Here is a 72,089-nt window from a genome sequence, read left to right as displayed (position 1 = left end):
TATAGCGAAATATAAAATGTTTAACTATTCTGAAGTTAGAATAGTATAGAAATTGAAAGAATGTAGTTCAGAGTCAATATTAATTGATTGATAAATGAAGATATAAAATTTGCATAATATGATTCAAAATAAACGTCACTTGAAAAATAAGTGAAGTTAGGGGTACTTGCCTGGTATGCTCGATAAACTCTTAATATAACTCTGCTTATAGCTGCTGGCTACTATCTCCGTCTAACACTTAACCGCACTCCTTGCTACTCGATTCTATAAATAAAAGGACTATCTTAATTGGCAGAACCAAACTCAATCGACGTAACTATACGTCTTGACATCTACCCGATCGTTTATAACTAAGCATGGCATTTTAAACTGTAAACAGATAGCATGCATATCACGTAACAAGTAATCATGGCATTCGTATAACACGAAATCACATATTTCATGTAACATATAGATCAGATCATTAAAAGACAGGTCTCAGTGCGTTCAGAATGAAAATCGAGTCACTATTAGCATTTATCGGTCAATTATTGACTCACACTAATACACAAATCAAATGACATTGCAATACAAAAGAATTTAGGACTCAAAAGTATTTTTATTGGAAACACAATATTTTCGTATTAAACGGACGAACGGTTTAAGTATTATGAATAAAATAAGAAATAAATGGAAATAAATCAATTAATAATAATATTAATTACTTTTTTTTAAATACCAAAATATAATTTTTAAAACCTTAAATTAATTTTTAGAAATTATTTGAATTAATTATAAATAATTTACATTTATTTAACTATTTATACATAAAATTAAATGATTAATTGATTTTTAATCAATTAATTAAATTCATAAATAATTAACTAAAATGAATTATAAATAATTAAATCAAATTGTATTTTTTTGAAAATAATTAAAGAAAATAATTTTAGGAATTTAAAATAATTAAGAAAATAATTTTTAGAATTAAAAATAATAAGTAAATGATTTTTGAAAATAAAGTAAATAATTTTTGAAAATTAGAAAAATGAATTTTGAAATAAAAGAAAAAGGAAATTAGTGAAAACAGGTTTTACAAACAGGGGTGGGGGTCTGGTGGATCGAAGGTGACCAGTTTCTCGCCGTTTTCTGGAATTTCCAGATTCCGGTCGGGATTCCGGCCGACCTCCCTGGGTTCTGGCGATCCAAAACGGGACTAAACCCTTCGATTTTTCAGTGCTTTCGATTCAAATTCGCTTCTGGAACTCGTACAAATCACTAGCATTCGTAGTCAACTTCGGAAACCAAGAATCCGATCAATTCCAGTCAAGAACACGGTGATATCGCCGGGAAACGTAAATCGATCAATTCCAAACCAAATTTAACGTTCTTTATATAAAAATGAAGCTCAGAAGGAATACAATCTATTTATATGATCCTTATTAACCACAACAATCCGTATAACTCAAGAAATCGAAAGTAAGAATTCAAAAATCTAAGAACTCGGTTCATCAATCTTGGACTAAAACAATTCAACCAAGTACATAAATCGACTCTAAAGATCATCCTAAATCTATTTGTAACAACAAAATCAATCAACAATCATTATATTTCAAAAACGAATTCATGGGCAAGAACACTAAAATCGATTTTGTAAAATACCTAACCTCGATTTGTGAAATTCGTACCAATAGAATGGGCTTGAAACAAGGATCAAATTGATATGCAGAGCGTTTGATTTGGTTTCCCAGTTAGCTCAAAATCATCAATTCTTTGTGATGAACAAAATCATACCCCCAAAAATGTTCTTGGTTTTTATGCATTTTCTGATTTTTAATAGAATAAAAATAAATAAATAAAACCAGTTCAGCTATTTATATTTTCACAAAAATTATACCCCAAAATAAATTAATGGTATTTTTATCCCCTAATTATAATAATTATGGCCCCAAAATAATAATTACGGGTAATAATTTTAAAAACGATAAAATACAAAATTAATGTCAAAATTCCCAAAAAATTGCGAATAATCCAAAAATACAAAGATATTGGGTATTTAAGATACACATAATTTTATAAAAATACAAATACGAATTTTATGGACTTTAACGTCCCGGTGGGGTCCCGGTCCGTTGATTCTTGGAAAACAGGAACGATCCCTAAATTACTAGAAAAACTCGAAAATACCTAAAATACATTCAAACGCGCATAAATTGAAATAAAACAAGTATCTTAATAAAGACGCTAATAAATACGCGTCCCGGTTGCAGATAAATTTATATAATTGCAATTTAAACATATATTAATCAATCGAATAATTTTCTGGTCCGCACGGAAACATACATAACAACTACAATATCTAATATCATGGCAATACTTACTTTAAATTTATAAGACACATAATATTTATTTATTTAACACATAATATTCACATAATTTTCGCGGATAGTACATAACCTTCTAGCTAAAGTTAGGTAAATTTGCATGCAAGGATAAAGTGGTAAATCGGCTAGTAGAATGAGAGTGAGTGAGGTTAAAATTGTCTTTTTAGCCCTTTAGTTGAATGGGAAGGTATTTGCATGCAAGGATATTCATGTAATTTGCTAATTACTTACCAACTAATTTTCAAAGATCTATTTTTATAAAATAAAATAAAAGTTCAAAAATTATAAAATTTATACCATAAAATAACTTGGATTTTTAGAAATTTTATGAGATCACTATTGAAATTTGTGAATGAAATAATTTTTAAAAGATAATTTTCCATGGTAAAGAATATTCTTTATAAATAAAAAATAGGAGCAATTAATAAAACTATTGCTCTGAAATTTTTTTATACTGAGTAAAGCAATTTATAATGCAGCAACTCCATTCACACAAGTGTATAATCAAATAGGTATATTTATAATCGATTCAAATATTATACAAAGTTCGCAAATAATATTACACAAAATGTCGGTCGTAACATCCTCTCCCTCTTAAAGGATTCTGTCCTCAGAATCTAAGAGAACAGATGAGGATACCCGGAACGCATATCAGACTCTAACTCCCAGGTTGACTCTTCGACCTTGGGGTTCCTCCAAAGTACTTTTACTAACTTCACCGACTTATTTCTAAGACTCTTTGCTTGCCAGTCGAGTATTTTGACAGGTTGCTCTATAAATGACATGTCTGCCTGAATTTCTATAGGTTCAAATTCTATCACATGGTTGACATCAGGATTGTATTTCTTAAGCAATGACACATGGAACAGATTATGCATATGCTGATACTTAGGCGGTAAGGATAACTCATAAGCCACCTTCCCCACTTGACTCAAAATATCAAAAGGACCAATATATCTAGGTGTTAACTTCCCTTTCTTGCCAAATCTAGACAATCCCTTCTTCGGTGATACTTTCAGCAAAACGGCTTCACCCACTTGGAATCTGACATCCTTGTGCACTGGATCTGTATACTTTCTTTGCCTATCTTGAGCAGCAAATAACCTCTTCGGAATTAATTTGACTGTCTCATGTAATTGTTATACCAATTCTAGGCCTAGAATCTTTCCTTCTCCCACTTCATCCCAACTAGTTGATGATCTGTATTTCCGCCCATATAAAGCTTCGTATGGTGGCATGCCAATACTGGAGTGATAACTGTTGTTATAGGAGAATTCTACCAATGGCAGGTGGTCGTCTCAACTTCCTGCAAAGTCAATTGCACAACTACACAACACACTACAAGAAAAAGGTTAATAAACATCATATCTTAGACATCGGTCGAATGTGCCACCGATGTCTAAACTGTTATAGACATCATCCCGCAAAAATGCGATGTCTATGTTGTGAATAGACATCGCTTTATTTAGAACCGATGTCTATATTTTGAAAAAAAAATGAACGCGGCAAACTTTCCCCCCTAGCCAATTTCCCCCTTAACGAATTCACTCTCCCTCTCTTCAGACAAATTAATTAAAAAAATCTAAACTAAAAACTAAAAACGCCCTCTCTTTCACAAACTCTCTCTCCCTCGTTAATCTCTCTCAAACTCTCTCTCCCTCTCCCGTCACCGGTTCTCTCCCACCCAAACTCTCTCTCCCTCTCTCACTCACCATCTCTCTCACCATCTCTCTCTCTCGTCCGTCTCAAACTCTCTCTAAAACACACAAACTGTCTCTCTCTTTCTCTCTCGCTCTCAAACTCTCACCGGAGTCTCGCCGTTGTTTTTCCGTGGTCTCGGTCATACTCTCTCCGACCTCTCGCCGCTGCTGCAATCTACTCAACCAAAGCAACTGCGCTCACTCTTTGCACTCTCTCATTTGCACTCAAATTAGGTTTATTTCTCCTCCTTTTTCATTTTATAAACTTGAATTACCCTGCATGTTAACCATTAATTTAGAAATTTGAAAACCCTAGATTTGAAAATTGTGTGTTTTTTAAATTGAAACCCTAGATTTGAAAATTGGGGGTTTTTAAAATTGAAACCCAAATTTATACTAGGTGGATGTTGCTCTATAATTATCTTGTTGCTTGTAAATTTTGGTTTTGATTTTACATTTGTTTAATTTTAATTGTGCTTAATTGTATCTCTCTATTTTTGACATCTGTAATTACTTATAGGATAATTGTATTTTAATTGTATCTCTCTGTTTTTCAGTGTTGTTCTGTTAGCAATGAATTAGGATAGTGGTATAAAAAAATTGATTACAATTTTTTCAATTGTTATCCTAATTTATGTTTGATATTTATATTTTACTTGTTTTATTTTAAAATTAGATAGTGGTACAAAAAAATAGTAGGAATATAATAAATAATATAAATCATATGAGTTATAAGACTGAACTTTTAGTGATATACCAGGTGGTTTTATATGGACAAGTCTTGGGTAAAAGCCGAGAGGGATTCTTTGCAATATGAGTTTGGTGTCGAAAATTTCTTGATATTTGCCGAGGAAAATGTTAAAAACCCACAAAAAATACCGTACCCTTGTGCACGCTGCGTTAACTTCAAAAAATTTACTGTCAAGATAAACATGGGTCATCTTTATGAATCTGGTTTTAGTTTAGGATATTTGGATTGGATTTGGCATGGAGAAGGGGTTGCTAGTAGTACTAAGTCATCAGTTGGTAGTACTTGTCCTACTAAAAAGCCCACACCCCCTTCAAAAACATATAATGTATGTCAAGCAACATATAATGATGATGAAGATTGGGATAATGAATCTGATGACTTTAAGAGGTATGTTGCTGATGCGGAACAGCCTCTTTTTGAGGGAAGCGAGTGCACTAAACTAGAGTCAGTCCTCAAATTACATAATTGGAAGGCTAGGTTTGGAGTTAGTGATAAAGCCTTTATCGATCTTCTTGAATTCGTTGGCTCTTTTCTTCCTAAAGACCATGTGCTTCCGAGTAGTATGTATGAAGCTAAGAAAACCTTAACTGATTTAGGACTTGAGTATGTCAAAATCCACGCTTGTCCAAATGACTGCGTGTTATACAAGGGACCAGATGCCGAGTCTTTATCTGAGTGTCCCAAATGCCATCTTTCTCGCTGGAAAATTGGGAAAGATGGTAAAGTTAGGGTTAATGTTTCAGCAAAAGTGATGTGATATTTTCTGATAATCCCTAGATTTAAACGACTGTTTAAATATGCTGCTACTGCTAAATTAATGAGTTGGCATACGGAGAATCGATCTAAAGATAGAAAGATGTGTCATCCATCTGATTCTCCTGTTTGGCGAAATGAGGATTGTAGGTGGCCCGAGTTCGGTAGCGAGGCTAGAAATATACGCTTAGGATTAGCGGCCGATGGTATAAATCCACAGAATAATAGATTAAACAATCGGTATAGTTGTTGGTCGGTCATGTTAGTAATATATAATCTTCCTCCATGGTTATGCATGAAGAGGAAGTTTATGATGTTATCAATATTGATTTCTGGCCCGTATGAGCCTGGAAATAACATTGACATATATCTACAAAAAATGATCGATGATTTAAAAAAATTATGGGAGGAAGGGGAACCAAATGTGTATGATGCACATAGCAAATCTTTCTTCACTTTAAAGGCATTTTTGATGTGGACAGTAAACGACTTCCCGGGATACGGAAATCTGTCAGGCTGCATAAATAAGGGGTATAAGGCTTGTCCAGTATGTGGTGATAACACTGTCGCTAGATATTTAAGTCATAGTAGGAAAATGTGTTATCTAGGCCATCGTCGGTATTTAGATGAGCATCATCCTTATAGGAGGCAGTGGATAGAATTTGATGGACAACAACAACTTGGTTACGCACCTGAGCCACTTAGCAGAGAAAAAGTGTTAATGCAACAGCAACAACTTGAATTTAGTTTTGGGAAGGGGGGAAGGCGAAAAAGGTAGAGTATGCATGGAAAAAGAAATCAATTTTCTTTGAATTGGAATATTGGAAATTTCACCACGTGCGTCATTGTTTAGATGTTATGCACATCGAGAAGAATGTGTGCGATAATATAATTGGGACACTACTTAATATGAAATACAAGACTAGGGACAGTGTTGCCTCTCATCTTGATATGATTGATATGGGTGTAAGGACTGATTTAGCTCCTGAAATAGGTGAAAAGAGGACATACTTACCTCCTTCCCCTTTTACTTTGTCTAAAAAAGAAAAAAAACTATGTTGACATCATTGTCCAATATGAAACTTCCATATGGACATGCATCAAATATCAGAAACTGTATCACTGATTGATATGAAGTTGTATGGGCTGAAGTCGCACGACTGCCATATCCTACTCCAGCAGTTACTACTGGTTTGTATTCATTCCGTGCTTCCAAAAAAGGTTAGGGTAAGTATAATAAGATTGTGCTTTTTTTTCAACTCCTTGTGCAACAAAGTCATAGATGTGTCAAAATTGAGTAAACTCCAAGCAGATTTGATTTTGACCTTATGTGAGTTGGAAAAAATATTCCCTCCATCCTGTTTCGATGTTATGGTACATCTCACAGTCCATTTAGTAAGGGAATTGCGGTTATGCGGACCAGTTTTTTATAGATGGATGTTTCCATTTAAAAGATTTAATAAAATATTAAAGAGCTATGTTCGAAACCGATTTTATCCAGAAGGTTGTATAGCTGAAGGCTATCTGAAGGAAGAATCAGCCGAGTTTTGCACGGGGTTCTTTAGCGAGAGTAGTAGAATTGCAGGTCCTCAGAAGGATGATGACAAGTTTTCCGGTCCAGTAGGTCGTGTAACAATGAAGTCTGTTACCGAAAAAGAATGGGATGAGGCACATCTCGCGGTCCTTCTTAATAATCCTGAAGTGGAACTATATGTTCGATAAGTAAAATATTTATAAGTATATTTATAAGTGTATTAGTTTTTTTTAGTAGGTGGCTCATTCTATGTACTTGCAATATTTTCAGATTTCATAAGGAACACTTGGAAAGAATTTACCAAGGAAAAAAGAAGAGTGTACAGTGGCTTTTGGGAGAGCACAATCGATAATTTCCCGATTGGTTTCAATAAAAAGTTAGTTTATATTCTTTTTTTATTTTATTAAAAATTTATGCAAGTCGTGCATTTAATTGGAAATAACTTTTATGCATCCTTACTTTACTTGTAGGTAAGTATAGAAATGAGGGAAAATTCTGAAGCCGTGTCTGAAACAATTAGATTGTTGGTTGGAAAGCCTTCATTTTCAGTACTGATGTACGAAGGCTATATTGTTGACGGGGTCCGTTACCATACGAAGGAGCGAGATAATGCTAGGATAGTTCAAAATAATGGTATTTCATTAGTTGCTAGGACAGTCCAAGTGTCTAGTGCTAAGGATGTAAATCCCGTGGAGTGTGAGTTAACATTCTATGGGATTGTACAATAAATCTGGGAGTTAGATTACCACGCATTCAAGGCCCCTTTATTTTTTTGTACATGGGCAGCCACTAATAGAGGAGTCAAGTCTGATGATCTTGGTTTTACGCTCATGAACTTCAATCGACCAGGCCACAAACAGGACAAATTTGCCTCAGTTGACCAAGTCAGCCAAGTCTTTTATGTCGAGGATCCATGTGATGCGAATTGGTCAGTTGTGTTATCGTAAACAACTCGAGATTATCATGACGTGTATAATGAAGATGTGGAAAAAGAGACCTCCTGGAATCCTCCTCATTCTGTTATGATATCCCTATATGTGATCCTGCTACTTGTGATGATGATGCAAGTGTTAGCAATAAAAGATAAAATGTAGAGGGTATTTGGGTGAAAAAGTCATAGAATTATAATTATTATGACTTGTACTTGTTTAATTAGTTGTATTAAAATAAAATTTCAACGAACTCTCTTTTTTGGCTCCCTGATTACACATTGTAGTTATAATTATTGTATTATGTGATAGAATTACGTGTATTTGCACCTTTTTGGCTCCCTGATTATAATGACTTGTACTTGCACTTTATTTCATTATAATGTTTTGATTTTGCTTTAAGTTTAATGTTATAATTATTTTGCTTTTTCATAATAATTAGCCTTAAATTTTAGGTATTTTTCATAATAATTAGCCTTGAAGTTATGTTAGAATTCCTGGTATTTTTCATAATAATTAGCCTTAAATTTTGCATAATATTGTGGAATTATAGCATAACTGTGTACTTGTTTTAATTTTGATAGCTTGTCCAGATTGAAGGAAGACGAGATAAATGGCACCGAAAAAGCAAAATAAATCAGCAAAGGCAGGCTCAGAAAATAAAACAGAAAATGCATCAGATTCCGAGGATAGAGCATCAGGTACTTGTGATAATCCGAGGCATCAGAACCTCAACTAGGGGAGTCCGAGCAACCCGCAGTTACCTCAACTGGTGCAGTGACAAGAAGTTCTGGAGGTACTCGATGGGTATGCGCAATGCACAAAGTAATTGTGAAGAAAGCACGTGGGAAAAAATTTAAAGTCATATGTGATCACTGGGGAATTCCTAACGGGGAAACCAGGGCCCGACTGCAGTCTTATATCGGTATGTTAGCCAGGACTACAATTCCAATTGATATTGCTAATTGGACAAGTGCAAATCCTGAATTAAAATCGAAGATTTGGATAGATATTCAGGTACTCCACAACCCCTTCAATTTTTTGCACTTGTTCTGTTAATTTCTTAATTTAAAATTGTTACTAGTCCTTGTGTTTTTTTCCAGTCAACATTCAAAGTTGGTCCACATTGTGATGACATTATCCTAAAGTCTGCGGGCTCTAAATGACGACAATTTAAACTGATTTGACGAGGAAGTTTGTGCTTCCGTTTGTTGGAGACAAGAAGAAACTGAATAAGCCACCAAAGATATGCTTTTGTCAGTAAGTCAATATGGAAGAATTTTGTGAAGCAAAGGACTGATCCTAGTTGGACGGTATATTTTATTTTATTGGACTTTTGTAATTCTCCAATTATTTTTCCCTTTCCTGTTAATTTTGCACATCAGTTTATGTAATTCTATAAATTTGTTTGTAGGGAATTCATGAAGCGCATAGTGAAAGGGTTTCGCAGAGAAAGTATCACCATCACTTGTCTAGAAAGGGCTATATTGGTCTAAAGGAAGACGAAGTAAGAACAAAGTCATTACTGTCTTATTAAAAAATTGCATTTTTAATATTTTGCTGAACATTTTGAACAGATCAAAAAAGGAAAGTTGTAGCCAGAAGAAGAACCCGATAGAGCAATTTTTTGGCAAAAAGCTCGGAAGCGGAAAAATGGCGATGCAGTGATAATGATGACGACGTTGATGAATGTGTTCCAACACCTGCACCTCCTGGAGTTTTGGTAATTTATCAATAACTTAGTATTTTTTTAATTATTATTATGCAATAATGATTTCTTTTCAACTTGGTACTTTATATTTCGTATTTATGTTTGGTTTTTTTTGTATGTATTAGGGGCGTAGATCGTGTGAGCTATCCATCAACACGATAGACAACAAGGTTGCTTTTGGTATGGTGTACCCTGGAAAGGATAAAGAAAAAGTGCATGGAATCGATATACCAGTTGGACATAAGTGTGTATCTATTGATGGGCTACTCAAACCAGATGCGTTGCTTCCGGTGCCGGTACGTGGCGAAATGGTGACAGTCTGTGATGCACTTGGATCCTTTTTAGCATGGCCTGAAGGACTAATCAGCTACACAACTCCAGCGGTATGAGGATATTTAAATTGTTGTCTGGATTTTAAAATTAAAAAATGCTTTTGTCTGGATTTCAAATTTTGGTAGTTTAATTGCCTACAGATTAAGAAAAAAGAACGGAAGCGGCCGGGTACAAAGCCAGGTCTAGATTTGAATAATTTGAAGTCGGTTTTTTGGAAGCAAAGCCAAGTGCAAAAGTGCCAAAAGGCTTTAACTTACTCTATAAGCATGTTGTTACATGGATGAAGACTACTGGAGTTTCGATACAAATTAAATGCGAAAAAGAAGTGTTTGGACATGAGAAAGTAATTTACTTGTTACATGAGAATGTTCAGGCGGTGTTGGAGTTTGAAATGCTAGGGCAAGCTATACTTGCATCTTACATGACGTAAGTTTCTTTTTTTTTCTTTTTTTTTCTTTTTTTAATTTCAGTAATTTTTCGGTTCAGGTTTGTTTAATTATGTCTTTTGGTAGGTACTTGCATTCTGAGATGAGTGAACGACCAGAATTGGCGGAGACGTTTGCTTTCATTGATCCAGGATCCACTTATTACTTGAATGCAGAATTTGAAACTTACATCGTGAACCGGTTAAAAGAGGGTAACCCGGATCGACTATTCTTCTTGCCGCACAATCAGAAGTAAGTTCTTACTTTATGATATTAAAAAGCTGAATAGTACGTAAACTAGTATATAATGTGTGAAATTTGTCCTTGACATGTTTTTTAATAAAAACAGTATGCATTGGATTTTGTCCATTATTTGGGAAGGTGAAATATATTTTCTTAATCCTCTCCCACACCAAGTACAGTTTCGAGATCTAGAAAAGGCATTATCGAGGTAATTTTGTTTTTCCTGCAATATTTGATTAGAACTTTTGATAATCTGTGGTCTGATATCAGTTTATTTAAATGATGTAGGGCATTGAAAAGTTTTAATTCTGAAACTGGTAGGGGAAATCACAAGCCATCCAAAGCAAAATTTCTAAGTGTAAGCGCTTTTTTGTGCTTTCATAATTATGGTTAATAAGTAGTTTAGTTCAGTTGTAATTTTTTGCTTTGGAACAGGGGTCTCCCAAGCAACCTGGTGGCACGGAATGCGCTTATGTAGTCATACGCTACATGAAAGAAATCATCAACGACACTAGATTGACTTTTACTACAAAGGTGTGCATCCTTAGTTTTGGCATTGGGATTATATAAAGGTCCACTTTTTATTTTATAAAAATAAAGTTTGTTTGAATTTTGCAGTGGCTACAGAAGACTCGCATGTGTTACACCGAGGAGCAACTTGATGAAGTACGTGTTGAAGCTCTCGGATATATCCAAGAGCACATCTGAACAGTTTCCAGTGCTACTTTGGTTTTGGACAGGTTATGTAGATCTGAACATTTGATATTATGGTTGTGGACTAGCTAGTGCATGTAGTTATTTAGGAGTTGGTTTTGCGGATTGGTAGATGTTTATTTTGCGGATTGGTAGATGTTGGTTATCCGGATTGATGATGTCGATTTTGTGGATTGATATTTGTTGGATGTATGTTGTGAATGGTATTTATGGCCGGATTGCAGATATTGCAAATGGGCGTGCAATTTTAAAATTTTGTGTTTGCGTATATAGACATTAGTTCTATTTATGATGCCTTGAAAAGTAATGTCTATTGGTAACATCCACATCATATTTTTTGTAAAACTAATGTCTAAAACTTTTATTAACATCAATTTTTTCATTGCAAAAGCGATGTCTACAAATATAATATACATCACTTCTATAAATAAAAAAATGATGTTGAAAACAGGTATAGACATCAGACAAACACGATATCTAAACAATACATATAAATCAATTTTAAAATAACAAAATCGATGTCTTCATACTACATAGGCATCGTCCAAAACCGATGTATAACATCTTAATCAATATCAGTTTTTTATAAACAAAACTGATGTCTATATAGAAAAAGACATCGCCTAAAAGTGATGTCTAAGATGCAATAACACATCGGTTTTGTTTTAAAAAAATGATATCTTTAAGTCCATAGACATCACCCAAAACCGATGTCTAATATATCTTTGGACATCAGTTTTTCTTTTAAAAACCGATGTCTAACAGCTTAAAGACATCGTTTTTAGGCGATGTTTAAGGTATTCTTAGACATCAAAACTGATATAAAAACTGATGTCTAAACCTTTTTTTGTTGTGTTATCAATTATTCAATGGCTTATACTTGATGTAATTATCATATAAAAATAATATAATTTAACACATTTTGTAAAAAATGGGATCTCAGACATCAGAAAATTGCTAAAAACTGATGTTTATGTTAAGTACAGACATCGGTTTTTGACCGATGTCTAGAATAGACATCGGCGACTAAGACATCGGTTAAAAAACACAAAGACATCGGCCAAAAACCGATGTCTATTAGCTTTTTTCTTGTAGTGACATGTCTTCGATTGTTTGAATTGTCCTTTCGCTTTGACCGTCAGTCTGCGGATGATACGCCGTACTCATGTTTAACTTCGTGCCAAGACTTTCTTAAAATTGCTTCTAAAATCTCGAGTTAAATCAGGGATCTTTGTCTGAAACTATCGATACGGGCACGCTGTGTCTTAATACGATTTCACGCACATACAGATGGACCAATCTGTCCAAAGAAGACCTCTCGTTGATTGGAAGAAAATGCGCCGACTTCGTAAGGCGATCAACTATAACCCATATAGCGTCATGTCCGGATTTCGTTCGGGGTATTCCCACTATAAAGTCCATTGTAATGTTTTCCCATTTCCATTCTGGAATCTTTAGGGGCTGAATTAATCTGCTTGGTCTTTGATGTTCTACCTTCACTTTCTGATAAGTATAACACTTCGCAACCCATTCTGCCACTTCTCGCTTCATGTTTGGCCACCAAAAGTTCTACTTTAAGTCTTGGTACATTTTGGTGCTTCCTGGATGGATTGAAAATCTTGAATTGTGGGCTTCTTGCAATATCTCATTCTTCAATTCAGTCACATGAGGAATCCAAATTCTTGAGGAAAACCTTAGTATACCTTGCTCATCTCTTTGAGTCCCAATCTCTTCCCCGGTTAGCTGATTTCTTTTCTGCTGCATAACTTTTTCCTGACATTTCTTTATCTTTTCCAATAATGTTGGCTGAAAAGTCATAGTACAAAAAACCTCTTCAACTATTCCACAATCATAAAGTTCTAATTCAAATCTCTTAATCTCTTCAGATAATTCTTTTGGTATTGCTATCATATTCAATCTTTCTTTCCTACTCAAAGCATCGGCTACCACGTTCGCCTTTCCAAGGATGATAATTTATCGAATAATCATAGTCCTTAATTAGTTCCAACCATCTCCTTTGCCTCATATTGAGCTTCTTCTGAGTGAAAATATACTTTAAACTCTTGTGATCCGTGTAGATCTCACACTTTTATCCGTAAAGATAATGTCTCCAAATCTTAAGTACAAATACTATGGTTGCTAGTTCCATGTCATGCGTAGGGTACTTTAATTCATGTGGTTTTAACTGTCTTGACGCATACGCAATCACCTTGTTGTGTTGCATTAGCACGCAACCCAGACCCTCATGTGAAGCATCACTAAAAATCACAAAGTTTCCTTGATCGTCTGGTAGTACCAACACCGGAGCTGTAACCAACTTCTGCTTCAACTCTTGAAAGTTATCCTCATATTCTGCATTCCATTCGAACTTTTGATTCTTCCTAGTTAACTTAGTCAATGGCGTGGAGATTTTCGAGAAATCTTTGACAAATCTTCTATAATATCCCGCCAATCCTAGAAAACTTCGCACTTCCGTAGGTGTCTTTGGCCTTTCCCAACTCATAATTGCCTCAATCTTTGTCGGATCTACTTTAACTCTTTCACTCCAATAACATGACCCAAAAATTGAACCTCCTTTAACCAAAACTCACACTTAGAAAACTTGGCATACAACTTCTCTTGTCGGAGTATATCCGATGCTATCCACAGATGCTGCCTATATTCTTCTTCCGACTTTAAATAGATAAGAATGTCATCAATAAATACCACTACAAAATTGTCCAAATACTTCTTAAATACCCGGTTCATCAGATCCATAAATGTTGTCGGAGCATTAGTCAACCCAAAAGGCATTCCTAAGGATTCATAATGTTCGTATCTTGTCCTGAATGTTGTCTTTGGATGTCTTCTTCTTTGATCTTTAATTGATGGTATCCTGATCTTAAGTCAATCTTGGAAAAGAACTTTGCTCCTTTTAGCTGATCAAATAGGTCATCTATTCTTGGTAGCGGGTATCGGTTCTTAATCGTCACCTTATTCAACTCCCGATAATCTATACATAGCCTCATGCTTCCATCTTTCTTCTTTACGAACAGAACAGGTGCTCCCCTTGGCGACATACTTGGCCTTATCACTCCTTTGTCCAACAATTCTTGTAGCTGGCTTGCCAACTCTTTCATTTTTGCTGGTGCCATCCTATATGGGGCCTTCGAAACTGGTTCCGTACCTGGAGCTAAGTTGATCTCAAACTCAATTTGTCGATCTGGCAGGTAAACCTGGTAGTTCGTCTGGAAACACATCTGGAAATTTGTTGACTACGGGAATATCTTCTATGCTGAGGCTGTCTCCTTCTAAATCTACTACATAAGCTAGGAATGACTCACAACCTTTCATAAGCAACTTATTAGCCTGAACGATTGTAAGAAACATTTGCTCTTGCCTATGTCCCTTAAATACTACTTTCTCACCACTCTCCGTCTTTAAGTACACCTTCTTAGACTTATAATTTATTTGAGCGTTGTTCTTCCCTAACCAATCCATGCCTAAGATTATATCGAACTCCCCTAACTTGAAAAGTATCAAGTCGGCTGAAAATTTATATCCCGAGATATCAATCTCACACTTAGGACAGAGTAAACTCACCGGAATCTTCTCTTGATTCGCAATTACCACATCTACTACCTCGTTCATGGTCATTTTATCACATTGAAGTTTATCAAAAAAAGTTTTTGATATAAAAGATCTTGTTGCTCCAGAATTAATCAATACTTTAGCTTCGACATTATTTAATAAAAGAGTACCTGCTATCACCTCAGAATTCTGAACAACGTCCTTCAATTTCAAATCGAATGTCCTTGATATTGCTTGCGGAGTTATTGTAGGTGGTGGAGGTAATGCCAATACCTCAGCTGGTATGCTTGCACTGGTGCTTTCCACGTTCATCAGAGCTTTGACTGGTCCGGTTGACTTGCACTCCCTAGCTATGTGTCCAGTCTTTCCACACTTGTAGCATGTGACTCCCGGCTTCGGAATCTTACACTCGTTAGCCAAATGTCCCTTCTGGTTGCATCTATAGCATGTCATGTTCAGCTTATTACACACTCTTGGGTGTCTTTTTCCACAATGCTTGCACTCTGGCCTCTGAAATCTATTTTCTCCAACTTGCCTTTGGCTTGCCTGGTTGTTCCCTTTTGATTCTTGTCTTTTATTCAAATTTCCCTTCTTCTGAAAATTCCCGCCTTTGTGGAATCCAATCATTTTCATACTCATGTCTTGTGAGTTCCAGCTTCAGACTTCTCTCCGTAAAATGGAGCCTTCCTCTTCTTGTTATCTCTTTCCTTCTTTGACTGCATCCCATTACCATCAATCAGAGCAGCTTTCTGTACTACTCCTGCATAAGTATCAAGCTCAAACATAGCCATTTTATCTCTGATCCAAGACTCTAATCCTTGTTGGAATCTCTTTACTTTTTCCTCCTCACGGTTGGTATACTTTGTCACAAACCTTGACAGCTCTGTAAACTTCTTCTCATACTCCAATACAGTCATACTCCCTTGCTTTAGTTCAAGAAATTTAAGCTCCATCTGATTTTGCATGTACTTAGAGTAATACTTGTCCAAAAATAGATTCTTAACCTTTCCCAAGAAACTTGCTGATTTGCCTCCATAGCTCTCATTGAATCCCACCAATAAATGACTTCGCCCTTCAGGAAGTAAGTAGCATAGGGTGTCTTCTGGTCTTCCCCAAACTGTACCAATTCAAAAGCTCTTTCTATTTCCTTAATCCATATGTTAGCTATTACTGGGTCAGTGGTATCATGAAATGCAGGTGGATTCACATTCTAAAAAGCTTTGAAAGTGACAACTTGTTGAGGTGGTACTGGTGGATCAGGTGGTTGGTGTGGTTCACGGTTATCTTGGTTTTCAAATTATTGTTGAAGAGTTCTTTGTTGTTCAGCTATATCATTTGTTTGATGTTGTAAGGTTTCCAGTAATCGAAGAATATTAGGATCTGTGGTAGATGTGGTTGTTGGGTTCTTCTTTTTGGGTGGCATGATCCTGAAATAAAAGTTTTATCAAAATAGGTATGAATAATAAGATAATTCGAGGATAGGGTGTCACATGACATTCTGTTCACATATGAGGTCGGGTTTTTAAATTAAACAATAAGGGTGATGCATATAAAGGCGTAAAAACAATTGAAAGCAAATAGATCGATAGTGCATAATAATTGAAATTTTAAGGTCAAGGTACATCAAGATTAGAATAAAGTCTGAATCTAGGAATAACATGCTTATTCAAAGGAAACAACAGGGAATTCTACAAAGTCCGATAATACAACAATATGAAAGGTAGATAATGGAAAGAACTAAGGCTCCACTCCATCAAAATGGGGTTTGGTAGTCTTCTCCTCTCAAAGCATCTTCACAATACTCTGGAGCTCGTCCGCAATCATCTGGAGGGTATACTGGCCGGTACGGTCTCGGTGCGATGGCATCTCCTCAAGCTTAGTGTTGACGTAATGAACCAAAGTCTCAAGTCTCGCAGTCATCTGCTCCTTAGGATTCCCTTCATAGGTTTGGCTATCCAGATACACGTTCTTCAATCGGTCTAACAGTCGGTTGTACTTGCCCTGAAGCATGTCGAACTCGCGCCTCAACTCAGCATACACAGAAAAAGCAATAGTGTCAGCCGACCTAGAGGATGACGAGGAATGCGCCCTTTGCTGACAAACAATATATAGATATATATATATAAGAGGAGTATTAATGATAGATTCGCTTAACCTACTCTCTCGCATAATATCTTATAACTTATACATATATCCTATAACCTATATGGGCTGTCCAGGGACTCTAAACCGTAGCTCTGATACCAAAACCTGTCACGCCCCGACTTAACAATATATTATACAATGTATTACAATAGATAACAAAAGAAAGTAACTATAACTGAATCCAAGATCTTACAGTTTAGGGTTTGGAACAGCCCAACACTATTAACTATTTCAACCTGATTTCTAATATCGAGTCCTCACACAAAACGATCACTAATCTACCTGAGCTCGAATATATGCATCGGCATCATAAGTCTTACGCGTTGTCTGCTTGAATCTAACCATATCTGCTAGCTAAAATATCAGGGTGAAAGCAAGTAGTGAGCCAAATGCTCAACAAGTGCTATACAATACAATACAAAACATAAATCGAGATATAAGAATAACAATGTGAAGGTAGAGCTAATAATAGCAAGAGATAAACTTTTGAGTGATGGCATCATTTATTTGTAACAAAACCATTCAAACCATTTCTTTATCAAAAACCATTTTATGACGCTACGAATTACAGCCGGTGATCATCCGCGAAGTAATCCCGAACCTCGCTGGGTTCTAGAACATTAATGGGATCCCTAGGCAACTTTTAAGCCTACAAATTAAGAGCAGAAAGGACTTGCGTCTCAGTCCAGATCCACTATTTAAAGAAAATATTTGTCCCCTTTTGGGATGGGAAATCCAAATTTTAACTTTTTATTTTATTAAAAACTGATGCAAGGTGACAGGTTAATTTCTTAAACAGTGAGCATCTTTATCAAGGGTTCTAGATCAACTTTGAAACACAGGGAAAAGGTCCACTAAATTTCAAGGCCATGATCAACTAGACTATCCTTCATCAAGGGAATTGCAAGGTTTCTATATACAAGGATTTTTACAGTGAGATTTAGCAAGGTTATCGGATAGTATGAAGGAACAAGGTCAAACGAGGTTCTAGGTAATGTTTCCATGTAAGACATAGGTATTTAAAAATATAGAGAAAGTAAGCATTAATGGTTCCAAATGAGGTATAGGTATTAAAATATAGAGAAGGTGAGCATTAACTCAAGGTATAACAGAGTGTCATGCTTTAGGGTAAAGATAGGGTTATCAAACAATCATGGATAATCGTTAAGGAATGACTGACTTTTAGTTTTTAAGATAAGGTTACTGAGTATAACTTGCACATGGTTCAACATCACAAGTTATTGGGTATACTAGCATGATAGGACTTTTGATTTACTTGCATAACAATCTTCAAGTAGAGTTAAACTACTTGAAATAAATACTTGAGGGTTAATGTCATTTTTATATACTACGGATATTGATTCGAAACCACTTGGTTCATGTATATCAAAGTGAATTAAAATACTCGCATCATATATATAAACTAGTTATCACACACTTGCAGTGTAAACTGAAAAAAGGCAGGTTGAATCACTTGCCTTGAGAAAGGCTGGACTTGACTGGCAGGTAGGAGCAACTGGAAGCTTTACTCGACCTTAATGGCAAGTTTACCCTTGTCTCGAGATCCTACACAAATAATAATAACCTCGTTATAATATATTCTTACCAACTCAACCTATTTGTAAACCAAAATTTAAACACAATGGCACTTAGGCCTATATACACACAATTTACAATCACCTGATAATCATAATAGTACACATAGCCACATATGCTCATATACCATATTTAAGTACCAAATAATATCACACACGTCATATTGCGACACTAGGCTTGAATGATCTCGCTCCACTTACTCAAGTCACTTGGTCGCTAAACTAGACAAAATCTCCAAATTTTGGCCTCCTAACTCGATGTGCCTTTACTAAACCATCCAATTTCTTTTGACCCTAACTTGGGCCTTTCACTCTACTGACTTTATGCTATCTTGTAACTATGGTGGTCAACCAAAAATTCACTCCTAAGTGCTCTAAATCTATGTGGTAAGTGAATGTGCTCATTATGGTAAATTTCAGAATGACATCTAAGGTTTCATGGGTGCATTTGACACTCTTAAACTTCAAATTTACCTCTAAAACTTTTACACTAGACTCTCCTGATCATAAGCCAACACCCAAACCTGATGTGGCTCAAGGGCCTAGTTTGGGCCTCCCTAGGCCTAAGCTTAAAGTCTACGCTTCCCCTGTTTTTCTGGGCAGAAAAGAGTCCTGATTTGAACCAACCTATGACACATGATTCTAACTTAAATCCTATGAACTATGGCTGGAAAACTCCCCTGACACTCCCTATAACTAAGGCCCAACAGGGCCTAATGAGGGCCTACCTATGACATGGTCAAAACTTCCCATTTCTAAGTTGCAACAAAACTGTCCCCTGCTGGACATATTTGTTGTTTCCACTCGTGCACCTAACCAAACATCTTACAAACCTCCAACAAATACCTAAAACCTATTTTATACTCCTAGTGCTAGTTTCTGGTGACTTGGGCCTCAAAGTGCACAATAATAACAAGGTCAAATCTCACTCTAAACCTTATGGTACCAAACTGATTTTCTGCAGAAACTAATACTCTTCTTTCACCAAGATTCTTACTTGACAAACCCAACCAACAACAACCAAAAACCCATACCAAACCTCAACCAAGGTGATTTACTGAACTAACTCTCCTACACTCAATATTGACTTGGTGGAGAACATCTTTACCTAAAGTGCAACATAGCAAAACAAAAGTTAACATACTACACTAATTACAAGTCATCAAGTTTTTGAAAATAACAAGTTATATCTTCTTTATAAATGTATACGGATTAACATCACATATCAGGGATCACAAATCAAGATCATTATCCTATCCCAACTAAAATTAAAGCCTACTAACAATTATCAATCCAAATGATCAAAAACTTCTGAAAATCATGAGTTGTTTACATGCATGCATGCCTTCGAATCTTACAAGTCAAAACCATATGATTTCCACAATAATTTTATCATAAAATCAACATGCAAGCCTAGCATAATCTATAACTAAATGATCACTTAGCATGTAAAGGGTTTTATCTAGTTTTCACTACAAAATCCATGCCATTATCACAAAAACATATAAGAATTGAACAAGGCAACAAGATATCACTAAGAACCATTCATACGGCTCCCTTATGGTTATGGCCGAATGAAATGGAAGGGAAATAACCATCATAAATAAGAGATTCACTCTCATGGCTTGGCATTTCACCATTCCTTATAGTTTTCTCAATAATACAACCTTAAATCCATGAGAATCAAGATTGTACTTTGAGTTCCAACTAAAACTATGACATGCAAGATCAAAACATAAACTTCTCACTCTAAACTTTTTGAAATATATAAGAACAACATGTAGGGAGTAAGATTACTTGAATATAAGATGAATGTTTGAGTGAAATAATGAAGAAAAGATAGGGATGGGGGGCCTCGGCTATGGGATGTGTAGCGACTCGTATACTTTTATATTTAATTAAAGAGTAATTATGGAAATATTAAATGAATAATATATGTGTATAGCTTTTGTCAGCTATGTGTTATTTTACTTTTATCTATGTGAGTGAATTATGGTGTCCAGGGTGGTTCGTGTAATTAATTATGGACTTGTATTGAATTGTTTCACTTTTAAAAGTGGATTAAATACAAGTTTATTAGTGTGAATATGTGGATTTCCTCTAAAATTATTTTTATGACTTTATAATCTCAATATTTATTTTTGGGATTTTATAAAATTCAGAAATCAATATTTCATTAATTATTTAGCCCTGAATTATTTTCTGATTGTGTTTATTCGTAAAATCTGTATTTAATTCCAAAATTCTTTAAAAATTTTGAAACTCATATTTATTTAAAGTTTGGAATATTTCGAGAAATTTAAAATTATTTTGAAAATTTTTGGGATTTATTTCACCCGTGCGTTGATTTGTTTAATTGCTAAAAACGGGTATAAATTGCGTTTCCGAAATTATTTTAAAATTATAAAAATTACGTTTTTATTTACTTCGGGATATTTATAATATTTTAAGATTATGTTGATAATTTTCGAGTTTAATTTACCCGCGAGTTGTATCGTTAAAAAGATAAAAATGGGGCGGAACCGAGCTGTGCAGGGGGTACATGTCAATTATGTTGACACGTGTCATTTTTCTGCACACTAACAGCTACGTGGCAAGCTGTGATTTTTTATAAAAAAAATAAATAAATAATATTAATAAAAATAAAGAGGAAGCCCCTATACACCCCCCCCCCGTCTCTCCGCTCTTTCGCGTGTAAATCTCTCGGCTCTCGGTCTCTATCGATCGTAATCTCTCTCGCTACTTCGTCTCCTCCCCTGTACTACTCTTCCCCGCTTCTTCTCCTCCCTTTCCCTTGGTCGCAGCCCTACCGCCGTGTTCTCGGTAAGCCGCCGTCGCCGGAATTCCGGCTGGTGGCTGGTTCCGTGTTGGCCTCTGTTTCTGCTTGAAATCATGTACATATATACGTGTATGTATGTATTATTTCATGTTTGTCTGATTTCTGTTGTGTTCTGTGCAGTTAATTGTAATCCCATGTGCCGCCTGAGTTTCTTCGATTCTGTTATGTTGTCCGGCTCTCGGTTCATTTTTGGTTGTTGGCGCGTGTGTTTTGACATAAGTTCTGTTAATTATTTTACTTAACTAATTTGTCTTGCAGGAATTATTTTAGTAGCTTTTATGAAATAAAAATAATTTCCGTGTGGGAAATTAATGAATAATCGGTGAAATTCGTGATTAGAAACCCGATTCGGGTACCTCCGAATTTTACCGTTGTCGGCGATGAGCCTCGGCGAGCCGACGGTGGACTGTGATGATTTATTCCGAGTCCTAATATTTTAAAATAAAAAAATAAAATATGAATTAAAAATATAAAATACGTATAATGATAAGAATTAGTTGGGTTAAAGCGGTGATTGGGAAATCGTGAAATTTGGATTGTGTGATTTGTTAGATTGTTGGATTATGATTGTTGTTGGTTTGATGTCGTTGTGTTTCGACGGGTAATTCGATAAACAGAGGATATGCTTTCCAATTTTTGAGTATTATATTTCAAAAATCGCGGGAACGTGTCCTGTGTATTATCGGGAATACTAATCGAACGCATAACTACCTAATTATAAATATTGTATGAATCATAATTACGTGTTGTGATGAAATATTTTGCAAAATATTCGATGACCCTGATTTACTAAAACGACGCTTATTGGTATTTTACAAAAGTAAATGCCAAACCACGTTTTGGGTATGTGGACCCTAGCTGTTTCATGTACTATAAGGCTATGTATATTATGAGTCGGGAATTGATATGGAATGGGTAGATGTGTTATTGAGGATATGTCAAGCATAACTAGACGTCTAACGTAGGGTATTTCGGCTCTGTAGGTTCTAGTCGAAGAACTCAAGAATTGATACCGAACTAAGATAATCTAGTGATCAGTCGACAAGTGCCTCGAGGTTTCCAAGCGAAGAACCCTGAGAGTATTGGATACTATCTTGAGATAGATTGCTGCGAAGCAGCGATGTCTTCTAGTAAGATAGTCATTTTTCCCTGAGAGCCCGAACGTTCAAGTCTATCAAAATCAGTCGGTGATAGTTGTAAAGTTGTGCAAGGCAAGTACCCCTGAACTAATCTTTTACAGTTCAGTATATATGAATATTAGTTGATTTAAATTACGTACTAGAATAGAATGTTTTAAGTTACGTATTCCCCATATTTAAATATGTTTTATTAACTAATGTTTCGGGGAAAAAGTAACTTCTGAAAATACCTATCTCTAGATTGTGATAAAAATTAAAAAGGTATTTTAAGAATGTGTGTTGTAATTGTTTTAAAAAGAGATACGTGACAGTGATTTTGGAAACTGGATAAAAATGAATCAGATATTAGATGGTCAGTGGCGTAAGAGGCCCGTTATTAGGTAACGGCCCAACAAGTGGTTGCGTAAGAGGCTAAGTCGGATGCGCGCACTGGTAGGCCGCTTAGTCCAGCATGACAGAGACCTAGCTAGTCTCTGAGTTCCGGAACAAAAATTGTGGTGGGATAGACTGATCAGTTGTCCCTAGAATTCATCCACTTTTATATCTGATTTTGGTTTAATGGTTCCCATAACGGAATGAATAGTTTTGTGGTCCCTGTAACGGGACAGATGACTTTGTGGTTCTAGTAATGGAACAAGTAATTGAGGTTCCAGTAACGGAACAAATGGTTTTGGGTCCCCGTAACGGGATAAATGGTTTTATGGTTCCTGTAATGGAACAGAAGGTTTGAAAATGAAAATAGCATGCTAAAATTGAACTCTGGTATTTATGGACAGCACACGACAGTTGATTTTGTTTTATAGAGGATGCTAGTTTTGATATCCAGTTTATACCTGCTTTACATGTTTCTAACCAGTTCTGAATTCTGTTCCTATAACTACTTTACTTTAAACTGTTTTACTTGTTATTCATATAGTGGTGCTGCTGAGCAAGCAATTGCTCACCCTTGCAGAATATTTTATATATATTGCAGATGCCTAGAAGATTCTTGTGCGGTAGTTAGGGCAGAGTTCCAGCTCCTTTCGTGTCAGGTTCCTCTGAGGTAGTTGTGTTCAGACTAGATGAGGTATGTTGAGTTGCTGCATTAAATTAGTGGTCAGGATTGTGTAAGGTAATTTGGGTTGTGTTAGTTGAGTAAGCTAAGTCATACTTAAACCTGGAAAAGGTCTTGGTAAAGGGGTCGTAGTTATGTATTATTAATGAGCTGGACTGAATTATGATTGTTAGTATTGTTGTTGGTGATGTCAACTCCTGACCCCAGGGTTGAGGCCATCACAGTTGGTATTAGAGCTACAGGATTGAGTCCCTGATTTAGGTTAAGAGTAGAGTCAAAAGAGTACAGGAAGGTTTACATATAGATGTGAGTCAGAAACTCAATCAGAGGAGCAAGTCTATGAGTTTAGTCAAGGGTTTCGGAAGCGTAACCCTGACGTTTATCAAGGATTGACTGGAACTGTCCTAACCTAGGGTATGTTTCCTTCGCATAGGTGTTATTAGTAATGTTCAATAGAGATTTCTAAGTTTTTCCTCGAGAAAACGAGTCTGATTGCGAGGATTCAGCATTGAGCGGGCTCTTGATGTGTCAGCTAAAGAGACGCCCACGTTATTTCCAAATACCATATTTTCTATGATGGGGAATGTTATTATACTGATAGTGTGACCTTGGTGAGTTCGGATAGCTTGGTAATAGCCAGGGACTGCTATGACGACCAAGTTTTATAGTGAATGTAGATCAGAACGGGAGGTGATATCTTTGAACCCTTATACTCCTTTCTTGAAAAGTATTTTGTTTCCAGAATAATTGTTTCGTATCCTATAAGTTGCTTATTTTTCCTGTAAGAAAGTTGATAACTCGAAGTAAGCAACTTAGGGTTCTGTTGATCTCATTACAAATCAGATTCTTTCTTTCCTATTTGTGAATTTTCTTTTTAATATTGTTTTTTTTCTCGGAAATTCTATCGGTTGATTGGGGCAAACAATGCATATGAGTGGACCATTTGTCTGTGTGGTAAAAGGGTCTGGTGGGACACCACCGAAGTATGTGTTGTGAGCTATGCGGTAATAAGATAGGCCATCTTATGTACTTGTATGGTTGCTCTCAGTCATACCTATGTCTTCTTCACAATTTCTTCTTATTTGATTCCCTTGAGTTGAAATTTCCTTTAATATTCTATGATAATGAATTTATGCGATTGGAGGGTCCTCGTTATTGAAAGCAAGTCAAAGTAACTGTCAGGAAAAGGAAAGCTTTATATCAGTATGTTAATTAAGAGTAATGGTAACCGTGAGATTTCATGGTCTAAGGATGGAGTTATAGCCTTGAGAAAGGTAACTCAGTGATGGTTGAATCACTTGAGGGTGATAAGAAATCATTCTTAGAGGAATGGTTGGTTGAAATGTGGACTATGGTGTCTGGAGGAGTCTAGCATCCCTTAAGCATGACTTGAATTACTAGTGGGTTTTGTGTAATTGGTGGCTGTTATAGCCGGCCAAGTTTCATTATTTACCAGATTGATGTTAATGTGATAATAGAGTAGTGACGAGAAGTGGTCAGTTGTTGTTGTATTAAGGATCTATGCTATGGTGAGTAGTATTCTAGTTTTCCTGAACCGTTGTTGATTCTGCTAATGTCATTGTTGCTGTGATTGCTAGTGTTGTTAATCTAGATTTCTTTTATAAGTGGACCCCGATATTAAGGACTTGGGTACTGTGATTGGGCAGCATTTTCCTGTTATAGGTACACCATTTAAATGGTGATACCTTCTGTCAAACATTTTGTTATGTTTTGAATAAAACTCATTTATATATTCCAGGAAAATGCCACCTAAGAAAGCTACCAAGTCTAAAGAAAATAGTAGTAGTTTTGCGGAGGGTCCAATCATAAATGAAATTCTAGATTTGTTGCGCCAGCAGTAGCAACAACAGTTACAGTTAATCTAACCGGTTCAGCAGCGGTATTGTTGTAGCAGCAACAGCAAGGAGTGAACCCAAGTGTTTGTTTCAAATTTTTCCAGAATGTTAACCCTTATGAGTTTAAAGGTGAACCTAATCCAGTAGCTGCTGGAGCATGGTTAAAAGAAATGGACTGAAGTTTTCAACCTCGTTCAAGTAAGTGATAATCTTTAGACCGATTACGCAAGCTATTTCTTGAAAAATGGAGCGAATTACTGGCGGGAGTTAACCAGAGCGTTAGAAGGAGAATGCCCTATTTCATGGGCTAGGTTTACTGAGACATTTTTGAAAAGGTATTTCCCAGATTGTGTGCGGAGTCAAATGAAAATCGAGTTTCTAGAACTGAAACAAGGTGAGAGAAGTGTGTTGGAGTTTGAGACCAAGTTTACAGAATTGGCCGATTAGTTCATGAGTATGTAAGTATGGAGAGTCAGAAGACAAGGAGGTTCCAACAAGGGTTGAAGCCTGAAATTCGAAGAGGAGTTGTGGCATTGCAACTCAAGACATACTCCTCTATGGTTCAGGTCGCCCTAGTAATGGAAGGTGACCAGAGGTTGACTGTTAAGGAAGATAGTGATAAGAAAAGGAAGTCAGAAGGTGTTATGGACAAGGCAGATCAAGGAGAATTCAGTCAGAGATTTGAGAACCGGTTTGGCCGAACCAGAAGTAAGAGATTTCAAAGACAGATTTTTATCTCAAGTTAGGTCTAGTGTTACTTCCACTCCAGCCCAGTTAGTCAAGTGAGCAGTGGATTGAAAGTCCTATGACAGGAGACGCAGTGGTGTGTGCAAAAAGAATGTGCAATGTTTCAAGCGTGGATATTAGGGTCATTATGTATCAGAATGTAATCCAGAAAATCCAGAAGTGCTGTATCATAATTATGTGAAGAGTGGGCATATTGCAAGTAATTGTAGAATGATTATTCAAGATACTACATCTCAAGGGCCAACATCTAGCTCAGCTAGAGATAGAACTCTCAAAAGAAACAAAAAATCAAGCACTTAGAAGTTGGACGTAGTTGCAGTTGATCTGACACCCTCTAAGCTAGAGGGGTTTGGTAAGACTTTAAGATTGAGTTGGTTATCCTGTATTATGGCAAGGAGTGGTTTTAAAAGAAGCGAAGTATAAAGTGTACAGAAGCCAATAATAAGGTAAGTTTCTGGATGCAGAAGCAATATAAGGAATTCTTCCAATTGTGCGAGGAAAGAGGAATGGAATTTGGAGATTGTGTACTGATTATCGGGAGTTTAACAAAATGATAAATAAAAATAGGTAACCTCTATAAAGAATTGGTTACTTATGTGACCTAATTCAAGGAATGTGTGATTTTTACAGGATTGACTTGAGATCCAACCTGAGGATATATCAAAAATTGCGATTAGGATGAGTTATAAGCCTTGCAAATTCCGGTGATATTATGTGGAGTAATAAGTGCATCATTTATCTATAAGGAATCAAGGAACATGGTGTATAAGGAATACTTGGAAAAGAAAATTGTATTTATTGATAACATCCTCAGCTGTTTAAGGATTAAGAAAGTTTGTGTAGAACGCCCCAAGATTTCCCTACGAAGATTAGAAGGGAAGCAATTATATGCTAAGTTTTAAAGTATGAATTTTGGTTGGAAATAACCAAAGATTTTGAGTATTTCACTAATAACCATCTAAGCAAAGTCAGTGTAATAGTTTATGCCTCGTGCAAAGAAAAAAAATGATTAAATGTGATTAAGATTGCTAAGGAATCAGTAAAGGAATTGAAAACTGTGGGAATTGAAGTTGAGTATTTGAAGGTGATGAGAAGTTAGTATATAAGATTATTTCCCAACCTTAACTGATGGAAATGAGTAAGAAACGATCGGATGTTGGAAATTAAATTGAAAATCAGTATTACCTATCATCCTTAGGTAAAGGGTCAAAGTGAGAAGGTGATTCAGGCAATATAAGATATGTGGAAAGTATATATAATGGGTTTAAAGAGGAAACTGTGGTAATCACCTACCATGGATTGAGTTTTCTATGATAATAGTTACCCTGTTAATAAGAAAATACTACTTGGTGAAGTGTTGTGTGGACATAAGTGTGGGTCCTCCCTCTACTGAGAGAATGTGAGAGTAGAGATATTGTTAAGTCCTGAATTAATTTAGTACCTCAAGAGTGAAGTGGTGTACTCGGGAAAGAGTTGAGACAACTCGGGATATACAAAGAGAGAAAGCGGATTTGCATCGAAAGAATATGAACATATAGAACGTGGATCGTGGTATAGGTAAAAGTTTTACCTCGAAAGATATTGGTTAAGTTTGAATAGAAGGGACAAGTAGAGCCCTAACTGTGTTGAACCATTCGAGGTATTGATAAATATAGGTAAAGTTGCCCCTGAGTTGTCGTGGCGGCTGCAGTTGCAGTATATATATATAATGTGTTTTGCGTATCTATATTACGGTGATATGTATCTGATTCGGAATCAAGCCATTGATTAGGAGCCAATGGACTCTCATTCAAATTTGTTCTGCGTGGAATAATCGATCCAAATCCTAGATCGTTAAGAGCGAGTCCTTAGTAATGAATTTACGTTTGTAGTGAGTATGCTTTGAATAAATCCTTGAGTCGAAGAGTCTACCTGAAAGTTAGGGTCAGATATGCTTGATAAATATCCTCACTTGTTTAGTTAGATCAGATTCTGAGGACAGAATCTTTTTAAGGGGGGAAGGATGTAACGACTCGTATACTTTTATATTTAATTAAAGAGTAATTATGGAATTATTAAATGAATATATATGTGTATAGCTTCTGTCAGCTATGTGTTGTTTTACTTTTATCTATGTGAGTGAATTATGGTGTCCAGGGTGGTTCGTGTAATTAATTATAGACTTGTATTGAATTGTTTCACTTTTAAAAGTGGATTTAATACAAGTTTATTTGTGTGAATATGTGGATTGCCTCTAAAATTATTTTTATGACTTTATAATCTCAATATTTATTTTTGGGATGTTATAAAATTCAGAAATCAATATTTCATTAATTATTTAGCCCTGAATGATTTTCTGATTGTGTTTATTCGTAAAATCTGTATTTGAATTCCAGAATTATTTAAAAATTATGAAACTCATATTTATTGAAGTTTGGAATATTTCAAGAATTTTAAAATTATTGTAGAAATTTTTGGGATTTATTTCACTCGCGCTTTGATTCGTTTAATTGCTAAAAGCGGGTATAAATTACATTTCAGGAATTATTTTAAAATTATAAAAATTACGTTTTTATTTACTTCGAGATATTTATAATATTTTAAGATTATGTTGATAATTTTTGAGTTTTATTTACCCGCGAGCTGTGTCGTTAAAAAGATAAAAATGGAGCGGAACCGAGCTGTGCAGGGGGTACATGTCAATTATGTTGACACGTGTCATTTTTCTGCACACTAATAGCTACGTGGCAAGCTGTGATTATTTATAAAAAAATAAATAAATAATATTAATAAAAATAAAGAGGAAGCCCCTGTACAACCCCCCAGTTCTCTCCTCTCTTTCGCGTGTAAATCTCTCGGCTCTCGGTCTCTATCGATCGTAATCTCTCTCCCTACTTCATTTCCTCCCATGTACTACTCTTCCCCGCTTCTTCTCCTCCTTTTCCCTTGGTCGCCGCCCTACCGCCGTGTTTTCAGTAAGCCGCCGCCGCCGGAATTTCGGCTGGTGGCTAGTTCCGTTTTGGCCTCTGTTTTTGCTTGAAATCATGTATATATATACGTGTATGTATGTATTTTTTCATGTTTGTCCGATTTCTGTTGTGTTCTGTGCAGTTAATTGTAATCCCTTGTGCCGCCTGAGTTTCTTCGATTCGGTTATGTTGCTCGGCTCTCGGTTTATTTTTGGTTGTTGGCGCGTGTATATTGACAGAAGTTCTGTTAATTATTTTACTTAATTAATTTGTCTTGCAGGGAATTATTTGAGTAGCTTTTATGAAATAAAAATAATTTCCGTGTGGGAAATTAATGAATAATCGGTGAAATTCGTGATTGGAAACCCGATTCGGGTACCTCTGAATTTTACCGCCGTCAGCGATGAGCCTCGGCGAGCCGACGGTGGACTGTGATGATTTATTCTTAGTCCTAATATTTTAAAATAAATAAATAAAATATGAATTAAAAATATAAAATACGTATAATGATAAGAATTAGTTGGGTTAAAGCGGTGATTGGGAAATTGTGAAATTTGGATTGTGTGATTTGTTGGATTGTTGGATTATGATTGTTGTTGGTTTGGCGTCATTGTGTTTCGACGGGTAGTTCGATAAACAGAGGAGATGCTGTCCAATTTTCGAGTATTGGATTTCAAAAATTATGGGAACGTGTCCTGTGTATTATCGGGAATACTAATCGAACGCATAACTACCTAATTATAAATATTGTATGAATCATAATTACGTGTTGTGATGAAATATTTTGCAAAATATTCGATGACCCTGATTTACTGAAACGACGCTTATAGGTATTTTACAAAAGTAAATGCCGAACCACGTTTTGGGTATGTGGACCCTAGCTGTTTCATGTACTATAAGGCTATGTATATTATGAGTCGGGAATTGATATCAAATGGGTAGATGTGTTATTGAGGATATGTCAAGCATACCTAGACGTCTAACGTAGGGTATTTCGGCTCTGTAAGTTCTAGTCGAAGAACTCAAGAATTGATATCGAACTAAGATAATCTAGTGATCAGTCGACAAGTGCCTCGAGGTTTCCATGCGAAGAACCCTGAGATTCTTGGATACTATCTTGAGATAGATTGCTGCGAAGCAGGGATGTCTTCTAGTGAGATAGTCATTTTTCCCTGAGAGCCCGAACGTTCAAGTCTAAAAAAATCAGTTAATGATAGTTGTAAAGCTCTGCAAGGCAAGTACCCCTGAACTAATCTTTTATAGTTCAGTATATATGAATAGTTGTTGATTTAAATTATGTACTGGAACAGAATATTTTAAGTTACGTATTCCCCGTATTTAAATATGTTTTATTAACTGATGTTTTGGGGAAAAAGTAACTTCTAAAAATACCTATCTCTAGATTGTGATAAAAATTAAAAAGGGATTTTTAGAATGTGTGCTGTAATTGTTTTAAAAAGAGATAGGTAACAGTGGTTTTGGAAACTGGATAAAAATGAATCAGATATTGGATGGTTAGTGGCGTAAGAGGCCCGTTATTAGGTAACGGCCCAGCAAGTGGTTGCGTAAGAGGCTAAGTCCGATGCGCGCATTGGTAGGCCGCTTAGTCCAGCATGACAGAGACCAAGCTAGTCTCTGAGTTCCGGAACAAAAATTATGGTGGGATAGACTGATCAGCTGTCCCTAGAATTCATCCACTTTTATATCTAATTTTGGTTTAATGGTTCCCGTAATGGAACGAATAGTTTTGTGGTCCCCGTAACGGGACAGATGACTTTGTGGTTCTAGTAATGGAACAAGTAATTGAGGTTCCAGTAACGGAACAAATGGTTTTGAGTTACCGTAACGGGATAAATGGTTTTATGGTTCCTGTAATGGAACGGAAGGTTTGAAAATGAAAATAGCATGCTAAAATTGAACTCTGGTATTTATGCACAGCGCACGAGAGTTGATTTTGTTTTATAGAGCATGGTAGTTTTGATATCCAGTTTATACCTGCTTTATATGTTTCTAACAAATTATAAATTTTGTTCCTATAACTGTTTTACTTTAAATTGTTTTATTTGTTATTCATATAGTGGTGCTGCTGAGCAAGAAATTGCTCAACCTTCCAGAATATTTTATATGTAGTGCATTCTTATGCGGTAGTCAGGGCAGAGTTTCAGCTCCTTTCTTGTCAGGTTCCTCTAAGGTAGTTGTGTTCAGACCAGATGAGGTCTGTTGAGTTGTTGCATTAAATTAATGGTTAGGATTGTGTAAGGTAATTTGGGTTGTGTTAGTTGAGTAACCTAAGTCATACTTAAACCTGGAAAAAGTCTTGGTAAAAGGGTCGTAGTTATGTATTATTATTAATGAGCTGGACTGAATTATGATTGTTAGTATTGTTGTTGTTGACGTCAACTCCTGACTCCGGGGTTGAGGCCGTCACAGGATGGCCGAGGGGGAGGGTTGAGCCGAGAGGGAGGGGAGGAGGAATGAGTAGGGTGGAATGGTGGAGTGAAAAATGAAGTGCTATGATACTTGTGTTTGTTTTTATGCCTTTGTTTTTGACTAAAAGTGAGTGGATTTAGTAAATGACAAAAGTAACCTTCTAGCTAAAGTTAGGTAAATTTGCATGCAAGGACAAAGTGGTAAATTGGCTAGTGAAATGAGAGTGAGTGGGGTTGGAATTGTCATTTTAGCCCTTTAGTTGAATGGGAGGGTATTTACATGCAAGGATATTCCTGTAATTTTCTAATTACTTAACAACTAATTTTCAAAGATATATTTTTATAAAATAAAATAAAAGTTCAAAAATTATAAAATTTATACCATATAATAACTTGGATTTTTAGAAATTTTATGAGATAACTATTGAAATTTGTGAATGAAATAATTTTTAAAAGATAATTTTCCTTGGTAAAGAATATTCTTTATAACTCAAAAATAGGAGCAATTAATAAAACTATCACTTTGAAAAATTTATATTCTGAGTAAAGCAATTTATAATATAGCAACTCCATTCACACAAGGGTATAATCAAATAGGTATATTTATAATCGATTCAAATATTATACAAAGTTCACAAATAATATTACACAAAATACCGGTCGTAACAAGTTTGTAACCATAAATTTTTTTTAAAGAAGGAATATCGTTAAGGACGATCAACAAAAAATTAGACTGGACACTAGAACCAACCTTCGCACCCATACCCTGTTGTTCAGTCAGGATATAGCGCAGATCTATACCTACCTGTATAGATCCATTCGGGTACCCAGACACTATGGCCCAATAAACAAGGGTCCAGCCATTATTGGCCCCGACCCATTATGGCCTCATAAATAAAGGGTCCAGCCATCTCTGGCCCATGTCATAACCATCCAGTCTATGGAGTATTTTGATGTCAAATTACTTTGAGTTCAAAACATCCCGATTCAGGGTTCGCAAATAACCCAGAATAATAGGTATTTGCTCAAGAGATCGCAAATAATAATTAGGAACAAGAGCAAAAAGGTACTCGCATAATTAAGAGTAATTATAGCGAAATGTAAAACATTTAACTATTCTGAATTTAGAATAGGGAATAAATACTTGCAATATGTCACAAGAAAGTTCAGGAATACTTGCCTCAATTGATCCACTTTCTAACCTTTAGTCACCATTCTATGCTCACGTCTACTCTGTATCTACTCGTCTCATTACCACCCATAATCAGACTTTACTTTCACTATCACTGTCTGGATTTGAATGCCTTGAACTAGGTGTATCTATCATAAAAGATACTATTTCAATTAACAAGACAAAACTCAATCGACGTAACTATATGTCTTGACGTCTACTCGATCGTTTATATCCAACCATGGCATTGAAAACTTTAAACAGGTAGCATGCGGGTCACATAGCACGTAATCATGTTATTTATATAATACGTGAACACATAATTCATGTAATACATAAGTCGAATCGTTAAAGGTAGGGCTGAAATCGGGTTAAAAATAGTATTTATTGATCAATATCCGACTTAGAATGATTCATAAAATAAACGACATTTCGATACAAAAGAATTTAGGTCTCGAAAGTATTTTTAATAAAAACAAAATATTTTTCTGAGTTTAAAGCCGTTCGTTTCATATTAAACGGATGAATGGTCTATTTATTACGATTTTTGAACATTTTCAGAATTAAAACAGGTCAACATATCATTTATAAATAAATAACAGTGTTTGAATATCCGAATCTGACATTAAAATTATTTAATAAAAATTATCGAGCCTTAAAAATAATTTAAAATAAAATTTTAAAGCTCGAAACTATTTTTAGGAATTTTTAAATTAAAAGAAATAATTAAATCTAATTAAATAATTAATTAAAATTAATTAATAACTAATTAAATCAGTTAATTAATTAATATTTAAATTAATTGGGTAATTAAGTAATTAATTATCAACTAAAATTAATTAATTAAATATTTAGATTTATTTTTTTGAATTAAAAATGATTTTCAGAATAATAAATAATGAATTTTGGAATTTTAAATAATTAAAAACAATTTCTGAAAATAATTATAAACATAAATCTAATTTTTGAAAAGTTTCAAAACATGAATCTAATTTTTGCAAAATTTTAAAACCAAAGTACAGGTTTTGCAAATTTTGAAAACTAGGGGGCAAACGGTAATTGTACCGTCTTCTCCGACGACTACACCGGCGGCGACTTCGCCGGCTACCGCTTCCTTGCCCAGAACTTCACCAGAAACTGCAGATTTGAAGTTTTCAAGGCCAGAAACCTTGTCGTGGTCTCCAAATTCACAAACGATGTTGTAGTTGGCCGGAAAATTGAGCGGAACATTACCGATTCCGGCGAGCTTTGCAACTCCGGCGAGCTCGATTCAACGGTCCAAAAACAAAACCGAATACATGAATTGAATCGTCTTGAGACGATCTACACTCTGGTATCTTCAATGTTTAAAAATACCCAAAATTTTATTAGAACATTCAAACCTATAAACCCTAATTTTATTATTGCGAGAATCAAACTCAATTTTCTATACGTTATTGAACTCCAAATTCAACATATAATATACCAAAATGTCAGGACAAAATTATCTACAAGCTACAATCATCAAATCATACACACATCATCAAAATCAAAAAAATCATATATTAATCATAATTAAATTCAAATTAAAATAAATAAATATAATAATACCTTTGATTTCTGTAGTAAAACAAGTTGTTGATTCACAAATTACTTTTCACGAGTTTCGATTCGGTTATTCACACGCTTGATTTCGATTTCAATAACGCCCTCGTTTTAAGGTTTGATTCTGAAGAACGCGACGAATATTCAAGTTTTTCTATGTAAATTATATGTTTTAACTGTTTGTTTATGAATATCTGTATAAAATAAAATAAGAAAAAGGCTACTTATACTTATGGAATATTAATACTCGTTGGATCATATCGGATCTGAAAATAGATTATTTAGTCGCTAAGTAACTCTAAAAATGATCCAATTTGATACCAGTTTTGGATAATTATCAAAACCGGGCTTCTTATAAAATACCCTATGAAAAGATAATATAATAATTTAATCAAAATATCCCGTCTCTCGAGAATACGGGTTTTATTGATCTATCTAAATGACTTTCGTATAGAACATTTTACATCGGGACTCGTACAGGTCAAACCGTACTCCGGATCGAAAAAGTCAAAACATGGAAAATGTCCAGAATAATGAAATTAGGCTAGGAATAAGTTTTCTGAAGACTTTTGGGTTGTAAAAACGCAATAACAATTGAAGTTGGACAATTCCCGGTTATATAAAATAGATTGTAATTACTCAGAAAGATAATTATTAGTCCATAAATCTTTATAAAATCATATAACAACCTAAAAATTACCATAAAAATACCAAAATTATCTATACTTTATTTTGGACAAATAAAATTTAAAATACTCAAATTTATCATATATAAACATCCAAACATCAATTCCAATTATAAAATAATTCACCAAAATTCACATAAAAATCACATAATAATAATTTATTAATAAAAATAATTACACGATATTTCCTGGATATTACAAAGCATGATATTTAATGTTAGAGGGCATGAGAGTAAGCAACTTGTTAAATTTTAGGATTTATTGTTTGTACTATGGGCATGATTTTTCTTTGGGTTAGATTTATTTACCCACTATTCCTATTTAGGTAAGTTAGAATGCATATGCGACTAATTATTAAAGTGATGCTGATTTCTATTTCAAAAAAAATAGTATTCAATTATCAATATTTCGTATTCTATGATAATTGATATTTTGTGTGTTGGATATTAAATGTTTTTATGCTATTGGCAACAAGAATCAAGTAACTAAATTTTTATACATTCAAGTTAGTGCTTTATCTCAATTATTATTTCACATATTAGGCGAAATAATAGTTAAACATTTTATTTGATTAAATACATTATTTTGTACTTTTCTTTTTGTAATTATAGCAAGCAAAGGAGTTACCTCATTTAATAATCGTGATCTTGGAGAATTTTACTATTTCATGACTTTCAAATAATAACAATCTATTCTATAAGATATTTTATTGGATTTACAATAGCATATGATAGCAAATATTAATTTTTTTTCTTTTTATTTTACTAGGTTAAATGGAACGAATATTTAAAATTTAGATTATTGATTTTTCGACTTAAAAAGATTTATTATTCATTGGCCGTTTGAGTATCTTGTATTTTATTGGGGTTTGCATAGGTACGTGTTAACTCCTAAATAGTAAATATTTTATTTTGATAAAGGTGTGAAAAATAATCATTTCAAAATTTGTAAATTTTATCTGAAATGTCTCAAGTATTAATATTACTTACTAATAATATTTTGCTTTAGAATAAGAATCTCTAGTTTTTATTTTTGCTCTTCCGGGAATATTGTTTTTTCTAATTATTTCCCTTCTAGATGTTAGGGTGAAAACACATACTAAAATTACACGCAAGTATATGCATTCACAAGTAGTATTAGAAATAAATCAGATTTGTACCCACAGAGACTCTTTTTAGTTAACTTAAGATTATGCACCTATGCAACAATGGTATGGCTATCGCTCAATGCTAAGACAATAACAAGTTGAGATGTTTATAACTAAGATTAAACGATTAAACTAACATGCAATTAACTAAGAATAAAAGTGATTGAATTAACTATATGAGACAAACATGGGATTCTAACTTCATTACTACTTCATTCAAAGTCATTGTTCTTAACCTTAGCATGCAATGGTGATGATAACTAATCAGATAACACGATACTAGTAAACGCGAACTTTCATTGTACGAATACCCTACCACCAGACATCCACAAAAGAGATAGAAGCTGAATAGACACTAATTTTGTTGAGACCCTATATGTCTATAGAATTTGACAACATAAAGGTTTAATGAACAAGTTATCTATCATGATTACATGGGGCAAGTAAGATGGTTAAAATTACCTACGAATCATGCATAACAATTATACATGAACCTATGCTAGCATGGCAAGTTCTAAACCTCTATATTCAATTTCGCTTCAATAGAGATTAACACGCTACCTTATATATTAGCTACGCACATAAGACGAATATGCACAACCAAAACTAGGATATCAATCAATCACCACACACCAAGGTATTGAAACAAATTAACTATTGAAGTCTGTAAATAAATCCGTTAGAACCCCACGATAACGATTAGTTCATAACCGGACTCATCATCACCATGGGTTCCAATGAAAACATGATAATAAACAATGTAAGAGTACTAAGGTTAAAAGACAAATAAAAAACAAGCATTCGAAGTACAACTATAATGAAGAATATAAAAGTCTTCTTCTCTGTAGCCGTCTTGTGCTCTTCTAGGTCTTTGTATTGCTCTCCCTGGTCTCCTTGTTATTAAAAACATCTTTTATTGGTTTATATAAGCCCTTAGTGGACATGGACCCTCAAAATCATCAAATTCTACTAAAATCAGGATTCTGGGGCAAAAAGGACGGGGAGGACGCGCTAAAATCAGCGTGGGTGTGCTGGTTTTTTAGCAGAAAGTAGGCGCGGGCGAGCGGGTTTTGGTGGCGGCCACACTGGGTTTTTTGATTTTTCTACTGATTCTTCTTTTGGCCTGTATCTTGGGTTCTGCTTGTCAGAATTAGGTGATTCAACTGCCCATGCGAAGCTAACGAGATTCTCTACAACTTGAGAATGGCCTAGGCTTCCAATGTTTACCTCTTTTCATCATATTTCAATGAAAAAATTCTTTCTTCCTCCAACTACTGCCTGCAATGTAATAACACAAAAACACATCAAATATACCAATAACTTGAGTCCAAAATACCAATTTAAGCCTGAAATAAAGCATTCCAAGTAGATATAAAATCCACTTATCACACCCCCAAACTTGAATCGATGCTTGTCCTCAAGCATAAACAGACTCAAATCTATAAAACAAACCTAATGCATGAATGCAACTACGTGAATGTAACTAAATGGTAATACAATCGATCCCCTCAGAATAACCATAAACAACCAACAAGCGAATGCCTCTAAGAATGCAATGACTTAAAATAGAGTTTGAATAAGCCCCACAAACCAACTCACAAACCATAAATGTGCATGTGTGGATGCTTAACAGATGTACTCTCGATACTAGATCAATAACCATAACTTATCTATCATCAAAATAATTACAAGTTTATAAATAGAATAGACGTTAAACACATAATGACTCATAAGACCTCCTCCATACTAGAGTTATACAAGGATTCACGCTATTATTGAGCACATAACAAAGATGATTATTTGACTGTGCAATGAATGAGGTCCCACAAGACTTATACAATAATACCCATGTAGTGAGCGTTAGGTTAGCGGATCCCAAACTATAAAAGCCTTAGGTCACTAGGCACAAAGTCCCCTAGAACTTAATAACTCGAGTATTAAAGAGCTCACTCTTGATCAATTATACATAAACACATACTTTTTTTCTTTTTTTCAACAATTTTTGAATGAGCGTGTTTCGCTCCATCTCATTCAACCCTAGACTACTCATAAAATATCACCCGGCTACTAGGCATTTGACTCCTAGCCTTATTCATCTCTAGCAATGAATTCCAAGTTTTTCTCCAGATTAAAATTCATTATTTTTACGTCATTACGAGAATAACAAATATTCTAAATATAACCAAGTGATTAAATCTTAACAAATAAACAAGTATGATCATGATCTAGATCAAAAGCAACCTATAAGACTTGTGAATTTTTTTTCTGGCATGCAAATCAATTCATTAAGTCTTAACCAACCCTCTATTCGACATCACCACACTCAAATCAACATCAACTTATCAATCAGAAATAGCTTAACCTAAGGGATCATGTCATATGCAAGCACATGCAACTGTATGAACTAACATAAAAACACAAATAAAAATGTCCTATATGAACAATCATTCAAAAATATGAATGAATTATAACTAAACATGCAACATGCATACACAAACTAATCCTTACATTATCACCCCTTAACTTAAACTTTTCAATATTCTCATTGAAGGTAATAATAAGGAATTCATGCATACCTAGTTAGTGGGAGGATCACCCTCTTTGGGTAGAGGATCAGGTGGCCAATCAACCTCGACACCAATGTCTCGGAAAACAGTACCGAGAGAGAGTGTCAAATCTTCAGCAAAATGTCGGTGGATGTCATGCATGACCTCAATACGCCGAATCAACCTTCTATACTGTGCATCACCTAGACCAGACCTATCAACTATCTGCGGTACACGAGAGGAACCTTCTGTAAGCACGGGAGTAACTGACCATTCACCCTTTAGATTATCATAAATATAATCCAACCCCTTTTCCGGGGGTGCACCTAAGAATGCATAACTCAAGTGATTTAGCAGTGGGTTGAGCTCAAGCGTGGAAGCTTCTTCAATCGACGGTTCGAGACGCTTCTGAGAAAATTTCAGCTCTGCTAACCCAAGAGAATCGAATGGCATATCCAACTTCCTCTTCCATGGAGGTGCATTCAAAACCTGCAGTTGCTCTGCTCCTTCTTCATCTTCAATAATTGATTCCCCTATTAAGGCTCTTTCTAAGGTATCTGACTTTGGCAATTGCTCAAGCTCCGAATTCACGACAGAGTCGACCCACTCCACTTTAAAGCACTGTTCTATATCTATGGGTAACTTCATTGCCTTGAACACACTAAAAGTGACCTTCTGATCTTGAACCTTCATCGTAAGCTCTCCTTTTTACACATCAATCATAGTTCGGCCTGTAGCCAAGAATGGTCTTCCCAAGATAATGGGAATTTTCTTATCCTTCTCAAAGTCTAGAATGACAAAATCAGCAGGGAAGATGAGCTTATCCACATTAACCAAGATATCCTCCACTACCCCTCGCGGATAAGTGATGGAGCGATCAGCCACCTGCAAAGACATGTTCATAGGTTTTGGATCAGGTAGTCCAAGTTTCTTGAAAACTGACAAGGGCATTAGATTGGTGCTAGCTCCCAAATCACACAAACACTTGTTGAAAGAAAGATTTCCAATGGTGCAAGGTATCGTGAAGCTTCCTGGATCTTTAAGCTTATGACGTAGTTTCTGTTACAACACTGCACTCTTCCGTTAGAGCAACGGTTTCCAACTACTCAAGTTTTAGCTTTCAAGATAGAATACCCTTCATGAACTTAGCATAGCTCGGCATCTGTTCTAGAGCTTCAGCAAAAGGTATGTTAGTATGCAGCTTCTTGAAAACTTCCAAAAACTTGGAAAATTGCTTGTCGAACTTATGCTTTTGAAGCCTTTTAGGATATGGCGGAGGTGGGTCGACCTGTTTATCCCCTGTATTACCCTCAGGAGGATTGCTTTCAACAGTTTTCTTCTTCGATTCCACCTCGGAATCTTTCTACACCACTTTTTTAGCTGCAATCTCATTTTCTGGATTTGGCAAATGTGTAGATGCACCGGCATTCTGGACAAAAATTTTAGACTCTTCGTCTTGCTGAATTTGGGGGCTTGCGACCTTTCCGGACCTCAAGGTGATGGCGTTCACCTAATCGTTAACTTCCCTCTTGCCTGGATTGACTTCTGTATCACTAGAAAGCGTTCCCGATGGTCGATTCAATAAGGCGTTAGCAATTTGCCCTATTTGGTTCTCCAGAGACTTGATAGAAATAGCTTGTCTTGGCATATAAGAGCCTGCTTTTTGCACAAAAGTCGCAACTCCTCCAATTCATATTTTTCATTCGAAGATAGACCTGCACCTCCATGAGTTTGTTGTTGAAGTTGGAGTTGTTGTTTTGGTGCATATTGCGGTTGTTGAAAATCAAGAGGGTTGAATTGCTTTGCTGCATACTGCTGATAAGGCTATTGCATCGCACTCTAATTTTTGCTCCAGCTGAAGTTAGGATGATTCCAGTTGTCAGGATGATAAGTGGCTGGAACTGGTTGCTGTGATCTCTGAAAGTTTCTTACAAACTGAGTTGATTCACTAGATATAGTGCATTGCTCCGTCACATGCAAACCTGCAAACAACTCACAAATACTGGTTATCTGATTAACACCATAGTTAGCCAGAGAATCGATCTTCATAGACAGCGCCTTTAGTTGAGCAGTGATAGCCGTAGCTGTATCCACTTCCAGAACTCCTGCTACCTTGCCTTGTGGCAATCTCTGGGTTGGATACTGATATTCATTAGAAGCCATCAGTTCAATTAGACCATAAGCTTCTTCTTAGCTCTTTGCCCACAATGCTCCACCAAATGCTTGCATCAAGCATGGGTCTAGACTGTGTTCCCAAACCATTATAAAAACAATTGATATATTACCATCCAATCAGGCATTGCATGATGAGGATACTTCCTAAGCATCTCCTTGTAGCACTCCCAAGCTTCACATAGAGTTTCTCCCGATTGCTGCGTAAATTGAGTAAGAGCATTTCTAAGTGCAGCTGTCTTCGCCATAGGGAAGAATAGTAAGAAAATTATGAGCAAGATCCTCCCAAGTAGTGATAGAACCAGCTATTAGAGAGTGTAACCAGCTCTTAGCCTTGTCCCTCAGAGAGAATTAAAATAGTCTCAGTTTCGCAGGATCTTTAGAAACATCATTGAACTTGAAGGTGTCATGGATATCGATGAAATCCCTAATGTGCATATTGGGATCTTCCATTGGAGAACCCCCAAACTAGACTAAATTTTGTACCATCTGAATCATACTAGCCGTGATTTCAAAATATTAGCCGTGATGGCTGGTCTGACAATGCTAGACTGAATGTCATTGATCTTCGGTTAAGAATAATCCATCAAAGCTTTCGGATTTGCTACTGGTTCTCCCATTGAAATGATAACTAGAGTACCTGAAACACACGACTAAAGTAAACATGTCCGAGTTAGTGAACTTTAATGACCACTGATGTCAAGTACATAAACTAAAAATTAACATTGAGACCCCGGACAGCGGCGCCAAAAACTTGTTAGGGAGAAAACACGCGCTAAAATTACACGCAAGTATACACGTTCGCAAGTAGTTTAAGAAATAAATCAGATTCGTACCCACAAAGACTCTTTTTAGTTAACTTAAGATTATGCACCTATGCAACAATGGTATGGCTATCGCTCAATGCTAAGACAATAACAAGTTGAGATGTTTATAACTAAGATTAAACTAACATGCAATTAACTAAGAATAAAAGTGATTGAATTAACTATATGAGACAAACATGGGACTCTAACTTCATTACTACTTCATTCAAAGTCATTGTTCTTAACCTTAGCATGCAATGGTGATGACAACTAATCAGATAACACGAAACTAGTAGACGCCAACTTTCGTTGTTCGAATACCCTACTACCAGACATCCACAAAAGAGATAGAAGCTGAATAGATACCAATTATATTGATATAATATCTGGGACATGACGTGTAATTATTTTTATCAATAAATAATTTTTATGTGATTTTTGGTGAATTATTTGATGATTGATGTTGTTATGTGAATGTTCATATATGGTAAAGTCTAGGTATGTTAATTTTATTATGTCCATAATAAAATTTAGATAATTAAGGTATTTTTCTGGTAATTTTTGGAGTATTATATGATTTTATATTATTTATGAATTTATTATTTATTTTCTGAATAATTACAACATTATTTTATAAAGTCGGGAATCATCCAACCTCAACCGTTTTTACGTTTTTATAACTCGAAACTCTTCCAAAAACTCCTTCCTAACCTAATTTGGTAGTTCCGGACATGTTCCATATTTTGACTTTTTCGATCTGGATTACGGTTTGACCTGTGCGCGGCCCGACGTAATATTTACGCTAACCCTTTTCGATAACATTATCTTTGTACAAATCGTTTTATAAAAGCCCGATTTTGGTAATTATCCAAAACAAAATAATGCTTATCCAAAACAGGATGGTACTTATCCAAAACAGGATAATGTTTATCCAAAACGATCGTATTTATAGTTACTTAGCAGCAAAGCAACATATTTATCGATCCAACATGATCCAGAACGTACGAATATTCCGTAAATATAAATAGCCCTTTTCTTATTTCATTTTACTCATAAAATCATAATCAGACAGTACAAACCAGTAAAACACAGAGAAAACCCTAATAAAATACCGCATTCTTGAAAATCAATCGCCCAAACGAAGACGTTATCGAACTCTGATTCGGGCGTGCAATATATCAAAACGAAGCTCTCGAAAAATATTTTCTGAATCAATCATCTATTCTAGTGCAGAAATTAAGGTATTTTTCTTATTTAATTGTTTTAATTCGAATTATTTAAAGATTAAATTATGAATTTTTATTATTGATGTTTTTAATATGTTTTGATGGCATAATCATGTAGATATTTTCTTCCTGGTCATTTTGGTATATTATATGTCAAAAACCGAGTTCAATAACATGTAGAAAGGTGTGTTTGATTCTCGGATTCATAAATTAGGGTTTATGTTCTTGAATAATTTCAATTGAAAATTAGGAGTTTCTTCATTAGGGGTTATTAGACGATTTGAATGATTGGGTTGTGTTCTTGGTTAAATTTGGGATCGATTCATGTATATGTGTGTAATGAACGATTCATGGATTGTTCCAAACAAGTCTCTCCGGAAAATCGAGCTTCGCGGCGGCAGAAATTTTAGTCGGTTGTTCTGATTAATTCGTTGATTTTCCAGCTGAACTGATCTTGCAGATTGGTTCCTGGGGAAGGTGTAGTTCATCCCCAGTTAATTTGATGCATTTCTGGGCTCGATTAGCATATCCGGAAAGCTTGAAAGATTGCGAAGGTCGCCGTTAATGGCTTCCCCGCCGTCGACGGTGGCGAAGGAAGAAGACGAGGCTAAACTATAGTTTAGTCCTCGATCTTTTCCTTTCGTTGCAAATCAATCCCTGTATTTTCAAAATCTTATAAAAATAAGATTGTTGTTTCATATATTTTCAAAATTAATATTATGTTTATTTAATTTTCAGAAATTAGTTTTTTTTTGAATTTTTAAATTCTAAAAATCAATATTTTTAATTTTAAAAATTACTTTAAATTTGAAATTAAATTTTAATTATTTAATTAATTAATTTTAAGTGATAATTAATTATTTAATTAATCTATTAATTTAATTATTAATTATTAATTGATCTAATTAGTTATTAAATAATTTTAATTAATTATTTAATTAAATAATTTTAATTAATTATTTAATTAAATAATTTTAATTAATTATTTAATTAAATTTAATTAATTCTTTTGATTGAAAAATCCTGAAAAATAGTTTCGAGTTTTAAAATATTATTTAAAAATTAATTTCAAGGCTCCATAATTATTATAAAATTATCTTAAGTTCGAATTCGGGTGTTCGAACCCTATTATTTAATTATAAAATGATTCGGAGTCCCATTTTAATTCCGAAAAATGTTGAAAAATTTGATATGCATTGTTTGACTATTTTTGCTATAGGTTTCAATCCGTACGTCGGATTTGGGTGAAACGAAGGGTAGATAGAATCTTGTATTGAATAGAATGAGATGAGAAATAGTGTTGACGAGTATATGTGATGTCTAATAGAGGAAACGAGATTTAGAAAAGGAAAACAAGTGGTTAGTGAGTGCGAACCAATTGGCAAGTGTTAGTGAAGTGAAAGCGAATTGATAAGGCAAGTGTCCCTGAACTTTCTTGTAGTATACTTGCGAATACTTTTCAACTCTTTTCATTATGTTACAATTATTCCCAGTAGTTCCTATTTTATATTGCAAGTATTTTGAAGTACTTAACCCTAAACCCTGAATTTTATTGATCTTGAGCCGTGAGCCTGATTTCTTGTAAACCATTGATTGTTGAATTCTTGGATACGAACCACACATATCCGATACTACTCCACAAATAAATATCTACCATATACTGATTCTTGATATGAGGTTGCTTAACCTACAAACCTTTATGCCTTGTATAACAGAAGACAATTCCTTGTAACCTTTGAACCCTTGGTCTTCTACACTCTGATTATTTCCCTGAATTGAAAGTCAATCTTCTTGTTTACCTTGTTATACCTTCATGGTATTGTGAATCACCTTATGCTTCAAGATAAATGTTGTTTATGATTCATTTTATTGAATTACATTATTGATCATGTTATTATTATAGAATTGGATTGTTTTTAAATATGGGCCAGAATTCGTGGTCGGACCAAATTCGTGGTCATAATAGGCCAATGTGTGCCTTGGATCCAGTATATAGAGCAAAGCTGGGAGCCTTGCTCGGGGTTAGTGCGTGACTGATCAGCAGCTTAACCTTGGTTTTTAAAATAAAAGTGAATATCCAATTCTAATCATTGCTTATCAGGAAACTTGATTCCCTATATTATTTAAATTGATCATTATTTAATCTCAGTGTTGTCATTGTGACTTGCTGAGATAGTTAGCTCACTCTTGTGAATATGTTTATGTTCTTTTCCAGTTAAGAAGGAAACTGGTAATGGCGAGGATCCCCAGTCGAGTGTGCCAGCTAGGTTTTCAAGTTGAAATGGAATAAGCTAGCGGAAGTTGTGTGACTTGGTGTGTGCTAAAAAGTTTGTAATAAAGTTTGTCTTCAGATGTAAGATAACTAAATTTGGGATTTGGTACGTTTGTAATAAATAAGACTGTGGCTTGTGGACATACTTTAAACTGTTGCGATCCGTAGATATGGTAAGTAGGGTCATTGCATATATTATTGTATTCATAAACAGGTTTAAATATGGTGTGTGTGTGTGTGTCGTGGACCCCAAACTTCTGACCCGGGTTTGGAGGGCGCCACAGTTGAGACCCTATATGTCTATAGAATTTGACAACATAAAGGTTTAATGAAAAAATTATCTATCGTGATTACATAGGGCAAGTAAGATGGTTAAAATCACCTACGAATCATGCATAACAATTATACATGAACCTATGCTAACATGGCAAGTTTTAAACCTCTATATTCACTTTTGCTTCAATAGAGATTAACACGTTGTATTATATATTAGCTACACACATAAGACGAATAAGTACAACCAATACTAGGATATCAATCAATCAGCACATACCAAGATATTGAAATAAATTAACTATTAAAATCCATAAATAAATCCATTAGTACCCATGATAACGATTATTTCATAACCAAACTCATCGTCACCATGGGTTCCAATGAAAACATGATAATAAATAATGTAAGAGTACTAAGGTTCAAAGACAAATAAAAAAACAAGCATCTGAAGTATAACTATAATGAAGAATACAAAAGTCTTTTTCTCCGTAGCCGTCTTGTGCTCTTCTAGGTCTTCGTATTGCTCTCCCTGGTCTCCTTGTTATTAAAAATGTCTTTTTATTGGTTTAAATAATCCCCTAGTGGACCTGGACTTTCAAAATCATCAAATTCTACTAAAATCAGGATTCTAGGGCAAAAAAGACGGGGCGACCGCGGTAAAATCTGCGCGGGCGCGCTGGTTTTTTGGCAGAAAGTCGGCGCGGGCGCGTTGGTTTTGGGGCGGCCGCGCAGGGTTTTTGGATTTTTCTGTTGATTCTTCTTTTGGCCATATCTTGAGTTCTGCTTGTCAGAATAAGCGATTCAACTGCCCACGCGAAGTTAGCGAGATTCTTTACAACTTTAGAATGGCCTAGGCTTCCAATTCTGACCTATTTTCAGCATATTTTAATGAAAAACTTCTTTCTTCCTCCAAATACTGCCTGCAATGTAATAACACAAAAACACATCAAAAATACCAAGAACTTGAGTCCAAAACACCAACTTAAGCCTGAAATAAAGTGTTCCAAGTAGATATAAAATCCACTTATCACTAGAATAATGAGAAAATTACTAGCCTAATTAGATATCATATTATTATTTCTAAAATAAAAACAAAGATAATATTAATAACATTAGTAAATCTAGAAGAATCTAGAATAGTGTTAACCTTGGTTAAGTAATAGAATTATTCTTACCAACCTTAGTTAACTAGTTCTATAAATAAAGGGGGCACTCATTAAATAAATTGGTATTCTCTTAAATCCCCAAATTTTCTAAAAAAATACCTAAATTAGGAAGTATAGTTTTGGAGATCAATGAGGAAGTGGATTAGGAGCATTTTGAGATCAAAGGAGGTGTAGATTTGGGTGGAATTAAATCTTGGGCTATATTAAGAGTTTCGTCAAATTAGCATAATCTTTTTTAAGGTAATTAATCTTTTTGAGATGTTATTTATATGCATAATTATTTAAAAGCCTTTAAATTTCTATGGTGTATGTAAGAATTTTCGATCAAGATTTTGGTGATTACTTTTCTAATTAATAGTTAGTGCATTATGATCATTGTTTCTTTTACTAGTTAAAACCAATTAATTGCTATATAAATAATTGATGTTTATTCACTAGTAGTAATAAAAAAAAGTTTGGCTTTTATTTTTATGATCGTCCATAATTGGGTTGACCAATTTCTAAAAATTAGGGTTAGTAATGAAATTGGGGAATTTGAAATTTTAGTTTGATTGATTAAATTTATTTAGGGGTTTTGATTTATGATTGGAGAGGAGAGTTTTGATGACTGTAATTGTGATCGTTGGTGGTCGGAGGTGTACAGATTCGGCGCTGCAGCCATGGCTAGCGGCGACCTTAGTTTGTTACCAGAAAATGGATGAAAAGGAAGGGGGTGGATCGTGTTCGTGTGTGTGGGTTGTGTGTGTGTTTGTGATTTATGTTTGTGTGCGTGTCTGTGTTCGTGTGTGTGTGTGTGTTGGAAGGGAGGAGCCATCTTCGATGGTGGTGATGGCGTTGTGACCGAGACGAACAGAGAGAGAGAGAGAGAGAGAGAGAGGCATAAAGATGAGAGAGAGAGAGATCAAATCAGAGTTTGATCGGAAAATGGCTTCGAGGATGAATCTGGGAAAAGGGTTTTCGGTAGAATCATAGATCGGGTAACGACGAGTAAGAATCAGTAAGAAAAATTGAGTTTGGGCATCGCCGTAATTTCGTCGGTCGGTGACCGGACGGCAACCGCCACCGGAGGCAGCCATGGAAGTTGGTCAAGTGGGGAGGTGTGGAAAAATGGGGTAGGGGCAGGACAGTCTTTTTCTAATTAAATGAATTTATTTATTTAAATTAAAGAAATATAAATAAAATTAATAAATTAATTTAACAAAGTAAAATGAGTGGAGAAGAGTAGAAATGTGTAGTTAGAATTTAATTAGTAGAGAGAATAAAATATCGGGGATTACTAAATTATGTGAATGATATAATCCAATATTGTTTATAAGTAATTAAAACGAATAAATCGAGATTGTCCCTAGACTATAATTTTGAAATTATATTTTATTTAAGTCGAACCTTAAAATTATAGCAGACGAGAGGATTATTGAATAGTGAAGAATTACTATTTTACACATGGTTTTAAATTGATAAATTTTTCTATTAATAAAGAATGGATAATCAAAAATATTTGGTACAATGTGGTAGATTTAATTAATAATTATAGCTCTATAAGTAAAGTGAGAAACAAATAGAACTGGTACTGAACTATTATATTCTTGGTGTGGGGTGAAGTTGATATAATTAAATCAGAAATTTTATTTGCGAATTGTCACACCCCAACTTTACCAATAATTTAAATATAACTATTACAACATTTTAAAAGAAGTAAACATAACCAAATCCAAGATCTTACATTTTAGGGTTTGGAACAACCCAACACTACCATCTATTACAACTGATTTTAATATCGAGTCCTCACACAAACTACTATCTCTTATTCTACCTGAGCTCGAACATAAGCATCAGCGTCACAGGTCTTACGGGCGGTCTGCTTGAATCTAACCATAGCTGCTAGCTGTAATATCAGGGTAAAGCAAGGAGTGAGCCAAATGCTCAACAAGTGCTAAACAGTACGATATAAAACATAAATCGAGATATACATTAAAGAATGATAATGGGAAGACATAACCAATGATAACGAGAGATAAAACTTTGGGTGATGGCATCATTTTGCTTGTATCAAAACAATTTCAAAATCATATCTTAATCAAAATCATTTTATGATGCTACGGATTACAGCCGGTGATCAGCTGCGAAGTAATCCCGAACCTCGCTGGGTTCTAAAACATTAATGGGATCCCTAGGCAACTTTAAAGCCTAATATAATTGTGGAAAGGACTCGCGTCTCAGTCCAGATCCACTATTCAGAGAAAACATTTATCCCCCTTTGGGACAGAAAATCCACATTTTAATCATTTTAAAAATCGATGCCGATTTATGACAAAATCTCTTTTGACCGTAAACATTTTTATCAAGGGATTATAGATCAACTCGAAACACAGGAAATATGGTACTAAATCTCAGGGCCATGATCCACTAAACTTTACTCTATTAGGGTAACTCAAAGGTTTTCATATATCAAAACTTGGACAAGGAAATTTAGTGAGGCTATTGGATATTATGAAGGGGTAATGCCAAACTGGGCTTAAAGCAATGGTTTCTCGTCAAGCTGCAAGTGCTAGATCATCAAGAAGATAAGCATCATGAATACTAAGGGTGTTAAGGTATGAAGAAATGATCTTTAACTCAGGATATATCAGAATTGTCAAGGTTTAGGATAAGAAAGAGGGGTATCAATCAATGAGGAACAACTTTGATAAATATCTGGCTTTCAGGTATCAAGGTAAGGTATCATAGGGGTTCAAGTATCAGGATGAGATATCAATACTTAGGAATCATTAGCATGGTAATCAAGAGGATCAACCAAGTGCTATAACAACTCTTTATTTTATCATGGCATTCAAATTACTTTAATATACTATCATGATAAGACTTTTAAACTACTTGCAATACGTACTCGAGGGTTCATGGCATTTCTATATGATTCAAAGATAAACATAAGATACGCTTGATTTAAATATATCAAAATGACTCAGGATAGTTGCATCAATATATATGAGCTATTTGCAGTGAATACGAAAGACAAGTTGTATCACTTGCCTTGAGGAAGGCTGGTCTGGTCTGACTGGTAGGAGCAACTGAAAGCTTCACTTGACCTTTATGGCAAGTGTACCCTCGTCTCGAGATCCTACATAAATAATAATCCTCATTATAATATATTCTCACCAACTTAACCTATTTACAACCCGAATTTAAACATAGATGACACTTAGGCCTATATGCACTTAATTTATATTCACCTTAAAAATATAATTGCACACATAGCCACATATACTCACATATCATATTTTAATACCAAATAATATCACATACACCATAATGCAACACTAGGCTTGGATGATCTCGACTCACAACTTAAGTCACTTGGTCGCTAAACTAGACAAAATCTTCAAATTTTGGCTTCTTAACTCGATGTGCCTTTACTAAACTATCCAAGGCCTATTGACCCTCACTTGGGCCTTTTGCTCTACTGACCTTACACTATCTTGCAACTATGGTGGTCAACCTAGATTTCACTCCTAAGTGTTCTAAAACTAGGCGATAAGTGAAAGTGCTCACTGGTGTAAATAATGCTCACTGGTGCTCATTGTAAGAAATAGTTGTTCTTGCCTCTGCCCCTTAAATACTGCCTTTCCTCCACTCTTCATCTTTACATACACTTTCTTGGTCTTACAATTAATCTGAGCGTTATTCTCTCCTAACCAATCCATTCCTAAAATTATATCAAACTCCCCCAACTTGAAGAGTATCAAGTCGGCTGAAAACTTATACCCCGAAATATCAATCTCACACTTCGGACATAATTGATTCACAGGAATCTTCTCTTGGTTCGCAATTACCACATTTACTACCTCGCTCAAAATCATTTTATCAAATTGAAGCTTATCAACAAAAGTTTCTGATATGAAAGATCTTGTTGCCCCCGAATCAATCAATACTTTAGCTTTGACATTATTGAGTAAAAGTGTACCTGCTATCACCTCAGAATTCTGAACAACATCCTTCATCTTCAGATCAAATGTCTTTGCTGTTGCTTACGGGGTTGGTGTAGGTGGTGGAGGTAATGCCAATACCTCAGCTGGCACGCTCGCACTGGTACTTGCCACGTTCATTAGAGCCCTGACTGGTCCGGTTGTCTTGCACTCCCTAGCTATGTGTCCAGTCTTCCCACACTTGTAACACGTAACTCCTAGCTTCGGCATCTTGCACTCATTCGCCAAATGCCCCTTCTGGTTACACCTATAGCAGGTCATGCTCAGTTTATTGCACACTCTAGGGTGCCTTCTTCCACAGTGCTTGCATTCTGGTCTCTGGAACCTGTTTTCTCCAACTTGGCTTTGGCTTGCCTGGTTGTTCCCCTTTGATTCTTGCCTTTTGCCCAAATTTCCCTTCTTTTGAAAATTTCCGCCCTTATGGAATCCGATCCTCTTTACATTCCAATCTTGTGAACTTTCGGTTTCAGACTTTTCTCCATAAAATGGAACCTTCCTCTTCTTGTTATCCCTTTCCTTCCTTGACTGCGTCCCATTATTCTCAATCAGAGCAGCTTTCTGTACTACTCCCACATAGGTTTCAAGTTCAAACATAGCCACTCTATCTCTGATCCAAGGCTCCAATCCTTGCTGAAATTTCTTTGCTTTTTCCTCCTCAGTGCTGGTATACTTTATCACAAACCTTGACAACTCAGTGAACTTCTTCTCATACTCCAGTACAGTCAAGTTCCCTTGCTTCAACTCCAAAAATTTAAGCTCCATCTGATTCTGCATGTACTTAGGGTAATACTTTTCCAGAAATAACTTCTTAAATCTCTCCCAAGAAACCTGCTGAGTTGCTTCCATAGCTTTTACTGATTCCCACCAATAGATGACTTCGCCCTTCAAGAAGTAAGTAGCATATGGCGTCTTCTGATCGTCTCCTAACTGTACCAACTCAAAAGCCCTTTCCAATTCCTTAATCCATGTGTTAGCTATTAGTGGATCAGTGGTATCATGAAATGCAGGTGGATTCACATTCTGAAATGCCTTGAAAGTGACAACTTGTCTATGTGGTACTGGTGGTTCAGGTGGTTGGTGTGGTTCACGGTTATCTTGGTTTTCAATTCGTTGTTGAAGAGTTAGTTGTTGTTGAGCTATAGCATTGGTTTGTTGTTACAAAGTTTCCAGTAATCGAAGAATATTTGGGTTTGTGGTAGATGTGGTTGTTGGGTTCTTCTTTTTGGGAGGCATGATCCTGAAATAAGAGTTATGTCAAAACAGATATGATAAAATAATTTGAGGGTATCGCATGGCATTCTGGTTTACTTATGAGGTCAAGTTTCAAATTAAGCAGATATGGCGATGCATATAAAAGCGTAAAATAACAGTTGAGAGCAAATGGAACAATAGTGCATGATTATTGAAATTTAAGGGTCACAATACATCAGGATTAGGATAAAGTCTGATTTTAGGAACAACAGGCTTATTTAAAGGAAATAACAGAAACAACTGGGAATTCTACGGAGTCTGATAGTACAACAACATGAAAAGGTAAGTGGAAAGAACTAAGGCTCCACTCCATCTGAACGGGGCTTGGTAGTCTTTTCCTCTCGAAACGTCTTCACAATACTCTGGAGCTCATCCGCCACCATCTGAATGACATACTGGCTGGTGCGGTCCCGGTGCGCTGGCATCTCCTCAAGCTTAGTGTTGACGTACTGTACCAAGGTCTCATGTCTCGCAGTCATCTGCTCATTGGGCTTCCCTTCATAGTTTCGGATGTCCGGATACACGTTCTTCAGTCGGTCTATCAGTCGGTCGTACTTGCCCTGAAGCATGTCAAACTCGCGCCTCAACTCAGCAAACACGGAGAAAGCAATAGTGTCGTCCGACCCAGAGGATGATGAGGAATGCGCCCTTTGCTGACAACCAATAAGAGGAGTATTAATAATAAATTTACTTAACCTACTCTCTCACATATTATCTATAACCTATACATATACCCTATAACCTATTTGGGCTGTCCAGGGACTCTAAACCGTAGCTCTGATACCAAAACCTGTCACACCCCAACTTTACCAATAATTTAAATATAACTATTACAACATTTTAAAAAAAGTAAACATAACCAAATCCAAGATCTTACAGTTTAGGGTTTGGAATAGCCCAACACTACCATCTATTACAACTGATTTTAATATCGAGTCCTCACACAAACTACTATCTCTTATTCTACCTGAGCTCGAATATAAGCATCAACATCACAGGTCTTACGAGTGGTCTGCTTGAATCTAACCATAGCTGCTAGCTGTAATATCAGGGTAAAGCAAGGAGTGAGCCAAATGCTCAACAAGTGCTAAACAGTACGATACAAAACATAAATCGAGATATACATTAAAGAATAATAATGGGAAGACATAACCAATGATAACGAGATATAAAACTTTGGGTGATGGCATTATTTTGCTTGTATCAAAACAATTTCAAAATCATATCTTAATCAAAATTATTTTATGACGCTACGGATTACAGCCGGTGATCAGCCGCGAGTAATCCCGAACCTCGCTGGGTTCTAAAGCATTAATGGGATCCCTAGGCAACTTTTAAGCCTATTATAAGTGTGGAAAGAACTCGCATCTCAGTCCAGATCCACTATTCAGAGAAAACATTTATCCCCCTTTGGGACTGAAAATCCACATTTTAATCATTTTAAAAATCGATGCCGATTTATGACAAAATCTCTTTTGACCGTAAACATTTTTATCAAGGGATTATATATCAACTCGAAACACGGAAAATATGGTACTAAATCTCAGGGCCATGATCCACTAAACTTTACTCTATTAGGGTAACTCAAAGGTTTTCATATATCAAAACTTGGACAAGGAAATTTAGTGAGGCTATTGGATATTATGAAGGGGTAATGCCAAACTGGGCTTAAAGCAACGGTTTCTCGTCAAGGTGCAAGTGCTAGATCATCAAGAAGATAAAAATCATGAATACTAAGGGTGATAAGAAGAAATGATCTTTAACTCAGGATATATCAGAATTGTCAAGGTTTAGGATAAGAAAGAGGGGTATCAATCAATGAGGAACAACTTTGATAAATATATGGCTTTCAGGTATCAAGGTAAGGTTCTATAGGGGTTCAAGTATCAGGATGAGATATCAATACTTAGGAATCATTAGCATGGTAATCAAGAGGATCAACCAAGTGCTATAACAACTCTTTATTTTATCATGGCATTCAAATTACTTTAATATACTATCATGATAAGACTTTTAAACTACTTGCAATACGTACTCGAGGGTTCATGGCATTTCTATATGATTCAAAGATAAACATAAGATACGCTTGATTTAAATATATCAAAATGACTCAGGATAGTTGCATCAATATATATGAGCTATTTGCAGTGAATACGAAAGACAAGTTGTATCACTTGCCTTGAGGAAGGCTGGTCTGGTCTGACTGGTAGGAGCAACTGGAAACTTCACTCGACCTTTATGGCAAGTTTACCCTCGTCTCGAGATCCTACATAAATAATAATCCTCACTATAATATATTCTCACCAACTTAACCTATTTACAACCGGAATTTAAACACGGATGACACTTAGGCCTATATGCACTTAATTTATATTCACCTTAAAAATATAATTTCACACATAGCCACATATACTCACATATCATATTTTAATACCAAATAATACCACATACACCATAATGCAACACTAGGCTCGGATGATCTCGACTCACAACTTAAGTCACTTGGTCGCTAAACTAGACAAAGTCTTCAAATTTTGGCCTCCTAACTTGATGTGCCTTTACTAAACTATCCAAGGCCTATTGACCCTCACTTGGGCCTTTTGCTCTACTGACCTTACACTATCTTGCAACTATGATGGTCAACCTAGATCTCACTCCTAAGTGTTCTAAAACTAGGCGATAAGTGAAAGTGCTCACTGGTGTAAATTTCAGAATGACATCTATGGTTTCTAGAGTGCATTAGACACCCTTAAACTACAAGTTTTCCTTCAAAAATTTCACACAAGACTCTCCTGACCTTAGGGCATCTCCCAAACTTGATGTGGCTCAAGGGCCTGGCTTGGGCCTTCTTGGACCTAAGCTTAAAGTCCAAGGTTCCCCTGTTTTCCTGGGCAGAAAACGCACTTACTTGAATTAACTTGTAACACATGGTTCTAACTCATATCCTATGAACTATGGTTGGAAAAACTTCTCTGACACTCCCTCTAACTAAGGCCCAACAGGGCCTAATGAGGGTCTACCCATGACATGGTCAAATCTCCCTATTTCTAAGTTGCAACAAAACTGTCCCCTGCTGGACAGATTTTGTTATTCTACTTGTGCACCTAACCAAACGACATGCAAACCTCCAACCAACTCCTAAAACCTTTTATATACTCCTAATACTAACTTCTGGTGGCTTGGGCCGCAAAGTGCACATCAATGACATGGTCAAAACTCACTCTAAACCTCTGGGTACTAAACTGATTTTCTGCAGAAACTAAGACTCTTCTTTCTCCAAGGTTTTTACTTGACAAACTCAACCACCAACAACCCAATACCCAAACCAAGACTTAAACATGGTGATCTACTGGATTAACTCCCATACACTCAAAATAATCTTGGTGGAGATCATCCTTACCTAAGGTGCAATCATGGCAAAATAAAGGAAATCACATTGCACAATTTACAAGTCATCAAGTTTTTGAAACAACAAGTTATGTATTTTTATAATATATACATGAATTATTACCATACATCAAGGAACACTAATCAATATTAACACCTTATTCCTACTGAAATTAAAGCTTACTAACAAAATCTTTCCAAATGATCAAAATCTTCCAACATTCTAAGAGAAATTTACATGCATGCATGTCTTCGAGTTTTACCAATTAAAGCAACATGTTTTCTAAATATATTTTACCATTAAATTGACATGCAAGCCTAGCATAAGCTATATCTAGATGATCACTTAGCATGCAAAGGGTTTTATCAAGACTTCACTAAGATTTTCATGTTATCATCACAAAAACACACAAAGTGGAACATGACAACCAAAACACCATCCATTCGGCTCCTATCAAGTCATGGCCGAATGGATTAGGGTGAAAACAACAATTGCATGAGTGTAGCATACTCATGTCTAGCCATTCTCAACCCTTTGCTACTATAACTCATGGTAAAAAGCCTTGAATTCACAAGAATCAAGGATATTCACTTGGAGTTTTAACAAAACACCACTATGCAAGGTCAACGCATAAGTTTTTCTACTCTAAACTCTTAAGATATACAAGAACAACATGTAGGGAGTAGGATTACTTGATAATAGGATGATTGTTTGAGTGAGAAATGAAGAAAGAAGGGGATGGGGGCTCGGTTTTTGGGAATTGCCGAGAGGGGAGGGGGAAAAGCCGAGAGGGAGGGGGAGGAAGGAGATGAGAGTGAAGTGGTGGGGTGAAGTGAAGTGGTGATCACTTCCTTGAGTTGTTTTTATGTCTTGATTTGACTATATTGTGTGTGGGTTTGAGAAATGACAAGGGTATCCTTCTAGCTAGAATTAAGCTAACTTGCATGCAAAGTCAAGGAGGTAATTTGGCTACTAGTTCATGAGTTAGTGGGTTTGGAATTGTCCTCTTTGTCCTTGAAAAGAATGAAAGGGTGGTTTGCATGCAAGGGCTTCCTTGTAATTTGCTAATTATGTCAACTAAAATTTTTAAAGATTTATTTTTATAAAATAAAATACAAGTTCAAAAATTATAAAATCTATACCATAAAATAACTTGAATTTTTAGAAATTTTATAAAACCACTTTTGAAATTTGTGAACAAAATTACTTTTAAAAAGAAATTTATTCAAGGTTTAAAATATTTCTTATAAATCAAAAATAAAAGAAATAAATAAACTTTTGCTTTGAAAAATCATATACCACATAAAGCAAATTTAGGACGCGGAAATTTTCATTCACACAAGCATACAATAGTTGAATATATTGGCATTCGGCTTTAAAATTGCACCAAATTTAAAAATAATATTACACGAAAATGTCGGTTGTAACACGAATAATTATTTTTTTTGTAATTTGGGATATTTTCTTCACTTAAAAAGAGGAGAATATTTAATAGATATAATTGGAAATGAATGTAACATTAAATTATATAAATAACTCGTTATTTTCTGATGCTAACTAATTCTCTCGATATTTGATAAATCAGATTTGAAATGAGTTACTAGAATTAGCACTAGAAAAATTAGATGTTTAAGGGATCAATAAATATAAAAATACTATATAAGGTTTATGAGAGGATGTATTTTGAAATACTTATACTAAAATATTTTGGTGTGATTTATTATTTTGCAAAATACCCAAAGTGGAATTATTTAACCCGGAAAGGTGAATTTTCACTACTAGTGCGTTAATTATCGGAGACAAGGCAAGTTTTTCTCTGCTCCCTTTCCTATTTTTGACATTTAAATATGTTTTGCATATTGATGGTAAATATTAATGGATTTAATATTTGATACCTCACTCGTGATTATTTTCCTTCGACAAAATTTCCAAATTAAGACCCCTTGCTAAATCATTTATTTATAACGAAATAATAACTTATATCTCCTTACCTGACTGTTCCTATCATCCAAGGTAGTTAATTTATTTCCTATCGGACGAATATAATTTTCTATGTTCATATAAATTATTGCTAAGTCTTACATCGATTAATGATTCGGATCGATTATTTGATTCCTATCAAATTCGAATTAGTCTTTTATCAATTCACTAAATCTTTCCAAGATTTATAAATGATAATCATTTATTCATTCTTTATATTCCTACTGAAACTCTTTTGAATCTTTTTACATTTTGGAACTATTCAAGATTTTCGTTTGACAAAATTATTCTCAATATTTGAGATAATCAATGTGTTTGAAGTTATTGATATATTGATCATATCGATATCAAAATATTATTCTTATTAAATAGAGATTGGTTCTTTGTTTGATCCAGAATATGTGATGTTATTTCTAAAAATTCATGTGATGTAATATTAAATGAGAATTGTATCGAGATGTGTTTATCTATACTGGTTGTGGGATTTGACCCACGATATTTATTGTGACAGTCCCATATGTGGACATGTTATTCGGCTCGAGTGTAGCCGAGGGTTAAGTTTTTAACCCTTCTTTTGTGCTAGCAAGTGTGTGTTAGGCGTTCTTACGATAAGCTGTGATCGGATGAGTGTAAGATTCACAGGAGAATGGTACATTATGGTAGTTAATCGCATCATTGATATACCGGGAATAAAAAATGACCAGTTATTCTTGAATAAAGTGGCATAGTTCCAGATTAGAGCTTCTTTATTATAATTGTGAAATGTTGTTGATTGTTCCTTGTTGATTTACAATTATAATGCTCTTGGCACTTGTTGTTATTATCTTATATTTGTTAGTCATTTATACTTGTTGAGCACTCGGTTGTTCACTCTTTCTATTCTTATATTCCCCAAAATAGTGAAGAATGAGGCAGATGACCCATCTGATCAGGCAAGGCAGAGGAAAGGAAAGGAGCATGCTCGTTATGACAACGTTTAGCCATTTAGCTAAATATTATGATTTGTAATAATGTATTAATATTATTCCCGAACTTGTATCTTATAACCCAGACCTGTAGTAGGATATCACTCATGTAATTGGCAGGTATATGCGAGAGACTCGGTCCTGAGATCTATAAAGTGGTGTCCACATCAAATAATATATTCTATTATGGTTTTTAATAATAATAATAATAATACAGGTGTGCGAAGCTTGATATCGTGGCGACCTGAATCCACGAAAGGGTGGGTTTGGGGGCGTCACAATAGTCGCAACCCAAAAATAAGAAATAATTTTTTAATTTCCAATTCAATATTTGTTTATTGAAGATATTGAAAATAAAATTCATGCAAATTTAGAAAAGAAGACAATTTAATACTTTCCAAGATGTTCTTGAATAATAATAAAGATTTTACATATCTTGAAATCATATTTTCCTAATTCCCCACAATTGACTAGATCAAATCTTTATTTTTGAATATAGAAAAATTTTGATAATAAATATAATTGAATATATTTCATACTTTAACTTTGTTTTTACTATATAAATTTAATTCAGATTTTTTTTGTTTATGAAGTTTTCTATATATACTTTCTTCTGGCTACATTATCAATGTCACTCTAGCTAATTTTGTGTTTTTCTCTTTGAATTTTGAGGTATAGATAGGAAATATTTGTGATAAAATATATTTTTCTCTTCTGCTTTACTATTCTTTTCTTCATAACTAAACTTAGATTCTGCCAATTTTCTCCGTATTGTTTTTCAGGATTTGGTTAACTGTATGTTATTTTATTGTACGAAATGACTTTTGGAAGAGAATGGGACAATGAAAGGGAACTGTCTTTAAAATATTATGGAGATGCAGAAAAGATGTAAGTACTGTTATTTTATGCTCCTTGGAAATTTTAGTTATGTACTTATATATATTTATCATGTTATTAATTTACTTAATTTGAATATTTCAGGCTTGAGGTTTGTATTTACAATCATATGAATAAAAGGAATTTACATGATGTTGCTAAAGTTTTTGCGAAAGAAGCAAACATTGATACATCACAATGTAAGTGATTATGTTCAAAATTTGTTTAATTATTTCTTTCATTAGCTTTGAGGTGTACCAATTTACACTTCATCGTATGTTATTAAATTAAGAGTTCTAAGGATTTTTCTTGTTAAATTTGGAGTGTTTAAAATAATTAATTTACTGAAAGGAATAAAAGTACGAAAAAAGAGATTATTTTTTTCCATTTTTATTCTTTCAAATATTTTACATTCACATATAATACCAAGAAATTGGATGATTTAACTTAATATTTTCATATTTGTTTTAGTGATGCATATTGAAGAAAATATGTTAACGGAATGGTGGGAAGTATTTTGGCCTATATTTTGCTCAAGCTTATCGAACAAAGTCAAAGTAAGTGAACAGTAATATTACATGAATCATGAATATTTGTTATTTTACTTACTTTTAGTATAATATAAGTCCTGATACCTATCCCCCTCGGATATATGAATATCAACCAAAATATAATTTAACAAGAGGAATGTCTGGTTCATGTTTTCGGTTCAAGGTATCTGCTAGGACGATGCCAAAGATTATCTTTTTCTATTTTTAGAAGGAAATGTTTTGAGTTATGGAGTGCTATATTTGTTTAATTAACATTTTTGACTTGCAGGTTATAATTTATTTAAAAATTATATAATTTTCTTCAACCTCATTTACATCCAAAACTGTAATTTGAGAAAGTTTGGTTATTATTATTATTTTTAGTCCTGAACATTTGAATTGTGACAATGTTATAATTGAACCTTTTTTTGTTTTGCTAAATCTTCTTGGCCTTGCTCTGTTAATTTTATCCCTTATCTTTGTTATGTATTACGTGAACTGCGATTTACATCAAACGTAATGAGATAAAAACATCTATTGATAATTCATAATCTTTATCTTTTTTTGAAAATAAATTTAATATTCTTTTATGTGTACTCTATTTTCTACGGAGAATTTAAAATTATTTTCAACATACTCTATTTTTCCCGCATTGAATTTAAGATACTTTCCCATGTAACTTATCTTACCGTTTGAGTAAATTCGAAATTCTTTTTAAATGATTAAGATTCAAAATAAAAATTTAAGATTAGAGAAAACCTGAGCGTCGCATATTAGATTGTTAGATTATCTTTACAAACCTTGTTCTTCAAATCAAGTTTTGTGTTTTTTTTATTACAAAGGTATCCGATATGAATTCGATATTCGATTTTTATCACACTTGTTTATTTATTTGCTTTATTCTTATTTACTCAATTTTTTTCATTGTTAAAAATCTGATTTTTTATTGTTTTGGATCTTTTAAGGTTGACATTGTAACTGAGGAGAATTACATGTTTTATTTGAGTGAAAGGGATGCTGAAGAAATGTGAGTTATATTTATTTGTGCTAAAGTATCAACTTTGACATTAAATTGATTAATTTTATTTTAAATCATCTTTTTGATTTTTTTTTAGATTACATATGTACATTTACCATTATATGAAGAAACATGAACTTCATGAAGCTGCACAATTATTTTCTGAGAAAGCAAATTTTGAGATGTTGAAAAGTAAGTGTCCTTTTGCTGGATTTTTATTTGGCTACATCTTTTTTCTATTACTTTAAGTGAATGAAACATTTGAAAAAATTAAGCCGTAACCGATGTCGTATCTCGTTCCATTATAATTATATATTTATTTATTAATCTAAGAATTTTCTTTATTTTTGTTATATTGATTTATCCCACTTTTATCGAGCATCCTAAAAACTAAAATTTTGTATGTCTCTCGTAAATATTTATACATTATTGTATAATATATAAATATTTATAAGACGTAAATTAATGTCATTTAAATATATAACCTTTGAAAAATAAGGAAATATAAAAAGAAAGAAATCAAGAATATTAGTGATACATATATATATATATATAATATGTGTGGCCCACTTAGATGGAGAGTGATGGATATAAAATTGTTCTCAAATCCTTATCATTTTGAGAAATGTGTACAAATTCTTTCTTACATCCTTATCATTTTGTTAATAAAAATATATTTTTTTTGTAGATAATTTTACATTATGATGTACAACGATAATTCATTTATCAAGCAAAATAAACTTTCAATATACTCTATGTGGATAAATCTACAATCTTTTTTAATTACTTAAAAACTTCATATGCGAAAAATAGTAATATGTTATAGGTTGAACTTATAAGAATATAAAGATCAAAAATTTAGTGATATTTAACATAAATTTTATTATACTTTTCATTTTTTTACAAACTTTTATATTTTAGAAAATTATCTATAATAAGTTGTTCGTCGTTTTTGGCTTAGTACTTGATTATGATGAAAGTCTGCTAAAGGAGTGGTGGGAGGTATTCTGGTCTCAGTTCTTCTCCAAAATGACAAGTCAACCGGGAGGGAATCCACAATCATCTGCACAGGTGTTATCGTCATTTCATTTATTAAGTTTAAATTATTATTGAAGTCTCATCTTTTAAATACAGTGTATTGTTATGTATACATATGAAGTTAATTCAATTGATCCTCAGCCTTCATTAGGAGAACATGAGTTTTTATCTTCACTTAAAAGATGCCACCAAATGCCAACTAAAAATTCAACAGAACATGTGAGTAATGTTGTGGGACAGCCACCAGAGGTTATGTCACAAGCTACTCAAGAAATGAGCGAGCGGAGAGCTGGTAAACGTCCAATAAATATGGACACTTTCAGTATTCTAGTCCACTCTAGTTCAAAAGAAAAAGGAAAGTCACCTCTTGGGTTTCCACCTGTAAAGTTGCTTCCTACTGAAATGACACAAGTATCACATCGCGACAATCTTAGGTAGTTTCTTTTTCATGGTAAAATTGTAAATATCACCTGCTAGTTATTTTGTTAAGTTTACATTCATTGCTTGAATTTTATATACTTAATGTGAGTCTAGTGAGCTCTGGTTGGCACTTACCTTTTGGTGGTTGGTTACTCATCTTTCTTTTCTGAATTTATGTGTCACAGCCTCTTAAAGATGCCTGTTACTTTTCATCATCCTCCACAAGTTGTCGGGGTATGGTTGTTCTTCAAATTTTTGGATATTCATGAGTAAACATCATTGAATATAATATATACAGAACTAAATGGAGATTAAGACATTTTACTTCTGTCGCAGGATTATCAATCTGTTCAACTCGAGTCAACTTTTCCAGCGGTTCAGGATTCCGTATATCCGCCTGCAACATCATATACTGGTTTGTTAGATTCTTTAAATTATATTTTCAAGTTATAAATCGAATGTTAAAATCAATATAGGAATATCTACTTTGATGGCCTTAATCTTGTTATGTATGGTTTATGGTATTACCATATTTGATTATATTTTAAGAACTATGCGTGTTACATATTTGAAAATAAGACAACTATTTAGAGTTAAATATATACACCAAGAGTGCATTTAAAGTTTATGTGTATACACCAAGAGATAACTTATGTGCACAAATTGTTAATTAATTTTCTCTTCATTGATTTATAGTGGAAGCCAAGTACTTAAAAATGTAGTTGCATTGCATATAAAAGTTAATATATGAATGAATATAATGTTCTAAACTTCATCGTGTAGATACTGTGTCAAGACTCATAATTTCTGTCTATTTATTATTTTGTCGGTGTTGAAGATTATAGGCACACTTCTCCTTTGTGGGAATTTTTATGCGAGATAATAACCCTGAATTAAAGACAACTAGGCTACCTTTTTATGTTTCTAATCTTTGTATATATTAATTATTGATGTATTGATCTTTGTTGGGCTAATTTTCTTTATATTTACTGTGTAAGTCTGTTCGGTTTTCAATAGTATTAGCCTAAGTACTAGGCCTAATTATAAATATCTATTTATTGCCATGGTATATAACAACAATGATTTGAATAATATTGTGAATGATTTATATATGTCTTAGCATGATACTTCAATAATATAGAAATGATGAGAATTTATACATGGACAAGTAATTGTCAGCTGGTTAATCACTTTTAAGCAAGACACACTCTCGAATATTTTGATTTAAAATTATTTAATTTCCAGGTGAAAGTTATAGGAAGGAGCATGGATTATTGTCGGGAGTCGGAGTAAATGAACCAGATGTAAGTGACCTATATTTCTTTGTGTACCTAACAAGTATCATATGTAGCTGTTGTTGCATGTTGTCATATTAATTCCCAACTTTGTATATCTTTCCAGGGACATTCCCATGATTTAATTATCAGTCATGTGACACCTACATTTTCTGAGTTTATGCAAAAGGAAGCGGAAAAGTGGAGACAAAGTTCAAACTCATCTCTTGACAAGGCTTTATAGGACAAAGTAACAAATATATAATGTACTCATTTGCATTTTAATTTGTGTTATCACATTTGCCTTTCCTTTCTTTGAATCTTTCTTACAATACTCTTAAATAATCACATATCTACTCTATTTTGGTAATGGGTTTCGATCTTGCTTGATTTGCACAAAGCCTGGTATTTGCATTTGTTGTGGTATTTTTAGTTAGAAGTGTAATAAGACTGATTGACTAAATCTTTTGGCCATGATTAAATATATAATATTGTTTTTATGCTTGTTTATGTCATCATGATTCCATGTCTATGTTGAAGTTACATATGTTCTCATTATAACAATTACTTATAGTTATGTTATTTTGAAGTCATTGAGAAAGGACTAATATATAAAAATGATATTCTGAATAAATATGTAGACGTTCTAATGCTTTTTACCATAATTTTGGGATCGAGAAATTCAGCGACAAGTGACACGGTTATTAACCACAAAAATAGCCCATACTATACCAATCCGCACCGCGATACATGGTTTTTAATTTTAATGGTGCAGTTACGGGTCAAAATTTAGGTCAAAATTTTGACAGATCGCGCGATGCAGTGCGAGTTGCGGTTTTAATAGTTTGAAATGTAGTTCATACCGCACTGCACCATAATATTTAATATTATGTATATATATATATAGTCGCGCTCTAGTGAGAACTTCTTAAAATAAGAATCGTGAGAACTCGTGATTTCTATAGTTGAAACTGGTGATTTTTGAAAAGTTAAAATTTGGAATTTGATAAATTGGTAAAAGTTCTCATTTGAAAAAGTTCTCATTTGAGTAAAATCCTATATATATATATATATATATATATAATCAAGTCAAGAATAATAAGCGAACTGGAGGAGCTTTCCAGGATGGCTTATTATTTATTAATATGTTAGAAAATCAATATTAACTCATTTAAATTAAAAATAACCCAACCCAATGTCTAGTGTTACTTTAAAAAATAGTTAAATGTTTGTATTTTTAATATTCATTGTAAAGATTTATTCAGTTACCTATATAAATTAAGTTTGTGCATTGACTTTGTTGTGGATTCGAAGGACTGAAATAATAAATTTCAATGTTTAATTTTCATCGTAAAGATTTATTCAGTTAACTATATAAATTAAGTTTGTGCATTGACTTTGTTTTGGATTGGAAGGACTGAAATAATAAATTTCATTGTGTTCCCAGCCAAACTATACTAATAGACTAACTATATTTCAGTTTTGTAAAATATCGCACAGCTGACGATCACCCTTAGACACAGCCATGTGTATTTGATTGTTGCAACTTACAATTCTCTCATGAATCCTCTCTTGCAGTATAGTTATTGTGTTGTATGTTATCTAATTGTAGATACATAATAGTTAAAGAACCTTTTTAATAGATTATCTTGACTAATAAATATGAGACCAACCTTTGAGACGTTGTAACAGTCTGAAATTTTGGGCTATTAATTCTAAAGCAAAACTTAACTAAAGTAAATTCTTATCCGATAATCCCAAAATAACAAAAGTCAAACCAAAAGTCAACATGATAATTTTAAAAATAATATAATCAGAGACACAGCTCCACAAATTCAATAATCAATGTCTATAAAATTTTTGAAATTATTCTAATAATACAATAAGCCCTTTCGAATAAACTGCATATAAACCAAATAGCATAAAATCAACAAAGTTCACATCTTCAATCTCAATAAGCTTCCAAAAGTCGAATTTGAAATATATTAAAACAAAATCCTAACAAGTAACCATCGTTTGACGACTTCAAAATATTCTTTTCAGTAATTTCAAATATTCTGAAATTTAAATTGATCAAATAATCTAAAGAAAACAAAAATATTTTTGATCCCCGCAGTTCTAAATCACGATCGCACTGTTCCAACGACAGAGCTCTATAGTTCAATGATTCAATGGGGGCTAGTCTACGCTCTCGTGAAGACAAACTTAACAAGGTATTTATATGGTCAAAAATGTGTGTAAAACTAGTTCTATGTTCTATGTATCACACTATCCAGTGATGGTGTTCTGTAATCCGATGCATGATCTCAAATAGAGGGAATTTAATAAAAAATATTTTCAAAATTCTATTTTTGATATCATAATTTTTGAAAATCAAATCAATCAGATATTTCAGAAAAACAAATTTAATAATTTAAGTGAGCAACGAAAAGTCAAACCTCAAAGTCGACTGAATACTGAAAATTAACACGAACAAATACCATATAATATTTATTAACAACTAATTAGCCAAACTGAAACATGTCAAAATGTTTCAACTCACATTTAATTAACAAATAATCAAATAAGTACTACTTTTAAGCGGGATTAATATTATTATATGTTTAACGGTGCATGTTACCTTCATTTGTTATGGTAAAGTCCTTCCTAGACTTTGGGTCTTTTGGAGCTTGTACGTAACGAGCATTGGTGGCATGTAGTATGTGTAGCGCATGAGTGGTGATTGGTTTGTTCTAGTATGTTAGTTTCTTGTTTTGGTAGCGACAATCGCTTGTTCAAACCTGTTCAATTCTGTCCGAGTGCTAAATCTTTTTCCTTGGATTGGCCTAGCCCCCCTGTGCAACATATATTTTGACGGAATTCTCAAGTCCCACAGTCACACCTCTATCTCGGTCTAATTATTTAGTGCGAAGCTCCTCTGAATGTTCGTCCTTTCATTTCCATTTAAGCTAGCAGGCACCGGATGCCTAAGCGTCGCTCGAAGTCTTGTATGGGTAAACATGATCGGCTAGCGGTTTTTTCCCCTTTTTTCCCAAAATAATCATCCCCTACAAAAGCCTGACGTGCCCCTTGTTAACTAAAGGATGACATCTGTCATGTTGGATATTCCTCATGCATAGCTGGAAGTAAAGAGGAATATTTTATCCTGTCAGTAATCATATGCTTGTCTCGAAGATTAATCCATTCATGTGTAAATATGAATTAAATCATACTATAAACTCAGATTCGCTCATTAAATCAATTATAATTTCTTTGATGGTATCTGCTACTTGGATTGTCGTAGTAATTCTAGATCTAATACATGTAATAGACCTTGACTTCTAGAAGAGATGTATTTATTAGATTAAAGGTCCACGCGGGCTCTACTCGTCGCTTCGATGATTTATCATAACTCGACGGATCGCACGGCCCTGACTTTTGGAAGGAATGTATTTAGTCCATGGTTGGATAGTGGAGTACTATAGTGATATCGGTCAACGGAGAATTAGGATTCGATTCTGGTACCTGAGAAACGACTACCACATTTAAGTAATACAGCATGCGCGCAAATTACCCAATCCTAATACGGGGAGGTAGTGACAATAAATAACCAATAAAAAGCAAGATTAATACTAGTCATGTTATATTTAAACAAAACTAACAGACCTCAAATTACTAGCATGCTAACTAAAATAAAAAAAAACTATAGCATGCTAACTAAAAACAAAAAAAAAGAACTAGATAAATGGGCCTTAAAGCCCATCTTTAACACACGAACTTGTCCAAGTGAGTGGTAAAAACCTCTCGATCATTCTTCAAGTTTAACATGGAATTGTACACCTATTTTAAATCTAATTTACATTATATAATGTACTAGCCTAATTAATTTTAATATTTTTTTATCTTATTATTAGTATAGTATTTACATTTTGAAATGAATTTTTCTTTTGTAATTGTGAAAGGATAATATTATTTATAATTTAATCTTGATTTGTTTCTTTTTATTTTAAATTATTTTATGATATCAATTTTATTTTAAAATATTTATGACTTTTGAAATATTTATGACTTTTTTGATTTATTTTCTATTTATCTTTTAATTATTTTGATTTTTTAACTTGTTAACGTTTGGCACTGAATAGAAGCTTTTAAGAAGAAGTTGAGTGTAAATAATATAAATTTTAACAGGAATAAAATTTATATGTGTTATTCCTAAACAATCTAACAATTAGAATTACAGAATGGGGGTTTTAAATGTAATTCTTGGTTTCTTTTCAAATCTTTAAAACTTCTTACAATATAAATATAACTGTGTATGAATTTGCTAAGTGCGGATAAGATATATTCAAGTATTCAAACACAAAGTACATAAACAAAAATGTTTAAAAACTTTCTGGTGGATTGTTATTTCGACCAGAGATATATATAAATGTAGAAGATCTCTTTGATGCAAGAATGCACATAGCTGCTTACAAGTAAATTTACAACAGAGAGAACTTAGAAATTCTTAACAGATTGTGCCGTATCTATTTCCTTAGTTCTTTCAATTGATATTTTTCTACTTGCTACTCTTGGTTTATATATCACCAAGTTACATGTGAAAAAGACAAACTAATAAAATAAAACTATTCAAGTTTAATCACATTCTTCTTCATTTCTCCATCTAGCATCTTTGTATTTCTTCAAGTTAGCATGGAAATGCAAATGCTTCTTGATCTTCATAATCCTGATTAAAGGCTGCCACATTCTTTTTGTGTATAATCAACCCATGTGACTGTCAAGTCACTATCAACTCCTATTTAAATTTGGCATCCGTCGAATGTGAATTGGGTCATTCATCGAAGCCTTGTAGAGACATCCATTGAAAGTATTCCCATAGTAGTTGACTCAATTTCACTTATGTAAAATTATAAGGCATCTAATATATACAATTAGCCAGCCTATTTTACATATCATTCTTGTAGTCAACATGACTTAGAACATCCTACAACCTCTAATTCTCTAAGACATTACATTACACAGGAATATGCTACAAAAGACTTATCTAATTATAAGCTACTCTCTCAACGGATGACAAGTGAGATTATCCGTTGAGAGCTACAAATATTCACTTAATTAAATCTACTAAGGTGTTTTGGAAAATTATCATCACCCCTACAACAATTCCTAACAATCTCCCCAATTTATGTCTACTAGAATTGTAGGCATAAATTTAGGAGGGCTTGATGATAACAAAACACCTCTTATAAAATATTCATTCAATAGCAGATAAAATGAAAAGTGTTGCAAAATTTATTGAAAGTTAACAAAAGAAAGTTCACACAAGTCTTACAGGCTTTGTTCAAGGTGCTCCTCTAGTCTGAGTCTATTCTCCTTGAATATCTAGTCTTCTTTCCCAGTTTTTCATTGTTCTCTTCAATCTGGTGTTGGAGTTGTTTGTAGAACTCAGATTCATCTTCATTTGATTGATCCAGCTTCTCCTACATTTCCTTGAGAGTTTCATTGCTTGATAGTTTTAGATGATCATCTAATCTGAAGAATTTTCTTTTGTTCTTTTCATCTTTGAATTCCATTAACCAATATGGCCTCAAGTGCACTCTATTCCCAATGTAAGGAATGGTTAAAACTCTTGGTAGTGCACTTGGGTCTCTCCAGCTTTGTCTTATTTGCTCAATTTTGTTGAGTATCTCCTTTTTAGAAACCATGTTGAATCCAAAGGTTTTCTTGATTGCAGAGAATACTTTTACTAAGACAGAATAGCCTTCATTGAGAATTCTATGAAGAGGCCAAATGAATTCCTTTCCACCCTTGTATCTGAACACAAGTCTTTCTTGAAGTTTGTTGTGGACATCAATAGATGTCACTTCATCCAGCTCATCCAGGTAGAGATTGATGTATGAAAACTCCTTAATGTCACAAATGAATAGTTGATCTCCTTTGTTGACTGTAGGTTTGGGTTTGGATAAGGTTTTGGATTTGGATGGGATAGATTTGACTGGATTTCTTGGCATTTTCTTTCTTCTTTTAGGGGAGGTTGGAATTGAGAGATTAAGATCTGAAATTGGTAGGCTTTTCTAGTCTATTGGTTCATCCTTAGGAATTATTGGTTCACCATGAAAATTCACCCCAGGATTGACCTTAATTTCAACTTGCTTCATTATGGGCAAAGTTGGTCAATTTGTAATAGTATACTGGGTAGGCTCAGGTTCTTCATCATCTTCAAATTCCAGCTTCCTTTTGGGTCTTTGCTTTCTTACTCTTTTTACAAATTTATGCTTTGGTTCCTCCAAATTCTCAGTCTCTATTGTAGTGACAGGCTTCTCAATTTCTGACTTAGTGGCAAGCTTCTCAGCTTGTTTCTTAGCTTCTAAGGCATCCTGCCTTTTTTGATGCTTGAGTCTAAGTTTTTCTTCTTTCTTGGCTTCTACAAATTGTGGATGTCCATCCATCACACAAATTTCTTTTCCATTCCTGTAGACTTTTACTATTCTTTTCTTTAAGACTGAGTCTTTTGGATCTTTCCTATTTGCAATGGAGTGACCAAGAATTTTCTTTTCATCAGGTTGGGGAGTTGCATAGACTAGGTCCAAAGGATTCTTTTTAGAGTGTTTTAAAGAATGATTCTTGGGTTTCAAGATCACATTGGCCTTTTGATGTCTTTTAGTTGAGGTTTGACCCTTTTCCATCCTCCCCAACTTCATTTCACTGATGGGAATTTGTCTCAATTGTGTGAAGTGCTTCACAGATTTTTCTTGCTTTCCAATTAGACCAAATACCTTTTCAGTCTTCTCATCAATCTTTTTCATTTGTTCATTCATCCTGAGCTCAGCTGCTGTAATGTTGATCAAGTCAATGCTATATAGACCTTGTGGTTTTGAGAAATTAATGGCTGGAACTATTACTTTGTTGACTTGAATGTGCACATCCTTCTCCCTATCACTAACTTGGACAATTGCATCCTTGTCCCCCTTTTTGTTATCATCAAGTATTACAGGGGTTGGAGTTTGTGTAGCCACCAGTTTTTGAAGAAGGAATGTCTGATGGACTTGGTTGACAAATACTTTGGTAATAGAATTTTCTACTGCTGTCAACCTGGAGTCCAAAAAATCAATTTTTCTACTCAAGTCCTTCCTGAGTTTCTGATGGATATCTTGCATTATTGATTCATGAAGTTTATACTCCATTCTGTCATTGATATCCTTCTTGACTTGCTCAATTGTGGTTTTGATGTCATCCACATCTTGACTCTGTTTGAGAGATTGAATCTTGTGCAGTTGTAGATAATCAAGATAGGCTTAGAGAAGACTGTTACATATATTTGATAATGTCATGTCTAATATGATTTTTGTTTAGTTTTCAGATCTTACTTAAACAGGACAAATCAGTACTTAACTGGAAATCAGTACTTATACTGAAGTTAGAACTTAAGTGGTCAGAACTTAAGTTATCAGGAGATATTTATCAGGAGATAATATCAGGACTTAAGGAGACTTTCAGATAAGGAAGGCAGCTGATTGGAAGGAAAGAAGATCAAGACAAATACAAGAAGAGATATGCATGAAGAAGGAATTCTATGAAGAATAGAATACTTGGAAGAAAAGATATCTGATTGATATATTTTAGGAAGCAGAATTATATTCCATATCAATTAGCGATTATCTTGTAAATGTGTAGTATATAAACACAGACATAGGGTTTACACTATATGTGTTATCATTATCGAGAATAATATTCATTGTAACCCTAGCAGCTCTCGTGATATTTGTTCATCACTGAGAGTGGACAGTTCTATATTGTAACAGAGTTTATTATATTGAATAAAGTTTGTTTTCTGTTACTTGAGTTCTTTAATTCGATTTGATTGTAATAAACACTGTATTCAAGCCCCTTCTACAGTGTGTGTGACCTAACAAGTGGTATCAGAGCTGATCTATTAACACACAAAGAGTTTAAGATCCAAAACAATCATATCTGAAGAAGAAACTCCAACCAAGCCCACCAAAACTGAAGAACCTCCAAAAACTCAAATCCATAGTCGATATGAGACTATTAGAGTTCTCATACCGAAACCATCTGAATATTCCATATGGAAGGTGAGAATGTCTATGTTTCTGGAAGCTACTGATCCAGAATACCTTGACAGAAACAATGAAGGACCACACAAGCCAACCAAACTCGCTGTTGTAGTTGCAGGTCAACCAGCAAAGTCTGTACTAAAGGAGAAGAGTGATTACACTGCTGAAGATATCTCTTCAATTGCTAAGGATGCTAAGGTACGACACTTGCTGCATAGTGCCATTGATAATGTCATGTCAAACAGGGTAATTAACTGCAAGACTGCAAAAGAGATATGGGATGCTTTGGAGACAAGATGCCAGGGAACCGAATCAGTTAAGAAGAACATGAAGACAATACTCACTCAAGAGTATGAACACTTTGACTCGAAGTCTGATGAGTCATTAACTGGTTTATATGACAGATTTGTCAAACTCTTGAATGATTTGTCACTAGTTGACAAGGAATATGATCTTGAGGATTCAAATCTTAAATTTCTGTT

General features: G+C 34.4%; 1 non-coding gene across 1 annotated transcript; it reads left to right on the top strand.

The window, feature by feature from the left end:
• Positions 1–41,210: 41,210 nt before the first annotated feature.
• On the top strand, positions 41,211–41,317 carry LOC141709115 (small nucleolar RNA R71). The gene has a single exon (XR_012569708.1). It is a non-coding gene; the product is annotated as a small nucleolar RNA R71 (small nucleolar RNA).
• The last annotated feature ends 30,772 nt before the right edge of the window (positions 41,318–72,089 follow it).

This window comes from Apium graveolens, chromosome 2 (genome assembly GCF_009905375.1).
Source record: "Apium graveolens cultivar Ventura chromosome 2, ASM990537v1, whole genome shotgun sequence".
In the NCBI taxonomy this organism is placed as follows: domain Eukaryota; kingdom Viridiplantae; phylum Streptophyta; class Magnoliopsida; order Apiales; family Apiaceae; genus Apium; species Apium graveolens.
The sequence above is the reverse complement of the archived record's forward strand: the minus strand, read 5'-3'. Positions and strand labels throughout refer to the sequence as shown.